The sequence below is a fragment of the Miscanthus floridulus genome, chromosome 1 (assembly GCF_019320115.1).
Source record: "Miscanthus floridulus cultivar M001 chromosome 1, ASM1932011v1, whole genome shotgun sequence".
NCBI classification, from domain to species: domain Eukaryota; kingdom Viridiplantae; phylum Streptophyta; class Magnoliopsida; order Poales; family Poaceae; genus Miscanthus; species Miscanthus floridulus.
The window spans coordinates 108209791-108281879 of NC_089580.1; the positions used below are offsets into that span (position 1 = coordinate 108209791).

At 42.4% G+C, this 72089-nt stretch overlaps 2 protein-coding genes across 3 annotated transcripts; one reads left to right on the top strand and one right to left on the bottom strand.

Moving 5' to 3' along the window:
- The first annotated feature begins 25434 nt into the window (after positions 1-25434).
- On the top strand, positions 25435-35837 carry LOC136461150 (acyl transferase 1-like). Its single transcript, XM_066460573.1, has 2 exons — positions 25435-25872; positions 34869-35837. The coding sequence occupies exons 1-2, from the start codon at positions 25435-25437 to the stop codon at positions 35835-35837; spliced, it is 1407 nt and encodes a 468-aa protein (XP_066316670.1).
- Positions 35838-36383: 546 nt separating this feature from the next.
- Positions 36384-39911, bottom strand: LOC136490793 (uncharacterized). 2 transcript variants are annotated; one of them, XM_066486990.1, is made up of 4 exons: positions 39653-39911; positions 37275-37420; positions 37050-37162; positions 36384-36918 (listed from the first exon to the last, which is right to left on the bottom strand). In XM_066486990.1, exons 1-4 carry the CDS (start codon positions 39676-39678, stop codon positions 36472-36474), a joined length of 732 nt encoding a protein of 243 aa, XP_066343087.1. In that variant the 5' UTR covers positions 39679-39911; the 3' UTR covers positions 36384-36471. The 2 variants fall into 2 exon arrangements, with proteins under 2 accessions (XP_066343087.1, XP_066343082.1); XM_066486985.1 differs by having other exon boundaries at positions 37275-38698.
- Between the last annotated feature and the right edge of the window lie 32178 nt (positions 39912-72089).

A 72089-nucleotide genomic window follows, 5' to 3' on the forward strand; every position in this document is an offset into this window, starting at 1 on the left:
GGCCCTATTCTATTAGAGTGCGCACTCTAGATGGTAGTAAGGATATGTGGGGAGCTAGACATGAGCCCAAGGGCAGGGTAGTCCTAATCGTTCTGGCAGCTTGTTGTCCCTGATTGTGCGGCATTGATCGAACCCATGAAATATGGACATGAGTTGTACCAAAGGAGACCTAAGCCTACCTTGGCGCAGGTATGTCTGGGTTTGTGTTAGGAATAAATTTCCAGCTGGTTGAAATCGATTTGAATCACCGTCTCTCTCGGATAGTGAGAAACTTGACTAGCTCTAGCATCATAGTAATTGAATTATGAAATATGATGTTTATGATGAACATGGAATTATTACACTAGATATGGTTACTATTGCATGTTACTAAATGATATACCACATGTTTGGCACAGGTTAGTTGCTAATCTAGAGATGAATAGCTATAATCAGTGTTCGCCTAAACGGATTAAATGACCATTTAAATGGCCAGTAAACGGTGGTAAACTATTTTGTTTAGGGGGTAAACAGAAATTAAACGGTTGACCATTTAAACGATCAAAAAACAGGAAAAAATGGCCTAAACGGAACGGAGATAAACAACATTAAACGGGCTAAACAGTTGTTTAAATGGCGTTTAGGTGAACATGAGGTAAATTTGTATACTTGAGTTTATTATATTTATAAATGTGTACACTTGATATGTTACATGCATAAATATCTATATTTGGTTCTTTTCACAAGCATAAATATATATACATACCAAAATAATTGATTTTTACTCGGATAAATATATATAAATGCTAGAATACTTGATATTTTACATGCACATATATAATTATATGTAGTTTTTTTAAAAGTACAAAACCATTTAGATCGTTTAACTTCATTTAAACACCGTGTAAACAGCTTAAACGCTAAACGAAGGGTGACCGTGTAAAGACCATTTACCATTTAGGAAAACATTGGCTATAATTAACTTGATGGCTGAATTATAAAATATATGGCTAAATTAGTGGTTTTTATGCAAAATGCTGTCAAGCTAGCTTCACTTGTAAAGCCTTGCATAATACTTGGTGTCACTTTATTTCTAGTTTATGACGAGTAAGTCTAGCTGAGTACATTCAAGTACTCAGGGTTTATCCCACCATATTGCAGGTGAAATTCTCAGCCTAAGGAAGGGTGTACTGTTCTAATTTAGATCTATTGTTTGCTTCATGTATGATTGCAAGGATGCTTGTGTGGCGCTTTATGATTACGTCTAGTCGGTGAGATATACGTGGTGATCAAAAAGAAAAAGAAGAAGAATATTGAAGATTAAAGCTTACCAAAGGATCAGTGTTTTAAGGCAAGTATAGCATGGGATCTTTTTTGTTGTCCTATACACCTTTAATCATTTAATTCATGCAGCATGTGTCTACCTTGACTGTCACTAAGGATTTCCTAGTACTTTGTTACCCTGTACCTTGATACCTTTGGGTTATTGCATTGGGTAGTATGATGCTAGTGCTCAACTAAAGCCATGAGCTTGTAACTTGACTAATGTAATATGCAAGAAACACTAAAAGATGTTTTTTAGCAACATAGAACAAGGGGGCTAGAGCATTGGGCTCTTTTTATGGTGCTCTAGATTCCTCTCCCTAAGGACTTATCTATAAGTGATCATCTAGGACTTACAGTACAACTGTGAGGGCTATATGGCTCTGGCTTTAGCTCAGTATGAGGACCTTTTCTAGCTTGTTAGAGGTTACCTTTATTGGCATAAGAATCGCTTGTCAAATCAGGTATAGGGCAGCCTCTACTCTTATGTGTATAGCCATGATGGAATTGTGCCATTCGATAGGGGTTCCTATATCTGTTTGCCTAGTGAATCTAATGGCCCTAACTTATTAGACGAACCTTTGAATGGCTTCATAGTGAACCCTGCCGACCTTCCTTGGTAGTGGGTCAAGAGGTTGGCCACCTCGGGCAAAAGGATAAATTACGACTCACAGTGAAAGTGTACAACCCCTACAGAGTGTAAAACTGATATATCAGCCATGCTCACAGTCACGAGCAGCCTTGGAACCCTTACAGAATAGTTGACGAACACTGATGATACTAATGATAAAGTTGCTCACTAATGATTACTGTTTATGCTATTCATTATTCATATTTACCTGATCATGTGTTTATATGGGCTTGTGATAAACTTGTTGCTACTCCTATGCTAAAATCATGACTCATTAAAAGCTAATCACAGTTAAACTAGTGTCAGTCTTTTGAGTCTCATGAACCCCATGTTATATTTGTTGACTATGACATGTACTTATGCTTGTTTTATTTTTTAATACTTTGGAAAAATCCTGGATGGGTACCAGATTGCTAGAGTTTGAAGAAATTAGGCTTGTGATCAACTAGTCAGTTGTCCCTGTAGAATTGGAGTCTTCACCCGAAGATCGGAGTCGTCTTTCCGTTGTTTGTTATCTAAGGTTATATTCTTTATACTAAGTATGTTATATATTGAGCATTGTCTTTTGGTATTACCCTTTTGTAGCTATATGTAAGATTTGACTTCCTGGGCTCACATATGGTGTGTATCTGGTTTTGTTCTTAAAACTAGGTGCTACAAAGTGGTATCAGAGCAATGCTGACTGTAGGATGCAAGCCAAGTAGAAACTGGTCGTTTTAAGGTTTAGAAGTTGCTATAAAAATCTTTGGTCTATGAACCTTGATATTTTCTTCTCTACTATATCTCTACCCATGCTAATCATCTCTACCTTGGTGCTTATTTTAAAGTTTTTGTTCTCATCTTCACTCCTTGATTTGATATGCTTTTAGAACTTTTCCTCACCATCTTCTTGCATAATCTAAAGATGAGTCTTAGGATTGTTACCTCTAGTATAATAAGGACGATAGTATTGCAAGTTGAGTCAATGATTGAGTTGTGCACCTTTATGGCTTTGTGGAATTGTCATTATGCTTATGATTGTTTTGCATCTTTGTAATGATTGCAATGATCTTGTTGGGTGTTTTCATAATTTCATTTAGTTTATAGGCCTAAGGTATAAGGATTAATGAAATAAATAGTCAGGTTTTGGTTATCTCTTGTTCGAGCAGCCTGCACTTTTTGGCTTATATCTCTGATTTTGGATGAGCAAGAATCATGAGAAAATTATGAACAATAGTAGACTTCAATATCTTTCTCTAAGCGCAAGAATCAGCTTGATAGCTATTTTGGTTATGGAGATGAAAATCACAAGACAATGCATTTGTGTTGATTGAAACCAGGACCCGTTTCTATTGTGCACTATTTTCGACCAAGTTAACTGCAGAATTTGGAAAAGTGTTCCATAAGGAAGTTGTGGAGAATTCTATAAGCTTTCTAATGGTATAAGCTACAATATCATTGGAATAATAGAATGAGAGTTACAACCATTTTACTGCACTGTTATTTTTCTGCTCATGAGGAACTTTAGATTTCTTGTTTTTACACGAGAGTATCATCGGGATGATAGAACGTCTTGATATTAGTTAGCTTATCTACGAGGAGATGCAATCTATACTTTGGTGTCCCCTAGTCTATCTTTTCTTAAGGGGGTAGCCAAGTTGAAGAATTTGCAAGGTGAAGTATCCTATGTTTTAGTTTGCGTAGCGGAAGCGTGGTGGTACCCAAAGATGTGAGAGAAACTTAGAGTCTCAATGAGGTTTGATTAAAGGTTAAAGGGAAGTTTAACCAAGATCATCAAGATTTTGGTAGAGCTACCAGAGAAGTTTTCAAGTTAGTTTAGATTAAGAGACCTTAGCTAAGTGTTTGAAGGAGTCCAAGAAGAGGTTAAAGTAAAACCTATGTATTAGCTTTGCCAAATCAGAACAAGAGCTTTATATCCACTAGGATGCATCTTATCAAGGTGTGGGTCCTTAAACCAGAAGAAAAGTAGTGGCTTGTTCATCAAGTCAACTAAGGAAGTGTGAGTTGAACTACCTAGGATGTTATTTAGAGTTATCCATTGTGAAGCATGGAAGTACTGTCTTTTTGAAGTAAAAGTGACATCTAGGAGGATCACAAGAATCTATAGGACATCTTCACTAAGTTGGTCTTGAGCTTGTGATATCTTCGTTTGAATGAGATTGATTATGATTTGGAAAAGTGCTATTACTTCAAGGAGCAAAGTCATGACCGATGCCCTTAGCAATGGAGAATCATGCTAAGAAGGTTCGGGTGACACCGAGGATTAAAATTGTATTCCAAGTTTGTGCAACCTGACCGGAACCATTAATGTTTTGAAGATTGATAGTAGAATTTCTTTCTGACCAAGAGATTCGTCAGTCTTCGTCGAAAGGTGGAGTTTTAAGAAAGAGAATTGGTATTATCGGAAGGTGGCCTAGTGATTGGAGTTACCTGAGAGTTGTTGAAGGTGCCTATTAAAATATTGGAAATTAGTTAGGCAAGTTACTTAGAGTAAGATCAACGGGTATGCAAAGTAAAGTGGGATCCTTATTAAGATGATGGAACCACGAGAGGAAGTAAAGAAGAATCCAAAGATGAAGTATCCCAATCTCCCAGTTGACGTCTTCTGAATCTCGGGGACGAGATTCACTTAAGGGGGGTAGAATTGTAACACCCCAAAATTTGCCTCTTTTGAAAACAGGATTAAAATGAATTATTTGTGAATTTTTGTGCACATGAAATATAGGAAAATAAAATTTTTCATTATATTAAAATTTATCATAAGCTAGCAACATGGATGTGCATACATGCCGGTACATTTGTTTCTTTTAACTGTGTGGATTTGATTCAAATTGAACACATTCAAAATGCTTTTGAAAAATAAATTTGAAAATGGCTTTGAAGTAAAAGAAAACAAAGAAAAGAGAATTAGAAAATAAAAGAATTTAAGAAGTTGTAAAAAATTATTTTTGAAAACTTATCAAAATTGCTCACTTTTATTTGAGTTGAAAAGTATACTTGAAACTACATCGGAATTCGATTTGGTTCATGTTTTAAAATTTGGTTTGAATTAAGAAAGGAAAATAGAAAGATATTTGGAAAAAGAAAACTCCATACTCCTTTTCTCTCTTGGCCCAGTCGGCCTATTTTTTTCGTGGCCCATCTTCTCTTCTTCCCCCTCCTTTCCCATTTTTTTCCTTGGCCCAGCTCCCTTCTTCTTTTACCTTTGGCCCAGCTATGCACATAGGCCTAGCTCTGCTCCTGCACAGGCCTGCTTCCTCCTCTTGCTCCTCCAAGTGGCCCAGCAGCGTGCCCCATAGGCCCACTCCCGTGACTGGCCTAGCACAAATGCCGCCTCCCTTCTTCCCCTTCTGTGCTCACCGACAGCCGGGCCCATGGGTCAGGTCTTCTTCCTACCTTGTGACCCGCTCGGACTCTACTGATGCCGCTGTCCATGTTCGTGCTACCCCCGTCCTCTACCGATGTTGTGCGCCCCAAGTTGCGCTAGCCTCTTAAATATTGGATGCCCTGAGCCGCCACCTCCATCTAGACGCTTTGGAGCCGCCTCTGTGCCCTAGCCACTGAGAAAGGTCCTAATGGCTAGAGGGGGGTGAATAGCCTATTAAGAATTTCTACAACAACACTTAGCAAACCAGTTAGACAATTATGAGGCGAAGCAAGTGTTGTGCTAGCCTACTAAAAAAGCAAGCCACCTACCATAATTCTAGTTTTCTATAGTCTCTAACCACACTATGGCTATGTCACTATACTAAGTTAGTGTGCTCTCAAAGGCTAACTAAAGAGCCACACTAACCAAACTAACAAGCTCTCACAACTAGCTACACTAAAGAGCTTGATAACTAGTTTGCGGTAATGTAAAAAGAGTGAGCAAGATGGTTATACCACCGAGTCAAGGAGTGAACCAATCAATCACAAGAATGAATACCAATAAAGACCAATCACCTCGGAATCAAATGATGACACAATGATTTTTTACCGAGGTTCACTTGCTTGCTAGCAAGCTAGTCCTCATTGTGGTGATTCACACACTTGGAGGTTCACGCGCTAATTGGCATCACACACCAAACCCTCAATAGGGTGCCACACAACCAACACAAGATGAGGATCACACAAGCCACGAGCAATTCACTAGAGTACCTTTTGGCTCTCCACTGGGGAAAGGTCAAGAACCCCTCACAATCACCATGATCGGAGGCAGAGACAATCACCAACCTCCGCTCAACGATCCTTACTGCTCCAAGCCATCTAGGTGGTGGCAACCACCAAGTGTAACAAGTGAATCCCACAGCAAAACATGAATACCAAGTGCCTCTAGATGCAAACACTCAAGCAATGCACTTGGATTCACTCTCAATCTCATAAAGATGTTGAATCTATGATGGAGATGAGTGGGAGGGTTTTGGCTAAGCTCACAAGGTTGCTATGTCAATGCAAAATGGCCAAGAGAGTGAGCTAGAGCTAGCCATGGAGCTTAAATAGAAGCCCCACGAAATAGAGCCATTGGCTCAATTATTGGGCTGACTACGCATCGATCGGACGCGCTGCTCAAGTGCATCACATGCACCGTTCATGAATACCGGACACGTCCGGTAGGTCAACCAGATGCATTCGGTCGCTCCTAGACCGCCACATGTCCAGTTCAAACCAAAGTAGCCATTGCTGCCCACACTTGCTAATGACTAGAGGCTCAGACTAGACGTAGAAATAGAAATCACCGGACGCTGAGCCACAGTGTCCGGCTGAGTCCAGAGAGTACCCGAGGCCGACCGAACACGTTCGGTGACTTCAGAATGGACGTAGAAGACACAATGTCCAGTCAAGTCTAGTAAGCACCCTGGTCCAACTAGACGCATCTGGTCACTCTAGACCGGATGCTCCCAGCATCTGGTCGACTGTTTACTAAACATCGACTTTGCAGATTCACACCGAACGTGTCCGGTCACTATGTGACCAGCCCGACTAACTCCTTTTCAACTCTATCTTCTTCACCCTTGCTCAAATGTGCCAACCACCAAGTGTATCACCTTGTGCACATGTGTTGGCATATTTTCACAAACATTTTCAAGGGTGTTAGCACTCCACTAGATCCTAAATGCATATGCAATGAGTTAGAGCATCTAGTGGCACTTTGATAATCGCATTTTGATACGAGTTTCACCCCTATTAATAGTATGGCTATCGATCCTAAATGTGATCACACTCTCTAAGTGCCTCGATCACTAAAGCAAAATGGCTCCTGCTACTTATAACTTTGCCTTGAGCCTTTTGTTTTTCTCTTTCTTCTTTTTGAGTCCAAGCATTTGATCATCACCATGGCATCACCATCATCATGTCATGATCTTCATTTGCTTCACCACTTGGAATGTGCTACCTATCTTATAATCACTTTGATAAACTAGGTTAGCACTTAGGGTTTCATCAATTCACCAAAACCAAACTAGAGCTTTGAATCTCCCCCTTTTTGTTAATTGATGATAGCCCTTACACAAAGATATGAATTGAAATCTAATTGAATTCATGTTGCTTGCCCAAGCATTTTTACCATGTGTAAAAGGATATGGACAAGTTTCATGAACCCCGTATGGTAGCAATTGCTCCCCCTACATATGTGCTAAGAGTTTGGATTGTAGCTTGCACATATGCTTAGATTGGAAATATAGGAGGCAATGTCTACCAAATGATGCTAAAGTATAAAAGATGGACCTTTGAAGCGTGATACCAATCGGAGTGCACCAATATACCATCCTTAGCACCATGGTTACCACAATACCACTTGGAAATGAAATCACTAGATAACCTACGCATGCTAGTTTTTCATTTCATCATTCAAACCTACAACTAGCAAACACCACACAAGAATGGATATTGAAATTTTAAACTTGTGCCATGCAAACAAACATATGGAATGCACATTCAAATGCACCATACAAGTTCATGAGCTTGCTCCCCCTACTTGTGTGCTCAAAATTTTAATTGATCCCTTTCCTTTATCATATCTCTCCCCCTATGTCAAATTCTCCCCCTTTGTTGTCTTTTCACTATCTTAGTACACTAATATCTTTGTTTTTCTCCCACATAGTACTAATATCACTAATATCTTTGTTTTTCTCCCCCTTTGTCATCATGACCATAAAGGTTCAAAATGTAGATAGGTTGAGATCTATCAATGTCAATCAATGGGGTGAGGATCATTTTCCCAAATTTGGTCTAATCTAGATCATTTGCCAAAGATATTTAACCTAGTTTGATCCAAGAACAAGCTTCTTCACACCTCCAAACAAGAGTTATCTTGTACCATGTTGAGTTAAACACTTAGAGCTCATTTTCTAGATTAAACACTAGGTTTACAAGCCCACAAACATGTCATATGCTACCACTAGATCAAAATAAGCATAGAAGCAATAGTGGTACCATACAATCATCAAAATCATTTGATTTTCATGAATGAGCCTATTTAATGTGAGAGATGACTTGATGCACTAAACATGTCCTTAGCAAGGATGTATGCCATGCCAATCAACTTTTACCTTAGATTGCTCGAAGGAGAGTCATGTCATATGAGTGGGGGTGCATTAACACATATTTGAGAAATCCAATATGTTCAACTCATTTCTTAGCTTGCAAAACCTTTTCTCATCCAATGGCTTAGTGAATATATTGGAAAGTTGATCTTCGGTGCCTACACTCTCAATGCAAATGTCCCCTTTTGTTGGTGATCTCTTATGAAATGGTGGCGCACATCAATGTGCTTTGTTCTTACATGTTGAACTAGATTTTTGGTCCACTTGATTGCACTCTCATTGTCACATAGCAATGGCACTTTCTTGAACTTGATTCCAAAGTCACTCAAAGTGGCCTTCATCCAAAGTATTTGTGCACAACAACTACTGGCAGATATATATTTGGCTTCGACGGTTGATAATGCAACACTATTTTGCTTCTTTGATGACCATGAAACAAGTGATCTTCCCAACAATTGACATGTGCTCAAGGTGCTCTTCCTTTCAACCTTGCATCCCGCATAATCCGTGTCAGAGTAACCAACTAGCTCAAACTTTGCTCCTTTGGGATACCACAAACCAACATTTTGTGTATACTTCAAGTACCTCAATATTCTCTTTGTAGCCTTCAAATGACTTTCTCTTGGTGAGGCTTGAAATCTTGCACACATGCATATACTAAACATGACATCCGGCCTTGATGCAGTCACATAGAGTAGGCTTCCAATCATAGACCGATACAATTTTTGATCCACCATATTTCCACTTGCATCACTATCCAAGTTACCATTTGTTCCCATTGGTGTGCTAATGGCTTTACTATCACTCATGCCAAACTTCTTGATCATGTCCTTGATATACTTGCCTTGACTCATAAAAGTACCATTCTTCAATTGCTTGATTTGAAGACCAAGGAAGTAACTTAACTCTCCAATCATGGACATATCAAACTCGTTAGCCATCATCTTTCCAAACTCTTCACAAAAGTCTTGATTGGTTGATCCAAATATGATGTCATCAACATAGATTTGCAACATAAATAAATCTTTTCCAATCTTCCTGATGAAAAGAGTGGTGTCAACCTTGCCCATCATAAACCCTTTAGAGAGTAGGAAGTGTCTCAATCTCTCATACCATGCTCTAGGTGCTTGCTTCAAGCCATACAATGCCTTCTTCAACTTGTACACATGGTCAGGCTTCTTATCATCTTCAAAACTAGGAGGTTGCTCAACATATACTTCTTCATTGATGTAACCATTGAGAAATGCACTCTTAACATCCATTTGATAGAGTTTGATATTGTGGGCACAAGCATAGGCTAGCAAGATTCTAATTGCTTCCAATCTAGCAACTAGGGCATATGTTTCTCCAAAGTCAAGACCTTCAATTTGTGTATATCCTTGTGCTACCAATCTTTCTTTGTTCCTTACTACTATCCCATCTTGATCTTGCTTGTTTCTAAAAATCCATTTGGTTCCAATCACGTTGTGTCCCTTTGGTCTTTCTACCAATTCTCATACTTGATTTCTTGTGAAGTTATTCAATTCTTCATGCATAGCATTCACCCAATCAACATCCTTCAATGCTTCATCTATCTTCTTTGGTTCAATGGATGACACAAATGAGAAATGCTCACAAAATGAAGCCAATCTTGATCTTGTTTGTACACCTCTAGAAATATCACCAATTATAGTGTTCAATGGATGATCCCTTGCAATATTGGTTGGTTGGACCATTGGAACTTGATTGCTTGCACTTGCTTGATCATTGGGTTGAGATGATGTACTAGCCACTTGATTTTGTTCATTGTCATGAGTGCCATTTGCACTAGCTTCATTTGTATCATCTTACACATTTGAGTTAGAGAGCACTTGCACTTGATCATCTTCATCATCATCCACTTGCCTAGGCCTCAATTCACCAACATCCATGTTCTTCATGGCATTTGAAAGTTGAATGCCTCTAACATCTTCTAAGTTCTCATTCTCTTCTTGTGAACCCTTGGTTTCATCAAATTCAACATCATGAACTTCCTCAAAAGTACCACTATCCAAATTCCAAACTCTATATGCTTTGCTAGTGGTTGAGTATCCAAGTAGGAATCCTTCATCACATTTCTTGTCAAACTTACCCAATCTAGTGCCTTTCTTCAAGATATAGCATTTGCAACCAAAGACTCAAAAATATGCAATGTTGGGCTTTCTACCATTCAAAAGCTCATATGGTGTCTTCTCTTTCAATGGGTGACAATAGAGGCGGTTGCTACAATAGTAAGCCATGTTGATAGCTTCGGCCTAAAAAGATTGACTCACATTGTACTCACTAAGCATAGACCTTGCCATATCAATGAGTGTTCTATTCTTCCTCTCAACAAGGCTATTTGATTGTGGTGTGTACTTGGCCGAGAATTGATGTCTAATTCCAAATTCATCACACAACTCATCAATTCTAGTGTTCTTGAACTCACTACCATTGTCACTTCTAACTCTCTTGATGGTTGTTTCAAACTCATTGTGAATGCCTTTGACAAATGATTTGAACATTGCAAACATATCACTTTTGTCCACTAGAAAGAATACACATGTGTATATAGTGTAATCATCCACTATCACAAAGCCATATTTGTTACCACCAATGCTAGTGTATTGAGTTGGCCCAAACAAATCCATGTGCAATAACTCAAATGCTTTACTATTGCTCATTATGCTTTTCTTGGGATGGGTGTTTCCAACTTGTTTTCTGGCTTGACAAGAGCTACAAAGCTTATCTTTTTCAAACACAGCATCTTTCAAGCCTCTAACCAAGTCATGATTAACCAATCTATTCAATTGTTTCATTTCAACATGACCAAGCCTTCTATGCCATAACCAACCCATGCTAGACTTAGTGAACAAGCATGTAGATAATCTAGCTTCACTAGCATTGAAATCAACCAAGTATAGATTCTTATATCTAAAGCCTTTGAAGATCAAGTTAGAGCCATCTACCCTAAATATGCATTTTAATCCAAGATCACATAATTGAGCCATGGATAGCAAATTGAAGTTTAAGCTCTCTACTCGCAACACATTGGAAATGCTAATGTCATTGGATATTCAATCTTACCAAGCCCTTTGACCTTGCCTTTGCCATTGTCACCAAATGTGATACTATCATAACCATCACTGCCATTGGTGTTGATTGAGTTGAACATTCTTGCATCACCAATCATGTGTTGAGTGCACCCACTATCAAGAACCTAATGCCTTCCTCTGGCTTTGTAATTGACCTACAAAAGAAGATCAATTTTTTTAGCTACCCAAACTTACTTGGGTCCTTGAAGGTTAGTTACTAAGCTCTTTGGTATCTAAATGGCTTTCTTCTTTGAGCCCATCCATGGTTTACCAATGAACTTAGCCTTCACACCATTTGTACCCTTAGTAAGCACATAAAAAGAATTAATCTTAATTGAGGATACATTAGCATTTTTGCTCTTGTTCTTGCACTCATGCTCTTTACGACCAACTTGTTTGCAACTAGTGCAAAACCGACCATTGTTCTTCACAAAACTAGTCTTGTGAGGAGCAAAGGCCGCGTTGCCTTTCTTGGGGTATACCACAATCCCTCTTTGTAGAGAGAAGTTCTTTGGCTACCCAAGCACATAAGAAAGCGGTCCTCACCACCATAGGCCTTAGCCAAGGTGTGAGTGAGTGTATTGACCTCCTTCTTGAGGTTCTCGTTCTCAACCATTAGTGAGGCATCACAAGTGAGACCATCACTACTAGATGAGGTGGAAGTAGAAGTACTACAAGAAGGGTTAGCTAGAGCAACAATTATAGGCATAGATAATGATTCATCAATTATATCACAAGTTAAGCACATATTGCAAGTCTCAGCATGCTTTTTTTTTATTTTGCTCATCAAGCAAAGAGGAATGAGCCTTTTCAAGCTTTTTGTGAGCCATGCCAAGCTTCTCATGGGCTTCCTCTAGCCTCTCATGAGATGCATTAAGCTCATCAAAGGCTTGCTTAAGGGCTTTTAGTTCCTTACGCAAGCTTTTGCATTCTCTTCTCTTAATGCCAAAGTGTTCTTTAGCATCTTCTAGCATGTCAAATAGTTCATCCTTAGTAGGTTCATCATCATCACTATCACTATCATTTTCATTTTCATTTTCATGTTCCTCGTCACTTTCATCATCATAAATTTATACCTTAGTGGCCTTAGCCATGAAGCATGATGGAGTGTCGAAGAGAGAAGGCTTCTCATTGATAGCAATGCTTGCAAGTGCCTTCTTCTTGGTGGTCTTGTCATCATCACTATCATCTTCATCACTTGAGGAAGCATCACTATACCAAGTGACCACATATGAACCACCCTTCTTCTTCTTGAAGGTCATCTTATCCTTCTTCTCTTTCTTTTCCATCTTGTTCTTCTTCTTGTTGTTCTTGTCATCATCTTTGTCACTATTGTATGGACATTGAGCAACAAGATGATCTTTGCTTCCACAATTGAAGCACCTTCTTGACTCTTCCTTGTTCTTGGATGAAGACTTCTTTCTTCTAGCACGGTAGCCCTTCTTCATCATGAACTTGCAAATCTCTTGATAAAGAGAGCCATCTTCTCATCATCATCATCATCATCATCCCATGAGCCATCATCTTCACTTGATGTATCTTGTTTTGCCTTGCCCTTGGATGATGTGGCCTTGAATGCCACACTCTTCTTTTTCTCATCCTTCTTCTCATCTTTCTTCTCCTTCTTTTCTTCCTTATCATCATCATCTCTATATGTATCATCGGTCATTATATCTCCCAACACTTAGTTTGGTGTCATGTTGTCCAAACCACTCCTCACTAGAATAGTGACCAATGTGCCAAATCTTGAAGGCAAACATCTCAAGAACTTGTGGGAGAAGTCCTTGTCCTTCACCTCTTCTCCAAGTGCTTTGAGATATTGACAAGCACTTGAAGCCTATGGAACATCTCTGGTACACTCTCATCCTCCTTCATCTTAAAGCTTGCAAACTTCTCTTTGAGAATGTATGCCTTTGCACCCTTCATGGCTTGAGTGCCCTCAAATGATTCCTCCAATTTCTTCCATGCCTCATGAGCTCTCTCAATGTTCTTGATTTGCTCAAATGTTCTCTCATCCAAAGCATCATGGATGGCACTAAGAGCAATGTCATTATTTTGGAGTAGCATCTCTTCGACGGCGGTGGGAGCCTCTTCATCCTCAATCTCAATTTTGGTCTCTACCACCTTCCAAGCCTTCCTATTGATTGACTTGATATAAGTTGTCATCTTAGCCTTCCAATAGGGATAGTTAGAGCCATCAAATTGGGGTGGCTTCTTAGTGTTGTTGATTTGAGCCATTTTTACACCGAAGGCTGTTAAGCCTCAAATCATGGTGACCTCCGCTCCGATACCACTTGAAAGGTCCTATTGGCTAGAGGGGGGAGAATAGCCTATTAATAATTTCTACAACAACACTTAGCAAACCGGTTAGACAATTATGAGGCAAAGCAAGTGTTGTGCTAGCCTACTAAAAAAGTAAGCCACCTACCACAAATCTAGTTTTCTATAGTTTCTAACCACACAATGGCTATGTCACTATACTAAGTTAGTGTGCTCTCAAAGGCTAACTAAAGAGCCACACTAACCAAACTAACAAGCTCTCACAACTAGCTACACTAAAGAGCTTGATAACTAGTTTGTGGTAATGTAAAGAGAGTGAGCAAGATGGTTATACCACCAAGTCGAGGAGTGAACCAATCAATCACAAGAATGAATACCAATGAAGACCAATCACCTTGGAATCAAATGATGACACAATGATTTTTTACCGAGGTTCACTTGCTTGCCGGCAAGCTTGTCCTCGTTGTGGCGATTCACTCACTTAGAGGTTCATGTGCTAATTGGCATCATACGCCAAACCCTCAATAGGGTGTCACACAACCAACACAAGATGAGGATCACACAATCCACGAGCAATGCACTAGAGTACCTTTTGGCTCTCCATCGGGGAAAGGTCAAGAACCCCTCACAATCACCACGATTAGAGCTGGAGACAATCACCAACCTCCACTCGATGATCCTCGCTGCTCTAAGCCATCTAGGTGGCAGCACCACCAAGAGTAAGAAGCAAATCCCACAGCGAAACATGAATACCAAGTGCCTCTAGATGCAAATACTCAAGCAATGCACTTGGATTCACTCCCAATCTCACAAAGATGATGAATCTATGATGGAGATGAGTGGGAGGGCTTTGGCTAAGCTCACAAGGTTGCTATACCAATGCAAAATGGCCAAGAGAGTGAGCTAGAGCCAGCCACAGAGCTTAAATAGAAGCCCCCACGAAATAGAGCCATTGGCTCAATTATTGGGCTGACTGCACATCGACTGGACGTGCTCCAGTGCACCAGATGCTGCACTGGATGCACCGTTCATGAATACCGGACGCGTCCGGTCGCTCGTGTCCATTTCAAACCAAAGTAGCCATTGCTGCCCACACTTGCTGAAGACCGGACACAAAAATAGAAATGACCGAACACTGAGCCACAGTGTTCGGTTGAGTCCAGAAAGTACTCGAGGGTGACCGGATGTGTCCGGTGACTCTAGACCGGACATAGAAGACATAGCATTCGACTGAGTCCAGTAAGCACCTAGGTCTGACCGGACATGTTCGGTCACTCTGGACCGGATGCTCCCAGCATTCGATCGACTGTTTAGTGAACATCGACTTTGTAGATTCACACCAGACGCGTCCGGTGTGGCGATCAGATGCGTCCAGTCACTCTATGACCAGCGTGACTAACTCCTTTTCAACTCTATCTTCTTCACCCTTGCTCAAATGTGCCAACCACCAAGTGAATCACCTTGTGCACATGTGTTAGCATATTTTCACAAACATTTTCAAGGGTGTTAGCACTCCACTAGATCCTAAATGCATATGCAATGAGTTAGAGCATCTAGTGGCACTTTGATAACCGCATTTCGATACGAGTTTTACCCCTCTTAATAGTACGGCTATCGATCCTAAATGTGATCACACTCTGTAAGTGTCTTGATCACTAAAACAAAATGGCTCCTACTACTTATACCTTTGCCTTGAGCCTTTTGTTTTTCTCTTTCTTCTTTTAGAGTCCAAGCATTTGATCATCACCATGGCATCACCATCATCATGTCATGATCTTCATTTGCTTCACCACTTGAAATGTGCTACCTATCTCATAATCACTTTGATAAACTAGGTTAGCACTTAGGGTTTCATCAATTCACCAAAACCAAACTAGAGCTTTCATGCTGCTCGAGAGCACCACAAATCCTAGGTAGCCGCTACCGCCGTTCGATTCACCGTCGAGTTGCATCGTCGACTTGCCTAGCCGCCTGCCTTGCTTCATGTGAAGGTAAGAAGCCACCTAAGCTGCGTGCTCGTTCTCTCTCACTCTCTATCACTCTCGCGTCATCGCTGGATTTGCCGAGCCACTCCGCCACGTAGCCCGTCACCACCGTGCCATGTCGGGCCACCCTGATGCCCTCATCGGGTTCGCCATCTCCTCCGCTTGCTCCCTGTGTTTTGCTCATGGTGAACCAAGGCCTCTAGGGCCATTTCCATGTTCGCCATGCGAGGTGCTCATCGTCGCCAATGGCGCCCCACCATGCCGCCCTTCCTGTTCCGGTGGCCAGCTCTCTCTCCCCCGCCTATCCAATCATGGCTACCAGTATCTAATCGGACGGCCCAAGATGAAGGATACCCCTTCGCTGCTAGATTTGCAAAAGAGCCCTTATAAATATTTGTGACTCAACCCGCAGTCCAAAACATCTTTCTCGATTCCATTTTCTTCTTTTGGAAGCGTACTTTGTTTCATTTTAGATCCAAAATACGTTTTCACTTATTTACAGATTTGCCACTGATTTTGTTTTGGCCATAACTTCTCCGTTTTAACTCCGATTTGACCCGTTCAACTTGCGTTAGGTTCATAATTTCATAATCTACATGTTCATACTATTGTTAAGTATGTTTTCAACTTTTAAAATTTGAGGTTAGATTTAATCTATTATTTTATTAAAGGAAATCTTGTTTAAATCAATTTTCTACGTTTTAACTCAGTTTTAGCTCATTCAAGTTGCGTTAGATTCATAGAGACGAGATCTACGCGTTAGTAACAGTGGTTACTATGTCACTATTTCTAGAATTTCATGGTTTAAACTCTAAATTGAATAATAATTATGTAATTGGGTTTTATAAATAAAATATGATTTATTTTACTATAGTATTATAATTCAAACTTAAATTTGACTTAATTTATATTATCTATAAAATATCTTATATATGTTTTTATATAATTAAAACACATGAAGTTAATAGTTTTATGAATAGATCTCTCGGTAGTTGTATCTTCTCCGATTAGTGTGCTTTTCGCGTCGGTATTCGTAGCGAGACGTAGATTCGTTTTATAAACTTTTCATCTTGATTTTATGTTTGGTGTATTGTTCTAATTTAGATCTATTGTTTGCTTCATGTATGATTGCATGGATACTTGTGTGGTGCTTTATGATTACGTCTAGTCAGTGAGATATACGTGGTGATCAAAAAGAAGAAGAAGAACATTGAAGATTAAAGCTTACCAAAGGATCGGTGTTTTAAGGTGTTTTAAGGCAAGTATAGCATGGGATATTTCTTGTTGTCTTATACACCTTTAATCATTTAATTCATGCTGCATGTGTCTACCTTGACTGCCACTAAGGATTTCCTAGTACTTTGTTACCCTGTATCTTGATACCTTTGGGTTATTGCATTGGGTAGTATGATGCTAGTGCTCAACTAAAGCCATGATCTTGTAACTTGACTAATGTAATATGCAATAAACACTAAAAGATGCTTTTTCACAACATGGAACAAGGGGGCTAGAGCATTGGGCCATTTTTATGGTGCTCTAGATTGCTCACCCTAAGGACTTATATGTAAGTGATCATCCGGGACTTACAGTACAACTGTGAGGGCTATATGACTCTGGCTTTAGCTTAGTATGAGGACCTTTTCTAGCTTGTTAGAGTTACCTTTATTGGTATAAGAATGGCTTGCCAAATCGGGTATAGGACAACCTCTACTCTTATGTGTATAGCTGTGATGGAATTGTGCCATTCGACAGGGGGGTTCCTATATCTGTTTGCCTAGTGAATCTAATGGCCTAACTTGTTAGACAAACCTTTGAAAGGCTTCATAGTGAACCCTACCGACCTTCCGTGGTAGTGGGTCAAGAGGTTGGCCACCTTGGGCGAAAGGGTAAATCATGTCTCATAGTGAAAGTGTACAACCTCTATAGAGTGTAAAACTGGTATATCAACCATACTCACGGTCATGAGCAGCCTTAGAACCCTTATGAAATAGATGATGAACACTGATGATACTGATGATAAAGATGCTCACTAATGATTACTATTTATGCTATTCATTATTTGTGTTTACCTGATCATGTGTTTATATGGGCTTGTGATAAACTTGTTGCTACTCCTATGCTAAAATCATGACCCATTAAAAGCTAATCATAGTTAAACCAGTGTTAGTCTTTTGAGCCTCATGAATCCCATGTTATATTTGTTGAGTACGACATGTACTTACGCTTGTTTTATTTTCAATACTTTGGAAAAATCCCGGATGGGTACCAGATTGCTAGAGTTTGGAGAAATTAGGCTTGTGATCAACCAGTCAATTGTCCCTGTGGAATTGGAGTCTTCACCTGAAGATCAGAGTTGTCTTTCCGCTATTTGCTATCTACGGTTATATTCTTTATACTCAGTATGTTATATATTGAGCATTGTCTTTTGGTATTACCCTTATTTGTAGCTATATTCGAGATTTGACTTTTTGGGCTCACATATGGTGTGTATCTGGTTTTGTTCTTAAAACCGGGTGCTACACCAAGTAGTACCAAACATCCCTAGCAAGTAATGCTGCAAAACTAAATATAGAATGGGTGGATCAGAGCATGAGCATGGGCCGCATCCGCATGTGGCGTGGCAAGAAAAAAGTTTAGGAAAATCCAAATCGATCTTGAATTGGTAGTCCAACATAGCTTCAGATATGCTTCTACGGTGACTAAATGGAGTTCCACTCTACCAGATTAACTTCTCACCTTGAATCAATCTCCACATGCTGCTGCGGCCTGCACAGCGACTCAGTGAGCCTAGTAGCGGCTCAATCTCCTAGCCTCCTACCACTGCGGCGTGGAGCATCCGAGGTGAGCGGCTACTACTCTGTCGGCGCGGTGCATCCGAGGGCGAGTAACGGTTGCTCTAGCTCCGGCGGCCCGACGCATGAAATAGAAGGCCTAGGGAACCCGCAACGTCCCATCCGCCACGTGAGGGGGGGGGAGGGGGAGGGTGACGGGTAGGGACAGCGCTACCATCAGGAGGAGCTTCGCCATTGGAAGCCACACCGCTTGGTGATGCCGCTGAAACCTTAAGGTAGATACAATGCTACACGCCAGTCATCTCGTAGCCCATCTCATGTAGTGCCATGTAGGATTTTTGCTAATGTGGAGGAAAGAGAGAGGGAAGAGAGAAAGAGGTCGTTGTTTCGTGAAACAACCACCTCATGAGCTAAAATTTAGGACTATGAGACAACTATTCTACAGTTGTATGAGTTGTTGCCATACAACTCATAATTTTACTTTTATTCTATGCATAAATTAAGGAATTATGAGTTACTACGAGATAACTTGAAAAAACAACCATTGTATAGTTGTATATTAAGTCGTCTTAAAATTACGTGACACTACATGAGACTACCTATGAGTTAAGACCAATGTAATTTGCCCTAACGCACGGTCAAAAACCTCCCAACTCGATTTCCTCCTTAACGCCCAACGAAGGTTCGAGTGACATATGAGAAAAAACTTCTTAGTGCATTGTTGTCTTTTCGTCTACTGCTTTTTCTTCTTTTTTATGCCATTTAATCCAACCGGTCATAACGGTGTTATAGAGTAGGGGTAAACGGCTGCTTCATTTAAAAATGACGAGGGCAAAATTATTAAGTTAAAAAAAGATAAAATCATCAATGAGATTTGAAGTAGGGGTAGAAACACCAAATTCCCAAGAAATTAAGTCCTTCTCTGGATTCAAACTCATGATCTATGACTGAGCAATAACACCTTTTACCACTATACCGCACACTTACTTGTAAGTATAAATTGGATTCTATCTTCTTTATAAATATTTGTAATCATGTATTGAATATTTAGGCTATAAATGAACTCAAATAAAAAAAGTTTCAACTACAAAGTTCTATAACTTATCAAAAACTACAACATTGGTATAGGATGTGTCTTCGTCCAAGACTGTTCAAAAAATTCAAAAATTGAATCTCAACATAAGTGAATTTAAAACAAATATTTGATATAATAGACAACTTCAAATCAAAAACTTATCAACAACAAACATGTAGATCAGGTCTGCAATTACAATTTTGGTATTGACTATGTGAACTTTCAAGGTCACTTAGAAATTTTGAATTATGAATTTCGAAATCTATGAATTAAAATGCATATTCCAAACTCTAAAGATATCAAATAAAAAATTTTCAAATACAAAGTTGTCGATTGTATTGAGAACTACAACTTTGGTATAGACCATGTCAACATTCAATATTGTTTGAAATTTTTTAATTTCAAATTTTAGTATCCGTAAACTTAAAACAATATTTGGGAACTTCAAACAGTTTTAAATAGAAACCTTTTCATCTACAAAGTTTTAGACCACGTGAGGGCTACAATTTTGATATAAAGTTTGTCTTCATTCGAGTTCATATGAAAATGTTATGAAATTTTTTTGATGCAACTATTTATATAGACAGGCATCTTAAGAAACCCGCCTCTGATAATTGATTTTTAGAGCCGAACAATTAGAATGACCGCCTATGTTTGTAGCGACTTCCAGAGATGGACATCTTAAGATGCCTACCTATGAAAACCGATTTATAGAGTCGGGCATTCTAAGATGGTCACCTCTGTTAATCGATGATTTTCATATGCGATTGCCTTGGGAGCTTGCCTCTCTACATGACTTTCAGAGGCAGGCACTTTGCTAGAGACCGTCTAACCACTTAAGGAGGCAGTTGCTAAATGTGCTCATCTCTATAACCATAAATGCATCTAGGCCCATAATTCGGTTTAGCAATTAAGGACGATACAATCATTGTGACTAACATGTGTTTTGTAGCGGTATTACTTTAGTGAGATCATAATGATGATTGATATTGGACAATTATGGTTTTCATGCCCCTAATTGATGGTGTTCATTTTGGTTTTCAAAGGATGAATGCAAAGATTGAGGATCGACTAGTTCTAAGTGTCGATGATGTTGAGGGACACTCAGAGTAGTGATAAAATCTTTGTTTTTCCTTTGGCCGTACTATAAAGTGGGGTATGAACGGGTAGCTTGACCTAGTCGAGTCTAGTGAGTGGATGTGGTGCACACTTGTTGATGAGTATAGGCCCGATCTTCCGAGAGGTAGCCGGTAAGTTCGATTTGTGGAGATCTCGACGTTGGCGATCCGGCTTCAAATCAGACACGATTCGAACCCTGCAACCGTTACACCACTGCTCCGTTGGTTATCAACCAAGCACAACTTGATTGACCTCGCCAAGAAGGCTTTTCCTGCAAGCGAATCGAAGAGCACAAGCAAGAAGGTAAAACACGCAATCTGAAATTGCAAATATGAATGACGAGAATATCAATAGAGGGTTCAAGAACTCGGTTCCAAAGGACTAATCGACACAGTGGAGGAGATCAAGAACGGGGGCCCTGGATCACTGTAAAAGGATTTGTCACCACAGTTACAATGATCGATTCAGTTTCTCGATAGAAAACTAAACTCTAAACAAAACCCAATTGTGTAGCAGCGGCGGCGGCTGTGTTTATAGTCTAAGACTCAACCTAGGGTTGGGGACGGCCAGGGGTTGGGCGCCCACAACTTGGGCTTAAGGCCCGACACGATACATGGCCAAGTTGGCCCAAATAGGTGACGCAGCACCTTGCCGTGGTCACACAGAATGATCCACGGACCTTCTGGAGCTGGGACCAGATCCAAAACGACGGCATCGTCGTCCCCTTTCCAACGCATCCAAGAACGGCCCGTTTCGATGTCGTATGAGGAAGTTATGACCGAAACAGTGACGACATGTCTGCTGAATCCGAGGACGACGTGGCAGCTGAGTTGGAAACGAATTGCAACTTGGGGAAGACCATGGTGTCGGTGTGTCCAGCGTGGCGATGTCCTCATCATCCTCCCCTTCTCGAATTGGAGTCGTCCTCGACTCCATCTTGGCGATGTCCTCATTACTTGTAAAAACAAGTAGCTCAAATGAAGCCCAAGAATGATTGGAATCAAAACCAAACTCAAAGGGTTTGAATTGAACAAGTTGCATCGGACTTAACAGAGTGTCCTGTTTTTAGCCTTAAAAACGGGCTTGCACATTTCAGTCCAGTGCACACCAGACGTGTTGCACCAGATGGGTCTACTAGAGGTGGATGCTGGCGCATGGCGGTGCAGTTGCACATAACTTGCGATTGAACCGTCCAATTTATACAAGATCAAGTACGGCTGCCCTCGCTTAACACGTTGGCACGTACACACTTTCACTTATATAAACCCGATAGTCCGTCAAGTGTCATGAATGACCTTGATAAATCCACATCACAACAAAGATCGTATTAGATTAAGCAAATACGCATCATACATAGGAGTTTACAGCGGAAATAATATTACACAGTGGACTGGTCTAGTGATGCACCGAACTTAGCCACCTCACCATTCTACCAAAGAGGTCTGCAAATGGTGGCTAAGGGACTCAACACTCACCAGACTCCATCTATACCTTTCCACTCTCCAACAACTTCTTTATATCTTGTGCACACTCTAAAGAGACATTACCGCACTCCATCTTTGGCTATAGATAAATTGGAATATAGGATGGCAATATTGATACGAATAGACATATTGGTGGAAAACGAATAGACATATTGGTGGAAAAACTTCCAATAGCTTTTTAATTATATATTTAAATATTTTCATATTCTATTGTTGGTTTCTTGCTAGATAAAGATAGAAAGTGGGGCTAGCTCTCTAAAGTATGCACAAAATATAGAGAAGTTGTTGGACAGTGCAAGGATATAGTGATCAATTTTTTCAAGTGGCTCTTAAATAAGAATTTAGGGAGTGAATTTAAGAAAGACTATTAGAGCATCTCCAAGATTTCCAAAACCCGCTCCCAATCTTGATTTTTTGGCATGTTTGAAAAAAAACTACTCTCCAACAATTCCATATCTTAACTCTCAATCTTTTCGCAATTGGGAAAATAGACCCAGCGGCGCGAAAATATATGCGCGCGTATCGATCGTCCAATCTGGAGGTGGAAGGACATGGAGAAGAATAAGGAGTAGGACATGGTTCCCAATGCAAATATACAAGGAAGAAAGAAAGTACAAAAGTGGTTAGTGTGATTTCAAAATAGTTCAGGTTTCCTTACGTAAAATTATCTTGTATATTTTAGGAGTGGGATTTTAGAAATTATTGGAGAAGCTCAACAAATATACTCCCAACTTTTTTTAAAACTGTCAATGCAAATAAAGATAGAAAGGACATGACCGCTAATGCAAATATAGAAGAGGGAAAGATAGTATAAAACTGGCTATAGTAATATGGCAAAGTCCGAGATTCCTAAAGCAAAATTGTCTTCTAGCATTTAGCATTTAGGAGCGAGACATTAGAAATGGCCAGAGAAAACCAACAAATATGGCGAGGAAAACTCACTACCCTAGTTCTTCATATCACTATCGGTTCAAAATCCTTCTTCACTGTCGGATTTTGAACCGACAGTAGCATACTGGCAGTGATGGGGGTTGACATCACTGTCAGTTCCTAAAAATTGACACTGATGTGATTTTTAGGAAATCATAAAAATGAGCTGAAAAAATAGGGAATTTTTTTATACCGAGAGAGACCCCACTGGACAGCCACTCGGTCACACTTCGCAAGTCACAAGTCACGCAATTTTTCAAGCGAAAAACACGAGCTTCACGGCCACCAGCGCTTGAACCCCTGACCTTCTGCTTCACGTCTTCAGCCCTAACCACTCCACCTATAAGATGCTTGTGTCCAAATGAGATATTCGTCCTAATCATTTTATGTTCATCTGATTTTAAAATGAGTATTTGGGACCCTAAATGATTTCAAATGAAAAAGTTATCAACTACAAAGTTTTATAACTTTTCAAGATCTACAACTTTGGTTTTGGTCATTTCTCCATTCGAGGTCATTTGTAGAATTTGAATTTCAAATGGGAGAATTCAACCGTAATTTTCGTTGGGTAAATGATTTCAAATTAAAAGTTGTCAATTGCAAAGTTGCACAACATTTTGAGATCTACAACATTTGTTTTGGGCGTTTCGCCATCCGAGGTTGTTTGAAAATTCAAATTTTAAATTTGAGAAATCAAACGTAATTTTCGTTAGATAAATGGTATCAAATGAAAAAGTTGTCAACTACAAAGTTGCATAACTTTTTGAGATCTACAATTTCTGTTTTGGTTGCTTCCCCATCAAAGATTCTCAAATACCACTACACACTCACTTATTACTATAGAACATATGCCTTTAGTTGGTATTAACTTCTATGAAATCTTGCGAATCAAATAGAGTGACATCATATCGACTTCAAATAAGAAACTTGTAAACTACAATGTTGCATAACTTTTCAGTATCTACAACTTTTGTTTTGGTCACTTTTCCATCCGAGATCCTTAACTACCACTGCACACTCACTTATGACTATGGAGCATATGGACTCCTTTGGTATTAACTCCACAAACTCTTGTGGTGTATATTTGGACATCCAAACGATCTCAAATCAAAAAAGTTTGAACTACAAAGTTATAGATCTCGTCGCGGGTACTACAACTTTGGTATAAAGTTCGTCTTCATTTGACATCGTATGAGAAAGTTATGAAAGTTTTCTTGTACTTAGCTACAAACCGACAGTGATGACCCAATATCAGTGTCGCTTGGTCCTATCACTGTCATCACTGCCGGTTTCTTAAAAACCGACAGTGATGAAGCCGTCAGGGAATGTCAGATCTGTAGTAGTGACTCATTGATTTATCTTTTTATTTTGTTGGACTATTGCTGATGCTCTAATTAAGGTTGGTCATTTTTTTAGGGGCCTTGTTAGTTTTGTTGGCATGACCAAGTTTTGCGCATTTAGTCCAAATGTAGACATCCAAAGTGTAACTCATTTGTGTTTATGTGCTGGCGCCTGGCACCTCGCCATGGCATGCTAGTGTTTGTATTCCAAAACTTCTTTTAATGAAATACGTGCAGCGCAAGTTCTCGAAAAATAAACCAAGTTTGCGCAACATCGTCCTAGATATTCGAGAAACGGCCAAGAGAGAATCCTTTTGACCAGATCAAACTAAGTAACCAGTCACCGTAATATGTCCTCTTGTTTGAGGGAAGCCTACAAAAAATGGAATAGACTGTTTGTTGCATTGCCCTGTATCTCATATCAAACAAGGCTGGCCAAGGCCAGCCAGCCAGCCAGCTTGCTTGCTTATATATTACTGCCTGGTTACCAGTCTGTTACAGTACTATGGGAGGGAGTAATAATAGCTAGATTATATATTGTCTGCATCTGCTGGTGCAGCAGTGTTATCCCCAGGCATCCATGCATACTACAGTAGTATTTACATAACTTGAGCTGGCAATGCAACAGTAATTATGGACTACTACTGCATAGCTCATATCAACAAGGCCAGCCAGCCAGCCAGCTTGCTTGCCTTAATTATTAGGAACGTCTATGGATGCATCACGTACGTCACCTTGGTTTGGCTGTTTCATCATCAGGCCAGGTGCTAGTGCTATGCATGCACCTATATAATAAGTATAAGTATCGCCGGCCAGCTGAAAATCAACACTCACACACTGTGTCCAAAATCCAAACCAACTGCTAGATATCGACAACAGCAAAATGGTGTCCTTCAAGGCACGCCGGAGCGAGCCACAGCTGGTGTCGCCGGAGCGGCCGACGCCATGCGAGACCAAGCCACTGTCCGACATCGACGACCAGCACCTGCTCCGCTACTACGAGACGGTCGTCGGCTTCTTCCGCAACTGCCCTGGCCGGACCGACGACAGGCCGGCCGACCTCAAGGGGACCTTCAAGGCGGCGCTCGCGGAGGCGCTGGTGTACTACTACCCAGTCGCCGGCCGCCTCAGGGAGGAAGCCGGAGGGAAGCTCGTCGTGGACTGCACCGCGGAAGGCGTGGTGTTCGTCGACGCCGACGCTGACGTGCGGCTCCAGGACTTCGGGGAGCCGCTGCTGCCGCCGTATCCGTGCCTGGACCAGCTGCTCTGCGACCCTGGTGATGTAAAAGCCGTCACTGGCAGACCTTTGCTCTTCATGCAGGTACCTGTGTTATATGTCGTATACGTAATTTCATTCCTTTCTTTCTTTTCTTTCCCTATAACCGTTCTCCAAGTGGGTTCTATGCCTAGTCATTATCTTTTCATTTTAGTTATGTTTTGGGGAAGTGTTTTAAAATCTCCTAGGAACGTGAGAAGTGGATATGCATTTCTGTCGTATTTTAACCAGATCTTCAGATCGATACAATTGTAATTTTAGCAATGTGCTACATCTTTCCTGTAAGACTTTTTTCTGGTGCCTCAAAAAATATATATCCTTGGAAAATTTTAAATTTGTGATTGAGATTATTCAAGGTTGAGGCATCACAAGATTGCATTTAAATATACCAAAACTAAAAGTAAAATGTACAAGTCATGAAAGTTTTGAACATTCTCCTCTCTTCTTCTATATCTATATTTATTCCTATACCTAATAATAAAGAGGCAAAATTTCTACACTAAATTTCCGTCTGGCCTCCGCAGTCCTATCTAACCATCCCCAATTCGAAATCAAATAGATTTCCTCGTGTCTCCCAAATCTATACTCCCTCTGTTCCTTAATATAAGCCATATAGTTTTTAGCACCAATATTAACGCACGGCTTGGGAAAGGATGTGAGACCGAGGAAAAAAAAGGAAAATCAGGCTATCTTCTCTCTCCAAATTAGATTGCTTTCTAAATCTAAGGGATTGGTTGGGGCATGTGCTATGTACTGTGGGAAAGTTTTCAAACAAATCGGCGTGGGAGCTGATACGTACCTATATTTTGGAATTTTCTTTAAAAATCTATATGGCTTATATTAAGGAATGGAGGGAGTACAAGGATTTTCCAAACCAACAAGCCCAAATCAGCAAGCTGTGCCAGGGAGCAAGGTGCCAAGGACAAAATCGAGACTGAATCAAAATCCCCCAGCGATCCAAACCCAAATCAGACTAACTCTAGAAAGACAACAACTTATAAAATCAAATCAATAATTTCGCTGCATGGCCAGCAGCACACAGCCAGCCCGACCGAGGAGCGTCGAGGCGTGCTGGCCACCAGGCAGGCCGTTGGACAGCGTGGTTGCTCGCTTCTCAAACGACCTCATCCAATCGACAAGAACTTTGGGTGTGTTTGGATCCTTATGTGAAGTTCCAAAACCTTTTCTCATCTTGCTAGGCAATCCAATGTATGTGAGTTTTTGATAGATTGCTAGCAAGTTTCCCCGTTTCCTATGCCAGCAAGGTTTTTCCCTTTGTTATTCCCAGATAGCAAAATTCTCTCCTTGCCATGGCAAGATAAGGCTAGCTTGGCCTTGCGAGGCTGCCCTAATAACCAAACTGGACCTAAAACTGTTGACATCTATTATGATCACATAGTCATAGATCTAGCCAGGTACATCTTGTAAATGGATAACATGTCCTAGTACGTGAACTAGATAGAGATTAGAGGGAGGAGTAGTGCTAGGTTACCGACCATCGTAAACCTTCGATCCAGAGGCGTCGGCCATGGCGCGAGGGCAGCGACAGTCGGTGAGGACGGTGATGGTGATGGGTGGTGGCGACCGGCGGTGAAGACTGGTGGCGGCGCAATGCAGTGGTGGCGGTGCTTCCCATCACTGGCTGTGCCCCTCACTAGATCGGGTTAGGGTTTATCGGTGGGGAGCTCAGCTTAGGCGAACCTCATACTCAGAGCCGCCGGCCCCCACCTCTATATATAGCACAGTGTGATAGAGGCCCTCCAGCCATAGTGGGCTGGGCGTCCTCGATTAGGGCGCGGATCAAAGGCCCAACTGGGTCGTTGGGCCCAGTTTGGGATTAGAGATCAATCTAACAATCTCCCCTTTGATCTCCTACCATCTTTCAATTTCATATTATTTACTTTTGTTCATTACATTACAGATTAGCGCATAGAGCATGTTTCATCATCACGGTCAATTGCCGATAGATTTAACAACTACAACACACCACTCTGTTCTGAAATAGATACTTAACTTTGGGCCTTCTTTTGTCCAGGAATTATAGGCTTTCCCTTAAACCCATCCCGGCTACATGTTCTCTGAACACGTTGGGTGGTAAGCATTTTGTAAGCGGATCCGCGAGCATCTTTTCAGTACTTATATGCTCAAGACTTATGACATGATCTCGAACTTTATCTTTCACAATATAATACTTTATGTCAGTGTGTTTGGCAGCACCACTTGACTTATTGTTGTGAGCATACTGTACTGCCTGATTATTATCGTAGTATAACTTAAGTGGTCTATAGATGTCATCAACCACCTTCAAACCGGGTATGAACTTTAGCCAGTTCACCTGCCCCGTTGCCTCATAACACGCTATAAACTCGGCATATATTGTGGACGATGTAGTGACGGTTTGCTTTGAGCTTTTCCATGAAATAGCTCCCCTTCGAGAGTGAATACATATCCTGACGTGGATTTTCTATCATCTCCCGCATAATCTGAATCTGAATCCCACTATATGGAGTGAATCTGATCTTCTATACATCATCATGAGGCTTTTCGTTCCTTGCAAATAACGCAAGACTTTCTTTACTAATTTCTAGTGTTCGGTTCTAGGATTGCTCTGGAATCTGCCAAGTAACCCGATAACAAATACCAAGTCAGGGCGCGTACATACTTGAGCATATTGCAAGCTTCCGATAGCTGAAGCATATGGAACCGTTTTCATTTGATCGATCTCATACTGATTCCTGGGGCATTGAAAATCTCCATATCTGTCGCCCTTGACTATAGGAGCAAGTGAGGGACTACATTTATGCATATTAAATTTCTTTAAGATCTTTTTTATGTATGCCTTTTGTGATAGTCCTAATATCCCTTTACTTCTATCTCGGTGAATCTCGATCCCTAGAATGAACGAAGCTTCACCAAGATCTTTCATATCAAATTTTGAGGACAAAAACTTCTGTCTCCAGTAGTAGACTGACATCACTACTAGCAAGTAAGATATCATCCACATACAGGATAAGGAAGATAAACTTCCCATTCTTAAACTTTGCATAGACACAATTGTCCTCTACATTCTCTTTAAACCCAAAATTCCTTATTGTCTAATCAAACTTCAAGTACCACTGTCTTGAAGCTTGTTTTAATCCATAAATGGATTTCTTTAGGCGGCATCCTATTCGTTCTTTTCCTTCCATGACAAAACCTTTCGGTTGTGCCATGTAAATATTTTCCTCCAAGTCCCCGTTGAGAAATGTCGTCTTTACATCCATCTGATGTAATTCTAAATCGTAATGTGCCACTAATGCCATTATGATTCTGAAGGAATCCTTACATGAGACTGAAGAAAAGGTCTCATTGTAATCAATGCCTTCTCTTTGCGTAAAGCCTTTTGCCACAAGTCGCGCTTTATATCTCTCTATATTCTCTTGAGAGTCAAGTTTTGTTTTGTAGACCCATTTATAGCCTACTATTTTGGCTCCTTTAGAAATTATTTCTAAGTCCCAAACTTTATTGGCATTCATAGATTTCATTTCATCTTCCATGGCCTCAAGCCACTTTGATGAATGATCACTTCTCATGGCTTCTTCAAATGAGGTGGGATCATCCTCCATTTGAAATTCCTCAGTGTTGTATACTTCATAGTCAGTAGGGATAGCTAATTTTTTAACTCTTTGAGATTTTCTAGGGGCCTCCACATTTAGCATATCTTCTGTTTGAGGCTGTTGTTGCTCCCCTCATGTGTGGCAATAGGTTCTACAGGATCCTGAAGAACAGGTTCCTCATCGTCATTCATTGTTGCCACAAGCGGAATAACAACAGGTGCTGGCACCACAGTATCTTACACTGTCGGTGCAACGACAGCAGGTAGTGAGAAAAATGGCTCATGAATCATCAGAGTGGGCGCATACACCCGCTTCTCTTCAAGGTCAATTTCTCGAGCTACCATGCTCCCCCTCACCATTTCATCCTCTAGGAAGACAGCGTGTCTTGTTTCCACAAACTTTGTATGTCTGTCTGGACAGTAGAAACGAAAACCTTTTAACTTTTCTAGGTAGCCAATGAAATGGCAACTTATTGTTTTGGGATCTAGCTTCCCAATGTTTGGGTTAAATACTTTAGCCTCAGTAGGACTCCCACACACACGTAAGTGGTTTAGTCAGGGTACTCTTCTTGTCCATAACTCATATGGTGTTTTGGGCACCGGCTTACTTGGTACTCTATTGAGAATATGAATGGCAGTTTTTAACGTCTCCATCCACAGTCTCAACAGTAAGGTGGAGTAACTTATCATACTGCGCACCATATCCATCAGGGTACGATTACGTCTTTCAGCAACTCCATTGTGCTGAGGTTCGTTCGGTGTAGAATACTGTGCTACTATACTATTCTCCTGTAAGAACCTTGCAAAAGGTCCAGGAACTTGGCCATATGGGGTATGCCGACCGTAGTACTCCCCCCCACGGTTGGACATGACTATCTTAATCTTTAAATTGTGTTGGTTTTTAACTTCTACCTTAAATATCTTAAATTTATCCAATGCTTCTGTTCTTTCTTTGATTGGATAAATGTAGCCATAATGGGAGTAATCATCTATGAATGTTATGAACGAATCATAACCATCTACACTCTTTACAGGAAACAGACCATAGATGTCTATGTGAATAATCTGTAAAATTCATGCGCTTCGTTTGGCATCTTTCTTAATTTTGTTACATACTTTCCTTTTATGCATTCTCTGCATTGTTCTAAATCTGAGAACTCTAATGGAGGAAGAATATCATTCTTAACTAGTCTTTCTATTCTCCCCGTAGAAATATGGCCTAAACGATAGTTCCATAATTTTGATGAAGTATCGTGAGCTCTCTTTCGTTTTCTATTTACATTCACAGACGAGGATACATTCTCATTGTCGCACGCAATGTTTCCATCATCGCATACAACATTCACATCATCACGTAGTGATAACAAATAAAGCTCATTTTGTAAGATAGCAAGACCAACACATGCATTATTAAATGTTATCTTACATTTGCCATTTCCAAAATTGCAATCATATCCATCATTGTCCAAGCATGAAACACTAATTAAGTTTCTCTGTAAAGAGGGAACATAAAGTACATCTCTAAGTAAAAGTGTGAAGCCATCAGCAAGCTCTAGAGAAAGATCACCAACGGCTTCAACATCTGCTAGGACTCCATTTGCAGCTTTAACATGTCTTTCTCTTCTTTGCATAGTCCTCATCGAACGGAATCCCTATAAGGAATTAGCAACATGAACAGTTGCACCTGAGTCAATCCACCAAGTAGATTTTGAATACTGTACATACAGGGATTCATTTATGAACATAATAATGTTCTCACCTTTCTTTGTCATAATCATCTTTAAGTAATCGGGATAATCTTTCTTATAATATCCCGTCTTCTTGCAATAGAGACATTGGTCTTTCTCTACTATGAACTTGTTTTGCTGAGGCTGATGCAGCATGGGACCCTTTCCCTTTGACTTTGAGGAGGAGTTAGCATTATTATTCTTTTTCTTGTTGTCTTTCACATAATTGATAGTGCCACCATTGGCAGCTTTCATTCTCTTCTCTTGCACACACATAGCCATGGGCCTCTCTAAGTCCCACTTCTCGGGTTGTATGTTGTAATTGACAACAAAAGTATCAAATTCATTTAGCAAGGAAGCAAAAATTAGATGGATAAGGAACTCTTCCTTGAGAGCCAGGTCCATTGGTTTTAGCTTGGATGCCAAATTGCTCATCCTTAGTATATGCTCTCTTATGTCACCATTTTCAGAGTACCTCTCTGTCACCAGCTGCTTTATCAGCTGGGTAGCATATGTCTTTGAAGAGCCAGTGAACTAACTCTTTATTCTATCGAGATACTCGATGACCGTGTCACACTCTGGGATTGAGCCCACAATTATAGGCTCAATCATGTTCTTTATCACAGCCAAACATTTCTTGTTGGTAGTGACCCACTTTCTATGCTCAAGGTCATAGGATATCTTTTGGCATGCAAAATTCCTCTCTAGTTGCCCAAGCAGCATCAGCCTCTTTTGTCTCTCTCATCGGTGCCACAGGCTCAGTGGGACACGGTGAGGTGACTACCCAGTCCACCTCAGCCAAGATGAAGGCCAGGTCAATCTTTTTCTTCCACTCCGTATAGTTGTCACCTTTGAAAGTGGGGATCTCTTTGATACAACCCATCAAGTTATATCCGCCTGAAAATACAATTCATATAGAGTGAGAACATAAATAATAACAACAGTTGCATGCCTTGATTCCAACGTTGGTCAAAATTAAAACATACAACTGTTTATACATTAAATCTACATCACCATTGGGTAGAAATAAAAATAATGCATAAAATCATTAAAATTACGATATTGTTATTAACAACGTAGGTCAGAAAGTAACAACATCATAATAATGTCAAAATCTCTTTTTCTCTAATTAAATATCACGTTGGTTCAAAATAATTGGAGAATAAACTATTGCTTTAGCAGTGGAAAACGTAAAAAATTATCTATTTTTCAGAAGCATTTCTCTGTAATTTCTCTATTCTCTAAAAATTTATCGTGATGGTTCAAAATTTAACAGAGAATTAAAACAAAATTCATCAAATTCATTCAAAGCTTCTGAAAATAAATAAAAAATTTAAACTTCATTCGTTGTTCATTCTGGCCCAGCCTGCAGCAGCAGTGAACGGCCCAGTAGCGCACGCGGCCAGCACAGCACTAGCGCAGCCCAGGCCCAGTTCATGCGTGCGTTCGGTCACGGCGCCTCCCCCACGCCCAGGCCGCAACCTGGGCCTGGGCCGGGAAAGTTCTCGCCCGCCTAGGCTGATTCTGGCCCAAGCAATCTGAGGCGTCCGCTTTCATCCGACGGCCGAGCGTCGATGTCGCAGGATCAAACCCCCCCCCCCCCGGTCGCGGCTGCCCCTAAAACCCTAGACATTTCTTTGTCCCCTTTCTCTCTCTCTCAGCGTAGTAGCTCTCAGCGCAACGAGCAGCAACGGCGACCGAGCGACATGGCGCCGTTGCCGGCCCCTTCGCCGGTGCGCGTGCTCCCCACGCGGGTGAGCGTGCCGCCATCGAGCGAACTAGCAGCGGCACCCTTGGCCGGAGCTCGCGCAAGCCCGAGGAGCAGCGGCAGCTCGGCTTCTCCCTGCTCGCCGACGAGGCGGCGGCGGAGCTCCTTCCCGCACGCCGGTAGCAGACAACCCACACGACGACGGTGGTGACGCGCGGTAGAAGAGTCCGGTAGGTCCTCCTCTCCTTCGTCCGATCTGATTCTTGGGTGAGGGTTTTCTAGGGTTAGGGTTAGAGACTGTTCTTCTTCCCCGAGATGATTTCACGGGTTAGTGTTCGGCTTTGAGATCCTTTCCAAAAACTGACACCCTTTCTCTTCTGTGTGCTTCACCCGATTAGGGTTAGGGTTACTCTTGCTACCAGTGGTCGTCGGTCTAGCTCCGGCGAGCCTCCCATGCCCTTTCCCCTTTCCCCTTCTCTGTCTTTAGACCTCGTTGTGTTCTTCTCGGTTCTTTGCCGATTGGGGATTAGGGTTAGGGTTAGGATTAACCCAATTCGTTTTTCGTTCACCCGATCTAGATCTAAAAGCCCTAGAAGACCTGGCTCTGGTACCATTGTTGAAATCTATTATGATCACATAATCATAGATCTAGCCGGGTATATCTTGTAAATGGATAACATGTCCTAGTACATGAACTAGACAGAGATTAGAGGGAGGAGTAGTGCTAGGTTACCGACCATCGTAGACCTTCGATCAAGAGGCGTCGGCCATGGTCATTGTGTCGGTGTCTGCGCGAGGGCAGCGACGGTCGGTGAGGACGGTGGCGGTGATGGGCGGTGGCGACCGGCGGTGAAGACCGATGGCGGCGTAGTGCAGTGGTGGCGGTGCTTCCCGTCACTGGCTGCGCCCCTCACTAGATCGGGTTAGGGTTTATCAGTGGGGAGCTCGGCTCAGGCGAACCTCGTACTCAGAGCCGCTGGCCCCCACCTCTATATATAGCGCAGTGTGACAGGGGCCCTCCAGTCATAGTGGGCTGGGCGCCCCGATTAGAGCGCGGATCAAAGGCCCAACTGGACCGTTGGGCCCAATTTAGAATTAGAGATCAATCTAAAAAAAAAACACCATGACACAAAGCACAAAGCTGGAGCTCGCCCCTTTCTTCACCTACGCTAGCTGCCCGCTGCCATGCGTTTCTCCATCTCATTCGCACGCCTCTGCCGTTGCTCTTTCATTGCTCTGTCGCACCGAACTGACTCGTCCCGATTTTCATGTAAGTGTGTGGCACCAAATCCTTCCCTTTCACCACCGCAGCAGCATGTTCATCACCACCATTATTGCTAATATTTGCATGGCTTTAACACCATCTAGAGGTGGGAAATGTTTGAAACACTCTGCTCAATCTCTCTTCTATGGTACATATACATAGACATGAGTCTACCAACACATACATTATTGGACTGGGCTTCAGGCCAATGAAGTTTGAACCTACGGAAACATTACACAGTCTAACATGAAGTAATCATACAAATAGTTCACTTTAATAGGTCAAGAGTCAAGACCAAACTCCAAAGAGCCTGCAAAAGTAGCTTTATCAAATATTAAGTTAGAAAGAAGTGGACATTGGTTATTAGAAGATGTTGCCGGCAGAAAAAAAAAACTCTCTATATAGTAATATTTTTGTTGCAGTGCGCCCTCTGGCTATAAATTAAATTTGGGAAAAAATAATTAAACCATTCTAGTCAGGAAAAAAGAAACCTGGTACCTAGAGACAACGGAGTTCCTTGTATATATAGGTTGGAATCATAAAAGGTTTCTGATTTTGTGATATTTTCCCATTTTGTTTAGATGATTTCTATTGTACGGCTAGAAAGATTTATATTTCAGGAAAGTTTCTGAAGTTATTTGTAGTTGCAAGATATCAAAAATGAATGTACTAAATGCATAAGTAGGTTGAGATAGGTATATTTTTCTTATCATAAGTAATGTCGTCTTTTTATTTTCTCATATATAGGTGACAGAACTCAAATGTGGCGGATTTGTTGTTGGATTCCACATGTGCCATAACATCGCCGATGGATTCGGTATGATCCAACTCATGACAAGTGTAACTGAACTAATGGTTAAAGCATCCCCGAGCCTTCTTCCAGTCTGGAAAAGAGAGCTTCTAACTACAGCACAAAACACAACCCCCATCCCATACCCAAACCCTGCATACAAACCACTGCTAAATAGCTTAGACTCTACATCAGATGACGTGATGCTGTCAATTCCGCCCAATCGCATGGTAGCCCAATACTTTGTCTTTGGGCAAAGAGAGGTGGCCGCTCTACGAAGCCACATACCAGGACACCTCGCCGATTCAACCACATCCTTCGAGCTTCTAACTGCAGTCATGTGGCGATGCCGCACCATAGCTTTGGGGTATGAACCTAGCCAGCGAGTGCGGCTTATGGTCACCATGAATGCCCGTGGCAGGTGGAATCGCCACACCCTCATCCCATGGGGTTACTATGGCAATGCACATGTTTCTCCTATAGTGGAACTGACCGTCGACGAGCTCTGTCGGAAGACGCTCGCCGACACGGTTGAGCTCGTGCGTGAGACCAAGCTCAGCGTGACCAAGGAGTGCCTGGCATCGATGGTGGATACGACCGCGTACATCCGTCAGAGGCCGTCTCTGACCATGGACAGGACGTACGAGGTCTCTGACACCAGATGGATTGCTGCCGTGAAAGGACTGCAGCTTGGGTGGGCTGAGTATGTGGGCGGCGGCATACCACTCGCCGGCGACCTTACTTCCAAGCTGGGAAGCCATCACATGAGGTGCCAGAACGAGGACGGCGAGGACTCCACGGTGGTGTCGCTGCTGCTGCCGAGGCCGGCGATGGAGAGGTTCAAGAAAGAGATGGCTGTTTGGCTTAACAAGAATGACAAGAATCTCCAAATATACCCTGTTCCCTCTAGCAGCTATATGCTATAGATATCAAGGTTTACAAGGATTTAACTGTTTTGCTCAATGTCTTTTGTCGTTTTGAGATGGCTGAGTGTTTAGTTAAACACAGTTGGATTTCATTCTCCTTTCGCTACTGCAAGGACAAACAGTTGGATTTATTTGTTCTTTAACCCGAGAGGACAAACAGTTGCATTGTTCTGATTCTTTAAATTTTGCAAGAACAATGTATTGCCGTTTCCCTAATTTGGAAGCCATGTTCAAAGCTTCTTTTCTCTAATTTGGAAGCTGGTGGTATCATTTCGCTACTGTAATGATATGTAAATATACTCTCACGTTTCAGAAGTTCAGAGCAACTATCGTTTTGTTAAACTAGGAGGGAAGGACCCTTCAATCTAGGGGGCGCCACAGTAATACCTGGGCAACCATACATTAGCTCACTGGATGTTAAACTTGATATCTGATAAACAGGGGCTCGAGCTTTTCTTTTCTTTTCTATTTCCATCGAAAGCATAATGATCATGAATGAAATAACCAAATCTGATTGCATGCATTCAGATTTCAGACAGATATCTGTTACTTAACAGCCAAACCACAAAAGCATACCAAATCATGCATCATCCTTTTAAGGTAATACATACAAGGCCATGAATATCACCAAAGATTAGTAGCTGATGTTTCCATCACTTCCCTCGGACTCATCATCTTTCAGATTTCCTTTCACCAGCCGTGGTCTCTTCTCTCGTTTTGAGCATGAAGCACCAGACGACGTCTTCCTTTTGATGGAGTGCGTTGGTGCTTCTTCATCACCTTCTTCTTCAGATGTCACATTGTCTGCCTCAATAAATAATCTATTTGCCAGCTTTGCGAGACCTGCGCCATCGCCACTTCTTGCTCGTGCCATCAGCAAATCCCTATTGTGCGGTAGTTGGGCATGGAAGTGAAACATGCCCACCAGCCATTCAAACGGTTCGTTGTCACGGGGGAGGTAGGCAAGTATAGAATCTCTGTCACTCATTTGAGCTTTCCCTTGTATCCTCCTGTTGACGGTCACAAACACTGAATCCTCAAATTGCTTATTTTTAATCCAAGATGGCTTTTCTCTATGGATCTGAAAAGGGACAGAGAATAGTGTAACAGAATTTCTTAGTTACCTCTTAAAAATATCTGAGTTACATAAATGAAATGATGATAAGTTGAAGAACTGATGGATGAATGTTTGAAACTAGCTCACTATGTTACCGTTTCAATCCAACTTGGCTCATAGGCCAATGAGCCACAGGTCAACCTCAATATTCTCAGTGCCATTGTGCTCAACTCCTTTGCTGCACCATCATGTAACTGCCACCAGGAAACTACATACAGGACAAGAGTTAGCTTGTATATTAGACTAAAGAAGACTACATTCTGAACCTTGACAAACAAATAAAAAAAAAGCCAAGATGTTTCGTCCTGAAAGAAATTTACCTGGGTCAACATTCATCCGAGTACTAATGGCATGAACTGTTCCAAAACTCTCTGAAGCTGTGCTGTAAAGCTTCAATTGATGCACAATTTTCTCTTGTGTAGACTCATCTTGGTACATCTTACGCGTGCACTCAACAATTGCATCTCTGAAGATTTCTGTCATTTCAATTTCATTTCTGCTTTGATAGTAGAACGAAGGATTCAAATAATAACCAGCTAAGTGCAATGGTTTCGTCATGTACTCATCCATTCTAAAATCTATATAGTTCCATATTGGCAAATAGTGCTCTTCCTTGTTTTCGAAGCGGAAGGCAATTTCTTTTTTAGCGTTCACAAGTTCACCATATATGTATCCCATTGAGGGTCTGCCACTCCCCATCATCCTCAGAACCTCTACTAGTGGTTCAAAACTATTTATAGCATATAACACATTATGTCAAAACTCATTGCTCACTACTAAATTATAGAATTTCTTGCCCACTGCTTCCTTCGACCACTTGCTGTCCTCCCATTCTTTAGAAACAAACATAGTCTTCAACTCAATCCTTTTATTATAAAGGCTCCTTAAGTTAAAGCAGCAAGTGGTGAAATAGGTTATCCCAACATGAACCAAACCCTGCTGGTTGGTGAACTGGCGGGTCATGTCCTGCAAATTTGTTTGTGCATAAATAAAAGCTGTCAGTGATCTTGCTTTAGCGACTGTTTTCTTGATTAAACTAATATGCCCTATGTCTTCAAGCATCATATTAATGGAACTTGCAGCACAAAGAGTCCAAAATATGTTCGGTCTCTTTCTAGGCATTTTTTCTGCAGTCATCTCTATAGCAACGTTTCCAATGACCTGCACCACATTTTTCTCTCCAACTTCTTCAATACAAGAATCAACTAGTCGGCAAACAAATGCTTGGTCGTAGCCGTCTGAAGTTAGTTGGATGGAACGAAGGAATGACACACCATGAGAACAATCAACTGCCAAGTTTAACATCCGTCTGTCATCATCATCAACATGTGTATAAGCCAGAATAGAGCATCCTTCGGACATCCAGAATTTTTTCAGTGCTTCAATTGAACCATTGATTGCTAAAAGTTGCCTCTGAAGTAAGGGGCCATCAAGCTCACCAAGAGAGGGTACCTGTAAACCAGGGCCGCATTGTGCAATTGCTTCTACCATTAAGTCAAAACTCTCTATACAAGCAGTATTAAAAGGAATCCCAGCTTCACCGAACCATGCAACCATGCGCTCAATAGCCTTTCGCTTCTTTTCCATCTATTCTGAATTGTGGATAGCTTGTGCATTTTCTCCTTTCTCCATTGCTTGCTCTGTATTTGGCACTGAAAGCGTATCGATTGGCCCTTTACTATCTTGATCAACGGATCTCAAATGATTATCTTGTGATGTATTTCCCTGGTTATTGTCACCCAGTCTGCATCATACACTCTCGTCAATCATGGGTTATTTCACTAAAGTACATCAAGGATGGATAGCACAACGAGAGTTTCAGTCAACATATTCAGCTCCACAAAAGATGCCTGTAAGTTCCTACACAACTGGCTCTGCCATGTTTGGGTTGTAATAAAAAAGGATGAAAAGAGTTGGCTTCTCTACATAGCTTTTGTTGTTGTCATTAGGCAAGCGCACTGCATCTTTCTTTACTTCTGACTTTCTCTGTTTGGTGTGTTGTTTGGTAAAAATAAATTGAGCAAAATAGCAAAAAGTATGCACCAAGAATCAAGTTTAACACAGACCACTCTAGAGTGTAGACTTAGAATTGTCAGAATAAATGCAACTACTTTTTGGGTACTTTTGTTTAGTTCTTCATAACTGGCAGCAAACCATTGTTGAAACTTGATATCCATCTGTTGATGTTAATACCTTCTTAAAGTAGGCCATATGTTGAAACTTGGGTCAGCAAAATCAAAAAGATATTACAAAGGTATTAACATCAACAGATGGATATTAGCAGGGTAGAGGGTACTAAGAACAGCACTAGTCGAATAATAGTTTTGCAGCATCTGATCTGGTATTTTAAGACTATGGTAGTGAAAGCAGCAATCATTTTGCCTGCATTCGCAATCTTCTTTCATCTTGCTGAGCTCAAGTATACTCCTACGCCCCACTCCAACCACATACTCGGATACTTCAAGCTGCAATCGTATCACTAGAACCCTCGGATGCATCCTGGAATCCTAAAATTCATGGACAGCTAGGCCGTCCGCTACAGTCCACAGGACAAACTAACAAGCAACGCAGACAAATTAACTCACGGAAATCTGTACCGCAATTGAAATTAGCTCGCACGGGAGAATGGGGGAAAAAAGCGAAATCGCATTTAAGCAATCCACGCAAAGAGCAAGCAAGAGCGAGCAAAGAGGAGGACCTGGCAGAAGAAGCAGCGGCGTCCATTTCCAGCTTCACCGCAGCGGAGAAACCCAACCGGCTGACCAAGGGGTTGAGAGGATAAGGGTTGGGGAATGGTCTTGGGGACGTGAAATGCGGGGGCCGGTGGCGCGTGGCAGCAGCGGGGGAAGTGGGGAGGGTGGCCGGAGTCGGCGGGAAGGGCTCTTGGTTTCCCGCCGCTTGGGCAATGAGTTAGGTTTGGTTTCCCGCCGCCGCGGCTGCTCTGGTGGTGGCGGTGGTGATGGGCAGAGGGTGTGTGTGCGCGTAGACTGATTCGGCCCTTGGATGGACTGGGCCTGGTCCTCGAAGAGCGAGTGCTTATCGAGCTCTGTTAGTTAATGCTAGCTAAAAAAAAGTTAATGCTATGGTACGATGATTTGTTTCTTTCTGGTGATAGATGTGATACAGTAATTCTCTGACGCCGGCGTCCGTCCGCCGAAGGCTTCGGTGGGCCGCACACCGGCCCAATAACGTATGCTCCTTCGTGTTAAAAAAAACTACTCATACTTATTCTTATCCACTCATTCCTCTTAATCACTCTCATCCGCTCGCCTGCCGTCTCCAAGCAACGACATCAGGCGAGCCATCTTAGCGCACTGCTTTTCTGGCGCTCCGTGCTCAGGTCCTCGTCCTACCTCCTACGCGACCTCTCCGCCGTCGCGCGCTCCTCTACATGGCATCGGTGGCGATCCCGTCGCTCCCTGCCGGCAACGCGCTACGCCTGGCGGCGTGGCCGCTCTACTGGGGTGGTGTAGGGCTGCGCGCTCAACAGTGTGTGGGTGGTCGCGCACGAGTGCAGCCAACATGCCTTCTCGGAGCACCAGCGCTGGACGACGCCGTCGGCTTCGCTCTCCACACGGCGCTCCTGTGAACACCACACATCAACGAGCCACCATTCTTCCAAAAAGCAAGAAGATGTTACGCTGAAAACACATGTTGCAAGTGTACGTTTTAATTGTTTCAGATATTTCAAAGGAATGTTGCACGGATGTTGCAAAAGTAGATCGGGATGTTGCATATGTTACAATGGTTGACACATATGTTGCAAGCTCATGTTCTCAATGTTTCATCTTTTTTCTCCGACATATGTTTGAAGTGTGTTTATCTAGATATTGCATATGTTTTCACACATATAATGCAAGTCTTTTTATTTGGATGTTGCGTATGTTTACAATGATTTTAATTGTTTTTAGGTGTTTTTGCAAGTGTTTCAGATGAATGTTTTAAATATTTCATTTGTTTTCAGATGTGCGTGCAATTGTTCCATCTGGATATTTCAAAACTAAATCGGGTGTTGCAATTTCCTCCTCGCCATTCTGTTGTCTCGCCTCAAGCGCGGGAAGCAAGTGCAGGTGGAGGCAGTCCCACTAGTGTGGGCGGCCCCACGTGCTTGCGGGCCGGCGCCGGACGAGGGTAGCACCCGGACGTCCAGACGCTAGCCACTCCCTAGATGATATACTATGGAGGGCTTATGTCCTATAATTAGGTATGGTTCTTTATGGATTAATAATGAAAATTTTAGATTCTTATTTCCTAAAATTCAGGAAACCTATAACCATGTAAGATCCTTTTAAAAAAATTAATTTGGCGTAATTGAATAGTAATAATCAAGAGGTTTACACAAATCAAGCTGTATTGCCTTCTCGGTTATGTCTCCTTTTAGTGGATTTTTTTATTGCCTTAATACTCTCTCTGTCCCTAAAACAAATAAATTCCTAGAGTTATCTAAGTTAAATTTTTTAAACTTTGACTGAACTTCTAAAAAAATCTGTCAAGACTTATTACATCAAATTAATATCAATAGATATACCATTCGTAATGTGCTCATTTTATGTCATAGATATTACGCTTTCTTATAAATCGAGTCAAACTTAAGATAGTTTGACTTATATGAATTGTAGAAATTGATTTATTTGATGATGGAGGGAGTCTCTTAAAGGTATCTAAGAGTAATAATTTCTTCATTATTTCCTCATATTGTTTCTCAGTACTTCTCGGCATTACCTCTTGTAGTAATTATTATCGGAAATACTTTCTGTAGGGTGGCCGTATGTGACTTCGCATCTGGACGCGGCTCCCCCAAACCAAAAAAATCCCCATTCCCTTGTGTTTATCCGCCCGGCCCCAAACCAGCGTGACTACTCATCCATCCGCCCCCTTCTCCAGCGCGTGCTCATCGGGTTGCGGCGTCGTTTCCTTTCCTCGTCGCAGGCCGCGCCACATGCCCTTGCTCCCTGTGCCGCTCACCTGCATGGCAGCCACCTACGTCACTTGGCGTGGCTGCTCATCCGTCCGCCGCCTTCCCCAGCACACGCTCTTCGGATTGTTGTGTTGTGCGCTTCCCCATCACCCGCCACGCCACACGCCCTCGCTCCCTATACTGCTCACATACATGGCAGCCACCGACGTCACTCGCTCCCTCACTATTAGTCCATCGCCCATCGCCCATCGTCGTTGGGCACATCGCTGACCCCAGCATGGGCGTTGGGGCACACGTGTCGTGGCGCCTCAGGTCTTCGTCGGCCGAGCCAAGGGCACCCATGAGCGTGGCTGGTGCTAGTGGTGCTCGTGTACCGCGGTTCGCTGCTGGCTCCCACCCAGACAGCCGGAATCAACTGGCTCGGCCTTTCCTTTCCTATGTTGCATATGTATGTTTCAAATGTTTCAGACATTTCATATGTATGTTGTTATTATTTTATCTTGATGTTGTAAAAGTAGATCGGGAGATGTTGCAAGTGTTTCAGAGGCACGTTGTAAGCGTTTGTTCAAACTGTTTCATCTGTTTCCAGACATATGTTGCAAGCGTTTTGATCTAGATGTTGCATATGTTTTCACACATATGTTGCAAGGATATGCTCCAAAATATTTCATCTATTTTAGCCTTCTATTGCAGCAAGTGTTTCATGTTGCAAGTTGCAAGTGTTCTATCTGAATGTTGCATATGTTTTCACACATATGTTGAAAGTGTATGTTGCAAACGTTTCACCTATTTTAGATGTATGTTGCAAGTGTTTTATATGGATGTTGAATATGTTGAAGTGGTTATACATATATGTTGCAAACATATGTTTTAATTGTTTCACCTTGTTTCAGTATGTTGCAACAGGTGCTACTCCCCACGTGCTCTAACTCGTGGGCAAGCAAGCGCTGCACTAGGCACCCCTACAACACTAGGCGTGGTCCTCCATGGTGGAGCATGCAGCCGGCTCAACACATGTGCATGTGCGCTATGCTCCCTTCCTCTCTCTAGCATTGGGGCGCACACGCTGTGCTCTCTCTCTCGCATTGGGGCACATGCGCTATGATCCCTCTGTCTCTCGCATGCAGCTGGGGTCTCTTTCGCATTAGGGCACGCACACTGTGCTCTCTCGCTCGCATTGGGGTAAGCATGTTGTGTTCCCTCTATCTCTCTCATGCAGCTAGACAGGCAGGAGGATGCATGGGGCGCAACAGCAAGAGAAGTTGTGCGGCGCAGCAGCAGCAAGCGCGTGTTTCCAAAAAAAAGCAAGAGGAGGCGCGGAGCGCATCAGGCGCAGTAGCATGCGTGGGCATCTGGACACGTGGGTCCGTCCAGACATCCAGGTGCTAGCATAGCCCAATTATTATGGCTCCTAGTTAGGGATGAAAACGGATCGGATACGGATGGATATCATCGATATTACATTTGTTTTCATATTTCTGTCTGGATTCGGATTCGAATACGGATAGTGTCAACTATGTCCACTAGTAGAGAACAGACCTTTAATCCTCAGCCAAAATGGGCTCTAGTCCCGGCATTTTTTGCGCTCGGGACTAGAGATACCTTTAGTCCCGGTTGGTGGCTCCAACCGGGACTAAAGGTCCCTCCCAACGGCTACTGCGCTAGACAGAGGTGGCAGGGACCTTTAGTCCCGGTTGGGGCCACCAACCAGGACTAAAGTTAGACTTTTACTCCCGGTTGGTGGCTCCAACCGGGACTAAAGGTCTCTACCACCTCTGTCTGGCGCAGGAGCCATTGAGAGGGACCTTTAGTCCCGATTGGAGCCACCAATCGGGACTAAAGGTCCCCCCTTTATATATCAGCCATTTCCTTCTTCCTCCCCGAGCCGAGCTCAGCACATTTTGAAGCTCACTGCACTAGTGTTCTTGCTTCCTCCCTCCATTGTTCCTCCATCCATTCTTCGATTCCTCCATCGATTTCTTCGATTCGTCCGTTGATTCTTCAGTTGTAAAGGTTACCAATCTCATACTCTCATTTTTCACCATTGTCTTATCTCATTTTGTTCACTATATATATATGGTTCTTTATTGTGGTTTTTTTTCATTTGTAAGCAATTTGAGCTAAAAATCACTTCAAGCTTGCATATTTATATGAAGGAAGGTTAAAGTAGCTATTAAAAACTAGTATTCACCATTCATTTGTAGCATGCATAGCACACTTCATTGTTTAGAGATATAGAGAATTTTAGAGTTTTTTAATTTTATTTGTTTATAAAATGAGAAATTTATAGTATATTAAAAAATGAGTATAGGGACTAGTGCCTCCGACTGGTATGACAGATGCAATGCAAGGCCATGCAATAGAAAGCAAATCCGTTCTCTTTTGACGATACGCCCGAACAGCCGGGCCTGACAGATTTGGTGGTTGAATGGGTCCGTCGGCCGTCGTCGTGCGACTGTACGACAAAGAACGGCATCGATCGACCATAGTATTTTATTGTCCGGAGTCCGGTCCGGGGTGCAATGCAACGCAATGACAATTGACAATGCGTTGCTAGGTCAAAATATGGTCATTTCTATGGACTCCGCGACTGAACATTTTATTTTAATTTTTTATGAAATGAAAAACTTAGAAAATTGTTAGAAAATTATAGAAAATCCGTACTAGTTGAACTTGCGGACCGTGTTCAGCTCGGTGAGCATGTTCTCTGCCGAGCGGTAACGGACATCAAGGAGGAGCTTTGAGTCTACGAGGGAGAGCGGCAATGGTCGTGGAAGACCGTGTTCCCTTCCTCGTAGAATCGGAGCTCTTCCTTGACCAAGTACGGTGCCGTCCGGTGGAGAAATGCTCGCCGAGATGATCACGTAAGCAAGGTCAACTAGTACGGATGGTTATTTATTAAAACATGTTTTTGAGCTATAAATCCTGATGGCCGTCTTCTTCCTCCCCGAGCCCGCCCGAGAGCTTAAGTTCAAATTTAAGCAGTGTTGTTGCTCTTTCTCCATCCATTCTTCGATTCCTCCATCGATTTCTTCTATTCCTCCGTCGATTCTTCGGTTCTAAAGGTTACCAACTTTATACTCTCATGTTTCATCATTGTCTTATCCCATTTTGTTCACTATATATATATGGTTCTTTATTGTGGTTTTTTTCATTTGTAAGCAATTTGAGCTCAAAATCACTTCAAGCTTGCATATTTACATGAAGGAAGGTTAAAGTAGCTAGTTGAACTAGCAGACCGTGTTCATTTCGGCGAGCATGTTCTCTGCCAAGCGATAACGAACGTCAAGGAGGAGCTTTGATTCTACGAGGGAGAGCGGCAACGGTTGTGGAAGACCGTGTTCCCTTCCTCGTAGAATTGGAGCTCTTCCGTGGCCAAGTACGGTGCCGTCCGGTGGAGAAATGCTCATCGAGATGATCACGTAAGCAAGGTCAACTAGTACGGATGGTTATTTATTCACACGTCCCGATATCGTCGCAGTAGTCTGTCAATCACCGTACCCAAACATAGTATATATATAAATATAAATGATAATCGATTGTTATGTGTGTACACTCCCATTCTTCTGTTAATTTGCGGAAATATCATGTGAATTACTTACCTGCCACAGTAAAAGACGAGAACACAATGACCATTAAAAATATCATTGTTTAGATATATAGATAATTTTATAGTTTCTTAATTTTATTTGTTTATAAAATGAGAAATTTATAGTGTATTAAAAAATGAGTATAGATAGTAGATGGCAACTGCTTCCGGGTCCTCGGCCTCTCATGGGTTTCCAAAGCGACTTAGGCCGGGCCTCCCTCTCATTCCATGCGGCAAGTGTCATGATGAGACGAAGATTGTGATGGAGTACCGAGTGAAGAAGGAGAGTCCCAACAAGGATCGTATCTTCTACAAGTGTCTAGAACGCAATGTGAGTTATTTTATCGTATTTAATGATTATGGTTAGTTTATACCTATTTTCATGATGGTTATGATTAAAGTTCTAATTTTTTATTTTAATTTCAGTGGGATGGCAGTGGATGATGTTCATGCTTCTACTGGGAGGAAGAGTATGTTGAACTCGTGCAAAAATATCTTGCACAACAGGCAGATACGACGGCTAATGAGGCAGTGATCTAGCCGAAGAAGCCCAAAGATGTTGCACAATTGGGGGATCTGTCTGTTTTAGTTGAGATTGGTCGCGAAATCCTTGTGCTCCTAAAATACATTTTAGCTTTAGTTCTTTTAGTGGTAGTTGGGATTGTCTACATTGTAGCGATGCTTTCATAAATTTGTACCTTTTGTGGTGGCACGCATGTTGTATAAATAATTAATTATGATCTAGGTTTTAATATGGTATTTATGTCATGTAATGCAGATGAGCCAGCATTGGATGTACAATGCTGATCGCCGCTCCTAAGAGTTCATTGACGGCGTGCATTCTTTGTTACGTGCGGCCGAGGCAAACAAATGCGACGGTTTCATGTGCTGCCCATGTGCCATATGTAAGAATACGATGGAATATCCTTGCTCAAGGACTCTTCATTCACACTTGTTCAAGTCGGGTTTCATGCCAAACTATATTTGTTGGACGAAGCACGGAGAAACCGGCGTTGTAATGGAAGAAGGTGAAGAAGAACAATGGGACGACAATGATATTATTCCCGATGGTGCGTGCTTCAATGATACTGCAATGGGAGAAGCTGAAGAAGAGGTAGCCATAGAAGATGAGCTAGCTGATGATCTTTGTCAGGTCATTCATGACGCACAAAGAGAATGTGAAAGTGAAAAGGAGAAGATCAAGTTTGAGCGGATGCTAGAAGATCACAAGAAATTGTTGTACCCAACTTGTGATGCAGGGTAGAAAAAGTTGGGAACCACACTAGAATTGCTGCAATGGAAGACAAAGAATGGTGTATCTGACAAGGAATTTGGAGAGTTACTAAAAATCCAAAAGAAGATGCTTCCAAAGGACAATGAATTGCCCGCCACTACCTATAAAGCAAAACAAGTTGTCTATCCTATGGGGCTAGAAATCGAGAAGATACAAGCATGTCCTAATGACTGTATCCTATACCATGGCAAAGAGTACGAGAAATTGGATACATGCCCGGTATGCCATGCATCGCGGTATAAGATCAGGTGAGATGACCCTGGTGATGTTGAGGGTGAACGTCCGTGGAAGAAAATCCCTGCCAAGGTTATGTGGTATGCTCCTATAATACCACACTTGAAACGTCTGTTCAGAAATAAAGAACATGCAAAATTATTGCGATGGCACAAAGAAGACCATAAGGTAGATAATATGTTGAGACACCCTGCTGATGGGTCCCAGTGGAGTGCAATCGACAGAGAATTCCTAGAGTTTGCAAATGACACAAGAAACTTAAGGTTTGCTTTAAGTACAGATGGTATCAATCCTTTTGGAGAGCAGAACAGTAGTCATAGCACTTGGCCTATTACTCTAAGTATCTACAACATTCCTCCTTGGTTATGCATGAAGCGGAAGTTCATTATGATGCCTATGCTCATCCAAGGCCCGAAGCAACCTGGCAATGACATCGATGTGTACCTGAGACCACTTATTGATGAAGTTCTCATTTTGTGGAATAAAGAAGGTGTACGTGTGTGGGATGAGTACAAACAGGAACACTTTGATCTGCGAGCATTGTTGTTCATAACAATCAATGATTGGCCTGCTCTAAGTAATCTTTTAGGACAGTCAAACAAGGGATATAATGCATGCACACACTGCTTCGGTGATATTAGAGGTGTATTCTTGAAAAAATGTCGAAAGGTCATGTACCTTGGCCATCGTCGATTTCTTCCTGCAAATCACCCCGTAAGAAAGAAAGGCAAGCATTTTAAAGGGAAGGCAGACCACCTGACCAAGCCTCACAACTGAACCGGTGAGGATGTACTCGATATGGTCAATAATGTGAAAGTCATCTTTAGAAAAGGACATGGCAGCCAACCTGTTCCAAACGATGCTAACGGTCACGCACCCATGTGGAAGAAGAAGTCCATATTTTGGGACCTACCCTATTGGCAAGTTCTAGAGGTCCGCAGCTCGATCGACGTGATGCACCTGACGAAGAATCTTTGTGTGAACCTGCTAGGCTTCATGGGTGTGTATGGAAAGCCTAAGGACACATTTGAAGCATGACATGACCTGCGTTGTTTGAAAGAAAGAGACAGCCTGCATCCAGAGAAGACAGATGATGGACGCCATTACGTACATCTTGCCAGCTACACTCTAATATAAAGGGTATTATAAATGTGCCAGAGAAGAAATTCTATAACTTAAAGTCCCATGACTGTCACGTTCTCATGACGCAATTACTTCCAGTTGCATTAAGAGGAATTCTACCTCCAAATGTACGTCTAGCCACCGTGAAGCTATGTGCATTCCTCAATGTAATTTCTTAGAAGGCAATTGATCCAACTGATCTAGCTAAACTATAGAATGATATGGTTCAATGTCTCGTCAGCTTTGAGTTGGTGTTCCCTCCTTCCTTCTTTGATATCATGACACACCTCCTAGTTCACCTAGTCAAGGAGATTTTCATTCTTGGTCCTGTGTTCCTACACAATATGTTCCCCTTAGAGAGATTCATGGGAGTCCTGAAGAAATATGTTCACAACCGTGCTCGCACAGAAGGAAGCATCGCCAAGGGCTATGGAACAGAAAAGGTCATTAAGTTTTGTGTTGACTTTATTCCTGACTTTGACTCGATTGGTGTTCCTAAATCGAGACATGAGGGGAGACTAAGCGGAAAGGGGACACTAGGGAGGAAAACATATATTGGTATGGATGATGATTATTTCAATAAAGCACACTACATAGTTCTACAGAACTCCTCTTTGGTAGATCTGTATATTGAGACACACAAGGATCTCTTACGATCCGAGTTTCTAGGGAAGACTAAAGCTTGGATTACACGTAAGCACATGGAAACTTTTGGCGGTTGGTTGCAAAAAAAATGTCAAGGTGATGAGAGCATCCATGAGCAACTATATTTATTGTCTATGCAACCATCATGGCATATCGTCACATACAAAGGGTACGAGATAAATGGGAACATATTCTACACAGTAGCCCAAGATAAAAGGAGTACCAACCAAAACAGTGGTGTCCGCATAGATGCCACAGACCCAAATGGGAATAAGCAGACATATTATGGACGCATAGATGAAATATGGGAACTAGAATATGCATCTACTTTGAAGATCCCATTGTTCAAGTGCCAATGGGTCAAGGTGACCGGAGGCGGGTGAAAGCTCTAGTTTGGTTTTAGTGAATTGATGAAACCCTAAGTGCTAACCTAGTTTATCAAGTGATCATGAGATAGGTAGCACACTTCAAGTAGAGAAGCTTATGAAGATCATAGCATGACAATGGTGATGGAATGGCGATGATCAAGGGCTTAAACTTGAAAAGAAGAAAGAGAAAAACAAAAAGCTCAAGGCAAAGGTATAAACCAAAGGAGCTATTTTGTTTTTGTGATCAAGACACTTAGAGAGTGTGATCACATTTAGGTTTGATAGCCGTACTATTAAGAGGGGTGAAACTCGTATCGGAATACGGTTATCAAAGTGCCACTAGATGCTCTAACTCATTGCATGTGCATTTAGGATCTAGTGGAATGCTAACACCCTTGATAATATTTGTGAAAATATGCTAACACATGTGCATAAGGTGATACACTTGGTGGTTGGCACATTAGAGCAAGGGTGAAGAAGTTAGAAGTGAAAATAGAGGAGATGCCAGCGTCGGTCAAGTGATCGGATGCTGGATCCAAAAGCACCGGACACTGACTGCCTACGTTCGGTCGCATTGACTGGCGGTACAGAGGCTAGGGTTTACCACCAGACGCTAGGCTATGTCCGGTCGAGGTAGACCAGATGCGTCCGGTTGAGGAAAATCGGTTTTTGACCCTTACTATACTCGACCGGACGCTGAGGCTCTAGCGTCTGGTCAGTTTTGCCGGAGCGTCTAGTCAGCTTCATAGCCATTGAAAACTGACGAATAGCATTTGAAGCTGGTGACACATGGTGTCCATCAGTGGACTAGACGCTAAGTCCAGGGTCCGGTCAGTTGGACCAAAGCGTCTGGTCAGAGCACAGTGTGCCCAGTGAAGGGATACAACGGCTCTATTTCATGGGGGCTTCTATTTAAGCCCCATGGCCAGCTGTGGCTCATATCTTTGGCCATTTTCATTGACATAGCAACCTTGTGAGCCTAGCCAAAGTCCTCCCACTCATCTCCATCATTGAGTCATCATCATAGTGAGATTGGGAGTGATCCAAGTGCATTGCTTGAGTGTTCGCATCTAGAGGCACTTGGTGTTCATGTTTCGCTGTGGATTTTGCTTGTTACTCTTGGTGGTTGCCGCCACCTAGATGACTTGGAGCAGTGAGGATCATTGAGCAGAGGGTGGTGATTGTCTCCGGCTCCGATCGTGGTGATTGTGAGGGGTTCTTGACCTTTCCCCGGTGGAGCGCCAAAAGATACTCTAGTGAATTGCTCGTGGCTTGTGTGATCCTCATCTTGTGTTGGTTGTGCGACACCCTATTGAGGGTTTGGTATGTGAAGCCAATTAGCACGTGAACCTCCAAGTGAGTGAATCGCCACAACGAGGAGTAGCTTGCCGGCAAGCATGTGAACCTCGATAAAAATCATTGTGTTCATTCTTTGATTCCGAGGTGATTGGTCTTCATTGTTATCCATCCTTGTGATTGATTGGTTCACTCCTCTATACGGCAGTATAACTATCTTGATCACTCTCTTTACATTATCGCAAACTAGTTGACAAGCTCTTTAGTGTAACTAATTGTGAGAGCTTGCTTGGTTGGTTGGTGTGGCTCTTTAATTAGCCTTTGAGAGCACACTAACATAGGGTAGTGTCATACCTCTTGTGTGAATCGACACTATCTAAACTAGAATTGTGGTAGGTGGCTAGCATTTTGAGTAGGCTAGCGCAACACTTGCTTCGCCTTATAATTGTCTAACTATTTTGTTAAGTGTTGTTGTAGAAATTTTTATTAGGCTATTCACCCCCCTCTAGCCATTAGGACCGTTCAAGTGGTATTAGAGCCGAGGTCACCGTTATTTGAGGCTTAACAACCTTCGGTGTTAAAATGGCTCAAATCAACAACACCAAAAAGCCACCCCAATTTGATGGCACAAATTATCCTTATTGGAAGTCAAAGATGACCACACATATCAAGTCAATCAATAGAAAGGTATGGAAGGTGGTAGAAACCAAAATTGAGATTGGTGATCCGGAGAATCCCACCGTGGCCAAAGAAGTACTTCTCCAAAACAATGACATTGCTCTAAGCGCTATTCATGATGCAATTGATGAGAGAACATTTGAGCAAATCAAGAATATTGAGATGGCTCATGAGGCTTGGAAGAAGTTGGAAGAATCATTTGAGGGCACTCAAGCCGTGAATGGTGCAAAGGCATACATTCTCAAAGAGAAGTTTACAAGCTTCAAGATGAAGGATGATGAGAGTGTGCCGGAGATGTTCCATAGGCTTCAAGTGCTTATCAATGATCTCAAAGCACTTGGAGAAGAGGTGAAGGACAAGGACTTCTCCCACAAGTTCTTGAGATGCTTGCCTTCAAGATTTGGTACATTGTTCACCATTCTAGTGAGAAGCAGTTTGGACACCATGACACCAAACCAAGTATTGGGAGACATCATGACCGATGATACATATAGAGATGAAGATGAGAAGGAAGAAAAGAAGGAGAAGAAAGATGAGAAGAAGAAGAGCGTGGCATTCAAAGCCACATCATCAAAGGGCAAAGCAAAGCAAGATACGTCAAGTGAAGAAGATGAATCATGGGATGATAATGATGATGAGAAGATAGCTCTATTTGTCAAGAGATTTGGCAAGTTCATGGTGAAGAAGGGCTATCGTGCTAGAAGAAAGAAGTCTTCATCCAAGAACAAAGAAGAGTTAAGAAGGTGCTTCAAGTGTGGAAGCAAAGATCATCTTGTTGCTCAATGCCCATACAATAGTGACAATGATGATGACAACAAGAAGAACAAGAAGAAGGACAAGAAGGAAAAGAAAGAGAAGAAGGACAAGATGGCCTTCAAGAAGAAGAAGGGTGGTTCATATGTAGTCACTTGGGATAGTGATGCTTCCTCAAGTGATGATGATGATGATAGTGATGATCACAAGACCACCAAGAAGAAGGTTCTTGCAAGCATTGCCATCAATGAGAAGCCTTCTCTCTTCGAATCTTCATCATGCTTCATGGCTAAGGCCACTAAGGTACAATCTTGTGATGATGAAAGTGATGAAGAACATATTAATGATAATGAACATGAAAAGAAAAATGATAGTGATAGTGATGATGATGAACCTACTAAGGATGAATTATTTGACATGATAGAAGATGCTAGAGAACACTTTGATATCAAGAGAAGGGAATGCAAAAGCTTGTGTAAGGAACTAAAAGCCCTTAAGCAAGCCTTTGATGAGCTCAATGCATCTCATGAGAGGCTAGAGGAAGCCAATGAGAAGCTTGGCAAAGCTCACAAAAAGCTTGAAAAGGCTCATTCCTCTTTGCTTGATGAGCAAAATAAAAAGAAGCATGTTGAAACTTGCAATGTAGGTTTAACTTGTTATATAATTGATACATCACTATCTATGCCTATCATTGTTGCTACTACTAACCCTTCTTGTAGCACTTCCACTTCTACCTCATCTAGTAGTGATGGTATCACTTGTGATGCCTCACTAGTGGTTGAGAATGAGAACCTCAAGAAGGAGGTCACTAAGCTCACTCACACCTTAGCTAAGGCTTATGGTGGTGATGACCGCTTGCTTATGTGCTTGGGTAGCCAAAGAGCTTCTCTCTACAAAGAAGGATTGGGCTATACCCCCAGGAAAGGCAAAGCGGCCTTTGCTCCTCATAAGACTAGTTTTGTGAAGAACAATGGTCGGTTTTGCACTAGTTGCAAGCAAGTGGGTCACAAAGAGCAAGAATGCAAAAACAAGAGCAAAAATGCTAATGTATCCTCCATTAAGCTTGATTCATGCTATATGCTTACTAAGGGTATAAATGGTGTAAAGGCTCAATTCATTAGCAAACCATGGATGGGCTCAAAGAAGAAAGCCATTTGGGTATCAAAGAGCTTAGTAACTAACCTTCAAGGACCCAAGCAAGTTTGGGTACCTAAAAAGAATTGATCTTCTTTTGTAGGTCAATTACAAAGCTGGAGAAAAGCATTGGGTTCTTGATAGTGGTTGCACTCAACACATGATCGGTGATGCAAGAATGTTCAACTCAATCAACACCAATGGCAATGATGGTTATGATAGTATCACATTTGGTGATAATGGCAAAGGCAAGGTCAAAGGGCTTGGTAAGATTGCAATATCAAATGACATGAGCATATCCAATGTGTTGCTAGTAGAGAGCTTGAACTTCAATTTGCTATCCGTGGCTCAATTGTGTGATCTTGGATTCAAATGCATATTTGGGGTAGATGATGTAGAAATCATAAGTGTAGATGGCTCTAATTTGATCTTCAAAGGTTTTAGATATGAGAATCTATACTTGGTTGATTTCAATGCTAGTGAAGCTAGATTATCTACATGCTTGTTCACTAAGTCTAGCATGGGTTGGTTATGGCATAGAAGGCTTGGTCATGTTGGAATGAAACAATTGAATAGATTGGTTTAGCATGACTTAGTTAAAGGCTTGAAAGATGTTGTGTTTGAAAAGGATAAGCTTTATAGCTCTTGTCAAGCTGACAAACAAGTTGGAAACACCCATCCTAAGAAAAGCATGATGAGCACTAGTAAAGCATTTGAGTTATTGCACATGGATTTGTTTGGGCCAACACAATACACTAGCATTGGTGGAAATAAATATGGCTTTGTGATAGTGGATGACTACACTAGATACACATGGGTATTCTTTCTAGTGGACAAAAGTGATGTGTTTGCAACATTCAAATCATTTGTCAAGGGCATTCACAATGACTTTGAAACAACCATCAAGAGAGTTAGAAGTGACAATGGTAGTGAGTTCAAGAATACTAGAATTGATGAGTTATGTGATGAATTTGGAATTAGACATCAATTCTCGGCCAAACACACTCCACAATCAAATGGCCTTGTTGAGAGGAAGAATAGAACACTTATTGATATGGCAAGGTCTATGCTTAGTGAGTACAATGTGAGTCAATCTTTTTGGGCCGAAGCTATCAATATGGCTTGCTATTGTAGTAACCGCCTCTATTGTCACCAATTGAAAGAGAAGACACCATATGAGCTCTTGAATGGTAGAAAGCCCAACATTGCATATTTTTGAGTCTTTGGTTGCAAATGCTATATCTTGAAGAAAGGCACTAGATTGGGCAAGTTTAATAAGAAATGTGATGAAGGATTCTTACTTGGATATTCCACTACAAGCAAAGCATATAGAGTATGGAATTTGGATAGTGGTACTCTTGAGGAAGTTAATGACGTTGAATTTGATGAAACCAAGGGTTCACAAGTAGAGAATGAGAACTTGGAAGATGTTAGAGGCATTCAATTTTCAAATGCCATGAGGAACATGGATATTGGTGAATTGAGGCCTAGGCAAGTGATTGATGATGAAGATGATCAAGTGCAAGTGCTCTCCAACTCAAATGTGCAAGATGATATAAATCAAGCTAGTGCAAGTGACTCTCATGACATTGATCAAGATCAAGTGGCTAGTACATCATCTCAACCCAATGATCTAGCAAGTGCAAGCAATCAAGTTCCATTGCTCCAACCAACAAGTATTGCAAGAGATCATCCTTTGGATACAATCATTGGTGATATTTCAAGAGGTGTGCAAACAAGATCAAGATTGGCATCATTTTGTGAACACTTCTCATTTGTGTCATCCATTGAACCAAAGAAGATAGATGAAGCTTTGAAGGATGTTGATTGGGTGAATGCTATGCATGAAGAATTGAACAACTTCACAAGAAATCAAGTATGGGAATTAGTAGAGAGACCAAAGGGACACAATGTGATTGGAATCAAATGGGTTTTTAGAAACAAGCAAGATCAAGATGGGATAGTAGTAAGGAATAGAGCAAGATTAGTAGCACAAGGCTATACACAAATTGAAGGTCTTGACTTTGGAGAAACATATGCCCCAGTTGCTAGATTGGAAGCAATTAGAATCTTACTAGCCTATGCTTGTGCCCACAACATCAAGCGCTATCAAATGGATGTTAAGAGTGCATTTCTCAATGGCGATATCAATGAAGAAGTATATGTTGAGCAACGTCCCGGTTTTGAAGATGATAAGACGCCCAACCATGTATACAAGTTGAAGAAAGCTTTGTATGGTTTGAAGCAAGCACCTAGAGCATGGTATGAGAGATTGAGGGACTTCCTCCTCTCTAAAGGGTTCACAATGGGCAAGGTTGACACCACTCTTTTCATCAAGAAGATTGGAAAAGACTTGTTTGTGTTGCAAATCTATGTTGATGACATCATATTTGGATCAACAAATCAAGATTTTTGTGATGAGTTCGGAAAGATGATGGCTAATGAGTTTGAGATGTCCATGATTGAAGAGGTAAGTTACTTCCTTGGTCTTCAAATCAAGCAATTGAAGAATGGTACATTTGTAAGTCAAGGCAAGTATATCAAGGACATGATCAAGAAGTTTGGCATGAGTGATAGCAAAGTCATTAGCACACCAATGGGAACCAATGGCAACTTGGATAGTGATGCAAGTGGAAATATGGTGGATCAAAAGTTGTATCGGTCTATGATTGGAAGCCTACTCTATGTGACCGCATCAAGGCCGGATGTCATGTTTAGTGTATGCATGTGTGCAAGATTTCAAGCCTCACCAAGAGAAAGTCATTTAAAGGCTACAAAGAGGATATTGAGGTACTTGAAGCATACACCAAATGTTGGTTTATGGTATCCCAAGGGAGCAAAGTTTGAGCTAGTTGGTTACTCTAACTCGGACTATGCGGGATGCAAGGTTGAAAGGAAGAGCACCTCAGGCACATGTCAATTGTTGGGAAGATCACTTGTTTCATGGTCATCAAAGAAGCAAAATAGTATTGCATTATCAACCACTGAAGCCGAATACATATCCGCCGGTAGTTGTTGTGCACAAATTCTTTGGATGAAGGCCACCTTGAATGACTTTGGAATTAAGTTCAAGAAAGTGCCATTGCTATGTGACAATGAGAGTGCAATCAAGTTAACCAACAATCCGGTGCAACATGCAAGAACAAAGCACATTGATGTCCGCCACTATTTCATAAGAGATCACCAACAAAAAGGGGACATTTGCATTGAGAGTGTAGGTACCAAAGATCAACTTGCCGACATATTCACCAAGCCGTTGGATGAGAAAAGGTTTTGCAAGCTAAGGAATGAGTTGAACATATTGGATTTCTCAAATATGTGTTGATGCACCCCCACCAATATGACATGCCTCTCCTTTGAGCATCCCAAGGTAAAAGTTGATTGGCATGACATACATCCTTGATAAGGACATGTTTAGTGCATCTAGTCATATTTTCAATCCTATTAGGAACTTTCAAATGGTTCTATTTTAGGCTCATTCATGAAAATCAAATGATTTTGATGTCTATATGGTATCACTATTGCTTCTATGTTTGACTTGATCTAGTGATGGCATATAACATGTTTATGGGCGTGTAAACCTAATGTTTAATCTAAAATATGAGCTCCAAGTGTTTAACTCAACATGGTACAAGATAACCCTTATTTGGAGGTGTGAAGAAGCTTGTCCTTGGATCAAACCGAGTTAAATATCTTTGGTAAATGATCTAGATTGGACCAAAATTCAGGAAAATGATCCTCACCCCATTGATTGCCATTGACAATCTATCTACATTTAGAACCTTTGTGGTCATTGATGACAAAGGGGGAGAGAAACAAAGATAAGGGGGAGAGAGAAACAAAGATAGGGGAGAGATGAAAAAGGAAAGGGATCAACTAAAATTTTGAGCACACAAGTAGGGGGAGCAAGGTCATGAACTTGTATGGTGCATTTGAATGAGCATTTCATATGTTTGCTTGCATGGCACAAGTATTAAACTTACACATCCATGCTTGTGTGATGAATGTTAGTTGTAAGATTGAATGATGAAATGAAATCACTAGATAACTTTCATTTCCAAGTAAGTCTTTACAAGTGGTATCTTTTCAAAATATGTTTCCAAGTGATATTGAGCTAACCATGGTGCTAAGGATGGTATATTGGTGCACTCCGATTGGTATCATGCTTCAAAGGTCCATCTTTTATACCATAGCATCATATGGTAGACATTGACTCCTACATTTCCTATCTAAGCATATGTGCAAGCTATAATCCAAACTATTATCACATATGTAGGGGGAGCAATTGCTACCATTTAGGGTTCATGAAACTTGTCCATATCCTTTTACAAATGGTAAATATGCTTGGGCAAGCAACATGGATTCAATTGAATTTCAATTCATATCTTTGTATAAGGGTTGTCATCAATTACCAAAAAGGGGGAGATTGAAAGCTCTAGTTTGGTTTTGGTGAATTGATGAAACCCTAAGTGCTAACCTAGTTTATCAAGTGATCATGAGATAGGTAGCACACTTCAAGTAGAGAAGCTTATGAAGATCATAGCATGACAATGGTGATGGCATGGCGATGATCAAGGGCTTAAACTTGAAAAGAAGAAAGAGAAAAACAAAAAGCTCAAGGCGAAGCTATAAACCAAAGGGGCTATTTTGTTTTTGTGATCAAGACACTTAGAGAGTGTGATCACATTTAGGTTTGGTAGCCGTACTATTAAGAGGGGTGAAATTCATATCGGAATACGGTTATCAAAGTGACACTAGATGCTCTAACTCATTGCATGTGCATTTAGGATCTAGTGGAATGCTAACACCCTTGATAATATTTGTGAAAATATGCTAACACATGTGCACAAGGTGATACACTTGGTGGTTGGCACATTGGAGCAAGGGTGAAGAAGTTAGAAGTGAAAACAGAGGAGATGTCAGCGTCAGTCAAGTGACCGAACGCTGGATCCAAAAGCACCGGACAGCTTCATAGCCATTGAAAACTAACAAACAACATTTAAAACTGGTGACACATGGCATCCATCAGTGGACTGGACACTGAGTCCAGGGTCCGGTCAGTTGGACCGGAGAGTCCGGTCGGAGCGTTGTGTGCCCAGTGAAGGGGTACAATGGCTCTATTTTGTGGGGGCTTCTATTTAAGCCCCATGGCCAGCTGTGGCTCATATCTTTGGCCATTTTCATTGACATAGCAACCTTGTGAGCCTAGCCAAAGTCCTCCCACTCATCTCCATCATTGATTCATCATCATAGTGAGATTGGGAGTGATCCAAGTGCATTGCTTGAGTGTTCGCATCTAGAGGCACTTGGTGTTCATGTTTCGCTGTGGATTTCGCTTGTTACTCTTGGTGGTTGCCGCCACCTAGATGGCTTGGAGCAGCAAGGATCATTGAGCAGAGGGTGGTGATTGTCTCCGGCTCCGATCATGGTGATTGTGAGGGGTTCTTGACCTTTCCCTGGCGGAGCACCAAAAGGTACTCTAGTGAATTGCTCGTGGCTTGTGTGATCCTCATCTTGTGTTGGTTGTGCGGCACCCTATTAAGGGTTTGGCGTGTGAAGCCAATTAGCGCGTGAACCTCCAAGTGAGTGAATTGCCACAACGAGGATTAGCTTGCCGGCAAGCAAGTGAACCTCGGTAAAAATCATTGTGGTCATCCTTTGATTCCGAGGTGATTGGTCTTCATTGTTATCCATCCTTGTGATTGATTGGTTCACTCCTCTACACAGTGGTATAACTATCTTGATCACTCTCTTTACATTATCGCAAACTAGTTGACAAGCTCTTTAGTGTAACTAATTGTGGGAGCTTGCTTGCTTGGTTGGTGTGGCTCTTTAATTAGCCTTTGAGAGCACACTAACATAGGGTAGTGTCATACCTCTTGTGTGAATCGACACTATCTAAACTAGAATTGTGGTAGGTGGCTTGCATTTTGAGTAGGCTAGCACAACACTTGCTTTGCCTCATAATTGTCTAACTATTTTGTTAAGTGTTGTTGTAGAAATTTTTATTAGGCTATTCAGCCCCCTCTAGCCATTAGGACCTTTCAGCGGGGTAATAGTAGACAACGAGTATGGAATGACAACAGTAGACCTTAGTAATATTGGGTACAAAGACAAACCATTTGTCCTTGCCAAGGATGTGAATCAGGTGTTCTATGTCAATGATATGTCTACCAAACCAAAAAGAAGGAAAACGATAATGACTCAACCAAAGAGCCAAAGTGCCACATAGTTCTTTTAGGTAAAAGAGTCATCATGGGAATTGAGGACAAGTCGGACATGTCAGAAGATTATGAAAAGGATGACCGAATTCCGCCCTTCAAAGTGAACAAAGACCCTAGCATCTTGGTAAATGATGAGGACACTCCATGGTTACGACGCGATCATAACCAAGGGACATACGGAAAGAAGAAGTTTACTGCTGTGCCCACTTGATGATATAGTGATTTAATGTAGTGTGTGTTTGAGATATTATATAATAATTGTGAATTCAGATGTTTATTATGTCATGTTTCAAATTAAATCAATGTTTGATTTGGTGGGATTTCTCTCTCGAAAAGTTAAATTAGGATATTGAGTGATGAAAAATTAAAATATTAACATTAAAATGATGTGAAAACAAATTTCCTGTCCAAAACCAATAGTTTTAATAATTTTAATTAAACACTACATTTTTGCATTAATGAAATAATAAATATTAGTTACATTATGTTTTATAATTATAACAAAAAATAAAAAGTTAGGTTATAGATTTTTCCTATGTGCAATAAAGAAAAAGAAAATCCATATTTTTAACAAAATAATTTTATGCCTTTTATTTAATTTACTATGTATTTAACAAGACTATTGCATTTCTATTAAAAAAATTTGCTTAAAATAGGCGGGAAATGAAACTGCAGCCCACCTTTACTTCCGGGTTGGAAGCCCACCCGGGAGTAAAGGTGGGCTGCAGTTTCGTGGTCCGCCAAAAAAACCTTTACTCTCGGTGCTTATTACTCCCGATTGGTAACACGCACCAGGAGTAAAGGACCTTTACTCTCAGTGGGGGGATGGCACCAGGAGTAAAGGGGCGTGGCATATATATACCAGTGCCATCTTTTTCCTTGTGTTCTTCGCCGATTCCTCTCCCCCTGCGCCCATGCCACTCAGCCCGCCACACCGAGGATGCCGCCGCCACCCCGCCCGACGCCGGTCGTTGCCACCGCCTGGCGCATGTCCATGGTCCCCACACCACCTCGCACGTCGACGACCTCGTGGCGCCAGCTGCTGCCCGGTCACCCCGGCCAGACGCGTGGGCCACACCGGTACCGTACCCTCACGCATTGACATGGCGCGACGATGAGGCCACCAACGCGCGCAGCTTCCTCTCCTCCATTCCCGAGGTACGCTACTTGCTCCATTCCATCTCCAGGCTACACCATGACCGCAACAGATCGATGATGAGGAGCACGTTGTGCTTGCTCCATTCCATCTCCATGCATGAAACACATGTTTTAGGCAAGTTCACTGATGGTAACCATACTATTGTTTAGGTTTTCTTTTCCTACGTGCATGCTCCTCTATTGATACAGTAGCTACTGAAATAAATATACATATAGAAAAAGGGATTTTATTTCAAAGGATACCAACTCAAACGAACGAAAGAATAATTAGGCCAAACTATAAGCATGTATGTTGAGTCGAATCAGAATTTTAAATCCAAATAGTCATGTTCTATTATATGGAACCTTATCAATCAATGACCAACGTTCTTAGCTTGCAATACTAATACTGGTGGCAGCGCCAGCGTAGTTGAACGAGGAGCCTTTGCGAGTATAGTATGTACCTCCTTTAGTTCATTAATTATTATGTACCAAATTAATAATTGTGGTAATAAACAAAACTTTCATCAATCAACGGGTGGTCCTCAAATTTGCATACGTACGTACGTCAACAAATGTGTGTATCGATCACAAACCCAAACATACTGATCACTTCGCTAGATATACTTAACTAATTTTCATGGCACGTCGCACATGGCGTTCAAACGGGCATTATTCTCTGTCGTGCTAACTATTATAAGAAAGAAAGCGCCAAAGGAACAAAAAAAATTCCAGTGTATATGCGCCATCTATAAGCGCCATGTGTTTCTATGTATAAGCGCCATGCGTTTCTATATATACGGCGGAGCACCGCCACCCTCGTTCGCCCTAGGGTTTATATGGCGGAGCATCGCCACCCTCGTTCGCCCTAGGGTTTAGGGTTTATACGGCGAAGCACCGCCGCCCTCGTTTGCCCTAGGGTTTAGGGTTTCGCCGCCCTCGTTCAATCATTTTTGGTGGGTGAAGGTTGGTTTGTATGATAAGAAGAATCAGGAAGCGAGTAGGTTTTGGCAAAATGCAGATCTTATGAATCGTCAGTCCGAGTGCTTGCTTTTTGGTTTGGGGTCTACTTTGGGGGTTTTGGACGATGTTGATGATGAGGATGTTATAGACTTTATTTTTGGGCAAGGGCGCCTGAGTCTGGATGCTGAGGGGGAGCTGAATGTGTCGAAGCCTGAACCATTGGAGCTTGATAAGTGTGACCATCGGCATATGTACCACACGAGGGTTTTGGAAGGTGACTTGCCTTTAGTTCCCGTGGCACCCATTCTTTGGGAGCCAATTGTAAGGGTCGAGGGGCTAGGTGAGGGTGAGGGTTTGTAGGTGGTTGTGGATGATATAGCTGAGTCTATGAAGGGTGTAGCAGATGAAGTGGTTGAGAGTGTGCTTGAAAATACAGTTATGGAGATGGCAAGGGATATGGCATGCGAGGTGTGTTTTGAAGAGGATGCTCCCGATGTCTGGGAGTTCCAACGCCTAGGGTCGACTTGATGTCTATTTTTTTATCGATGTAACGTGTGTTGTTGTATTTGTTGTAAATTCGGCGTGTTGTTGTGAACCTCTTTGAGGGTTCCAATCATTGTAAACATTATTTGGAGCTATTTACTCGACGAGTCAGGATGTAGTGTGATTTTGTTGTCACTTTGGTTTGCAGCAACGCCCCCCTTTTCTTTTAGGCAAGGCTCATCGTTTATTGTTCTCAAAAACTTGACGCGCAATGATGCCCCCTTTCTTTCAGGCGAGGCTCGCTATTTTCCATTTAATAAAACCTAATGCGTAGCGACGCCCCCCTTTTGTTTCAGGCAGGACCGCCGCCAAAACCTACTCGCTTCCTGATTCTTCTTATCATACAAACCAACCTTCACCCGCCAAAACCTACTCGTTTAGGGTTTAGGGTTTATAAGGCGGAGCACCGCCGCCCTAGAATTGCGTCCGTGACCGAGGGGCAAGATTTAATAATGCATATTGTTTGTAGATTTTATGCATGTAAGCAAAGATTTGACGTACTATATATTGGTTTTGTTTTTTAAAGCTAGATGGCTGACCCGAGAAACATGGATGTGGAGGAGTTGATGATGAATTTGATCAACACTGGCACTCAAGTTGCTAGCGATGATGGTGCTAAAAATAACGTGTAAGAGGATGTAGATGATGGGAGTCAGTACTTAGCTCTTGAACAAAATGAGCAACAACATATTGGCCAAGTATATATTTTTTATTATTAGCTATATATATTATCATATGTCTTATATGTGCTCATGACATTAAAAATAATGTTTATGTTTTGTAGCCCTCTGGATCGACATCAACAACTACAATGAAGAGTACAAATGTTCGAGGTCCCAAAAAGCCATTAGAGGGCTGCTTCATCATCTCGGAGTTCAATGTTGATACAGGTGAACCGGGGGGGGGGCAAATAAAACAAAATTCAAGCACCACTATGGTTACCTTGTATGGGACCAGCTCCCGATCAGTACCCGTGAATGGAAGAAGAAGACCAATGCTCCTCATATCAGTTTTGTCTCCGATCGTGACAAGACGTTAATTTGGAATGATGTCTTGGAATATTTCACGCTCCAAACAGATGGTTATGATGATATAATAGATGGTGATGAATTGAAGGAGCGAGTTAGGGATTGGGCAATGAAGAAGATGGCCACCTAGTTTCAGACTTGGAAGAAACACCTATACACAACGTATGTCAAGAAGAACATAGCACCAAATTTTACTGTCCTAGGCCCAATCTCAAAGCAGAGTGTGGCAGAACTACCTAATCGAATGCCTCACCGGAGTTCTTGTCTTCCATTAGACACTAAGCACTCAAGGGAGAACACTAAATTACTCGGTTCCGTCGGACACACCCCAGGGGAGAACCCGAAAATCCACATTTTTGCCATCAGGATCACAAATGAGAGAATAAAGCTTACATCACTCGTAACCATTTCTTACATCACTTTTAATACAACATCAGAGTATAATATTTATTAATTTAACAGCAGAATGAAATCATGTTATCAGAGTTATAAACAAGTTAATATACAGTGGAATATAAACATGTGATCAGAATTACAGCGGAAATAAATATCTAATCATGGCATGATGAAGTGCGGATAATAAACTACAACAGGTTATGAACTTTCATTTATAAAAACATTTGGTGAGAGTTATAAATAAAAACTACATCGCAGCGTAAAGGAAATCCTCTCTGAGCCCACCAGGAGGAATCCACACACAAAGGTCAGCTCACGCGTCCACCTGTCACCTGCAACAGGGGGGAATAAAACCCTGAGTACTCAATTGTACTCAGCAAGACTTACCCAATAGGAGAAAAGAAAAGACTCCAAGGATATGCAAGGCTATCTGGTTTGTGGGTTGCATTTGCAGAAAGCATTACTAAGCGTGCGTCCTTATCTTTGATTTTTAATAATAGCCGCATTGGTTCATTAACTAACCATTCTATGTAAGCACCTATACTACTTTCAAGCAGGTGGTAAGCAATCCGATTTCTTTTGTCCATCTTCCATCTTTCATCTTTCAGTTCTTACTACGATGCTAAACCGCAGACAAGTCGTATCGGATCGCCCGGCGATTCATGAATCAATGCCCCCAGCTGGGTACCCCGAAAACACACGCCCCGCTTGTACCCTAGGCACAAGCAGGACCAACCCATCACTCTCTTGTCCCGGGTGTCCAGGTCCCTGTCCAAACTGGGACTCCAAGCCCCCGCCCCTGAGTCCCGGACTCAGTGCGGTGCAAGGACCTCCTCCACCAAAATAAAACCCTGACAGTCGGTCCGGAAAGAGCCAGATCCGCGACAAGAGAGCAACAAGCTTTCCAAGCGCCCATACACAAGTATGTGCTCGGGATAATAAGTCTGTGACCTGCCTAGAGTCCTATGCAACGATCGGTCCTTAACCGACCAGACAGGGAAAAACAGTGTAACCAAGCTATGCCCCGTGTCCACAGTGACACAACTCCTTACACTCCAATACCCAAACCATATCCCTGCCCGGTCACCATTTTCCTTTCCACCATTTTCATATTTTTCCAAGTGGTAGTAATCCAATAATATATTTCCTATCCCTCACGAGTGACAGGCAATCACTCAGCTTCTACCGGGGTCCTGTAGCATAGCATTCTACATGATCCTGTCATACTAGTAAGACTCATGGGAATAAAGATATATATATGCAAATGGGTTTCATTTAACTCCTTAAAACTTAATGCACAAATATTATTTAAACTGCAGAAAGTAGGGGTTATGCACCGGGGCTTGCCTGAGAAAAATATAATTAGAAGTTAGCTTTCCATCATGGCAACATGATCTTCAAAAGCACCATTCCTCCAGCAACTCCCAAGGACTCCGTGATCCATCGTCGTACCTATATGATATGCATGCGATGCAATGCAAAGATGTAATTAATCAACTGCAATCGTGATTCGTAAAATACGATTTATGCCTCTCAAGTTAATGAGCTAGTTCTAACGACGACCATACTTAGGCTACATATACACGTTGTCAGATAAGACACCATTTCCCAATAATTATTTTAGTTATATAAACAAACGGTGTTTCTATATTTTATTCTATCGATTTAATCACTATTTGAAATAAGACATCATTATCTAATTAGCAACTAGTTATTCCGAAGCTACAAAAAATACGGCAGGTAACTAATACTGCTAGGAGTCTACTATAAAATTTTCAGATTCAACAATATTACCAACTTATCATGGAAATTCCTACAAGTTTATATTTTACAACATTAATTATCTCTAATTAATTATATAGCTTCCTAAGAATATTATCCAACTATGTGAACAAAATATACTAACATGTAGAGCATGATTTTAGGAGACTAACAAAACTAGTTTCATAATTTCTGGACACCTACATAATTTTATATTGATTTTACAAGTTAACCTAGAAACCGATTTTAGAAAAACATTTCACAATTGGAAAAGGGCCGGTGGCCACTACTGGCCCAGCAGTTATCAAACCGGCCCAACCGATCTGGGCAGCCCAGGCGGGGCGTGGTATGCGTGGCCCAGGTGCAGACGACCCAGCACACAGGCGATGCAGGTGGCCCAGCAGCGTACTGGCGGCCTAGGCGGGGAAGCAGCAGCCCAGCCCGGCGCGCAGCAGCCAGCGGCAGGCAGGCCAACGGCCCAAGCGCGGCGCGATGAGCAGGCCGGCCCACCCAGCCAGGGCTAGACAATGGCAGCGGCGTTTTTGTGAAGTGGCCCCTACGCTCTTCTATAATCAATCCAAGGTCTAGATTACTGTTCGAGGAGTCATACATTTATGCAGAAAACACCATGCGTATTTCTATTCCTTGGATTTCCACCCTTCCTCACCTTGCTTTCTTCTTCCACGAACAGAGCACAATGAAGACCGTGGCTGACAACAGCGACAAGGGCGTGGAGGAGCCAGGGAAAGCATGACCACGGCTATCCACACGCCGGCAACTTGCGTGCGGTGGCGCAGGAGACTCGGGCGCGGCAACGGACGACGGAGCGGTCATGGTGTCCACGTGGGGAGCATGCCAAGGTGGCGCGGTCGCTGCCACGCAGCACCAGCACGGCGTGGAGACACCGGCCCATGATGGCGATGGACGGCGTGAGGCACGGCGTGGGACAAGGCAGCCAGTAGCAGGCTCAGGAGGAGCCACGGGGGTGCGAGGCGAGGTGGAGCCGCCTGTGGGCTCGGGCGGTCGTGGTTCGGCTTGCTCAGCTACGACCATGGCACATGGGAGAGCAGAGGGGACACGCGGGTGCAGTAGCCGAGGAGCTCTGCGAGTTCGGCGTGGACTCCAGCGAGACGTAGCGGCTCCGGTGGTGGGAGCCTGAGGCGGCAACGGCAGTGGGCGAGCAGCATGAATCAAGGGCGCCTCGGCAGCAGCGGACCAAAAGGCGCGTGCGCACAGCGCTTCCACGCAAGGTGACCGAGATGGTGCCTCCGAGGCTCAGTGGAGGAGCACCAGGGAGAAGCGGTGCCATGAGCAGAGCAATAGGGGAGGCTGGAATCGGCGGATGGAGCTGTGGTGAGGTCGTTGTGGCCTTGCGCGCGCGAGGAGGAGAAAAGGGATGGGTGTGGGCACACAGGGGAACCGAAGGAGCGGCAGAACCGGAACGGCGGGGCAGTGGAGTTTCTGGGCTGGGACGCTCCCTCCTCGGCATAGTAGAGAAGAAAAAGAAATGGAGAGGAAAACCCGGACGGATGCAGGCAAGACAGGACTGGCCCGACACGACTGCGTGGGGCGCGGCCTGACCTGCTCGGCAGTGGAGAGCGGTGTGGGCATGTCAGAGCAGCGGCCTGTCGTCCTCAAGAAGTAGAAAGAGCAGAGAGAGAGTAGGAGACAGTAGCATGTGCGACCTGGCACAACGTGGCCGGAACGATGTCTGTGTGCCCACAGAATGTCAAGGACACGGCACGGCAGGGACAAAAACCACGTACAAGGATGGCAGCAGCGAGGACGAGAGTGGGTCATGGACAAGACTGCACAGCACTGGCACTGCATGGGCCACCTGGCGTCCTTGCCATAGCTATATATTTCTACCGTTGATATTTGATAGATTACTTGTGAGAATATAATCAAAACTTCAGTTGTTGGGATCCTGTGCTGTCCGATAAATAAAGGTTCAACAACCAAACAAGGGGGGACAAACTGTTTGACTGTTGTAGTATGGGGTTTCTCATCTCCTCGCGTGGTTGGCCTTTTGCTTTACGTAACTGGTATATACCTATATCTCTATATATGTACATACACACACACACACACACACACACACACATATATATATATATATATATATATATATATATATATATATATATATGTATATATATATATATATCTAACGATTTACTAATTTACACAAATTGTAACATCTAGGCGCAGGAAAAATTCTTAGCAAAGCTCGAATTTAAATTTGAATCAAACACTATATATATATATGGTTCTATTTATTAATGGATTTTATTTGATTTATACAAGTTGCTTTTCCTGCTTAATCTAACAAAACAAATCGCTCATCATTTACTTGCTAGAATCGTTATCGGATAGTCCTGAATATTTCTACGTACGGCGTAATTTAACTTGAGCGTGTGTTTGAGTCCACGAAACTAAGTCGCACAGGATTCGCTTATCGCGTCGAATATGTTTTAAATTAAAAATTCCGAGAAACTCGTTACAAAAATTTTACTTAGGCCTAAATCGCGGTGCTAAATAAGCTCGTAACACCAGGGGTGTTACAACCAACCCCCCTTAAAAAGAATCTTGTCTCGAGATTCGAAACTGGAAGTAGAAAAGGGGAAACGCGATTACATTCCGTAGATCAGGGACTACACGAAAGATTACATGACTTCGAATACTAAACCACACGGGGATCTAGGGATACATGGTTAAGAGCAACTTGGTACAACCGAGTCCTACTCCTAAAGTCGAGATAGACGAGGACAATGGAGAAACAACAAGATAATGATTATCCAAAACATGGCGTAGCACCAACAAATCCAGAAACAGTCGACTGAGAAGTAAAACATCGTGAATCCTAAGATTGACTACCCAAAAAGGGAACTTGAACTTCGTCGACAAATCAAATCCTTCCTTCTTCTCAGATCACACCATCACCTCAGACAGACAAACTTAGCTTTACAACGTCGACTGGATCTCCTAGCTATGCTCCGAATACAGGGGAATGGGGATGAAGAAGAAGAGCAAGGACCAAGGGTATCTTATATAGGCGAACGGAGGTGGAAAGCAACACACCAGAGGTGGATGCGGCGGGGATGTGATACACAGACGGTTCACGCTATGGAGATAAGGTCAGAAACATGGCGTGCTTCCTACGCAAGCAGCGAAGCGGGAAATAAAGGAGAGTAGAGGGGGTCCGCTCGATGAGGCAGGTGTGTGGGCGGTCATGTCACCAAAAGAAGAAAGAAAGGGAAGGGAAAATGGGGGGTCTGGTATGGGGAACAACGGTGCGGGGTAGAGAGCCGACAGGACACCAGGAAAAAGGAAAAGTGCACAGTGCACAAGGACGGCGAGCACGGCATGACGCCACGGCCATGCAAAAACAGGGATCTATAGGTCCCAACATAGGTGACGTTCATAGGGCACGCAGCGAAATAACCCAGCATGCATAGCGTGGTCAACTAAGCACAGGGCTTGGGACAAGACGTCCACTCTGACTTTTACGACTATCCACGGCTAACCTTCCGTTACTACTCTTCTTTTTCTTTCCTTCCTTGACCACATCCGTCTTTTCTATAAACACAGATCATGTCATACCTTCTTTCTCCAAACCACCTCCTCTTGCTTACTTTGAGAGAACACTAATTCATCGACCCATTGTGGATTTCCTATTTAAATACCTGAACATTTTCAAGAAAATTATTTGTAGCAAAAGTGGTATGGCGGTGTAACTTAGTAAAGGTACTTGGTTAATAACCTCGATACCAGCGCGTGCCGAGCAGCATCACATGTGGCAGCTGTTCCATTGGAGAGCCCTCGATTTCGTCGTGGCACCATAAGCTATTAACCAGGCAACTATTACCAACTTACACGCCATGAAGGCGGTGGGGTCATAGACCACAGAGTAAGGGGGTATCACAAGGGAAAAATTCAAACAACAAAGGTTCCCTTCGCAACAAGGGACAAGGAATTCAAATCCAACGGCAGATTTGTTTTAAAGAGATTCAAGTGTTCTATTGGGACATCCACAATTAGTTGATACAATGTCCAATAACATCCAATCATGGCTGATCTGCTTGGCATCTGAATAGCAACTTCTCTTGTAACCCACTTAACATCACCCTAGAAAACTTAAGCACATCTAACGAACTTAAGGTAGATAAACACAATAAGCACAACAACATAACAAAATGCATGTTCCAACGATCTGATACGGGTACATCATACAGGCATTCAGGCTCCCATTCATGACACAGCATTCACCTATGGTCGAACGGGCTCAACAACTACGGATGACAACAACAACAAGAGTATAATACCGGAGGGGGGGACAACAACAACAAGCACTACTACTATGGCACAACGTCCCAAGGCAACTAGTCTACATCCTCGCGGGGCAACGGCTGAGCGAGAGGAATCAAGGGTTCTTCTTGTGACACCTCTGAGGGTGGAGGTGCTGGTGGTGTAGCAACACCGGTTCTTCTTCTCTTGGGCAGGTGGATAGGAATCCCTTCCAACATCGGGGCATCCTGCCTTCCAGCAGCCAACGTCCTCCGCTCAGCCCTGGTGACAAGATAGGCCACCCGCAGCTGATGAACATGCCGATCTTCGACCTCCTTCAGAGCTTCCAACATGGCAGTCTCCCGGCTCTCAGCAGCTGCAGCACTGGCATGCGCTTCGGCGAGCTGCACCTGGAGCATCCGGTTGAAGATCTCGGCTTCCTCGGCGCACCGAAGGCAGGCCCTCAGTTCCAAGGCTTGACAGTCGTACTGCTCATCCAGAGCGAGCAGGTATGTGGTCAAGTGCACCATGGTGGGACTGTCCTCTTGCACATCCCGTCCTTGCAAAGCCTCCATGCGGGCCCTCCATGCCCGCCGATTCTTGTCCAAAGGAGGAAAGAACCGCATGGGAGTACGAGCAATGGGCTCCTCAAAGATCTGGCAGAGGTACCGCAAGGCTTTGCGGGCCACAACCTGGTAGGTGTCGACAAAGTGAAACCCAGTTGCGGTCACACTCCAGGCTTCAGTGAGGTCGGGGAACTCCTCACTCTTCCCGATGTAGACGGTAACCTCACACCGCTCCGTGCCATGCTCTTCATACTCACGACCCTCATACTCGGGGCGATCATTGACTCCGAGCTTTTGTAGGGTGGCATGCAGGATTCTAGGAAAACCCTCAACGTTCAGGCAGTAGGTACTAACCCAGGTTCCTGCCATCTTGGGCGGTGGTTGCAAGGAAGGCTGAGTGAAAAGCTGGCTCAAAGGAAAAGCTAAGCGAGCTAAAGTGCGCCGAGTGGTGGTACCAATGGCTAGGCCAGGCTCTACTTATAAAGGCGGAGCGTTCAGTGGTCCTGGCACAGTTCACCAGGGTTCCCGCGCGAGATCACTATGGCGGATCGACCAAATTCCACGAGTTCGAGGCGAGCGACGTGTGATGCCATTACTGACTAGTACAACTGCAGGGCAAGGGTCTGGCAAGAGCATAGAAAGGGGTACGGGGAGACGTGGGTCACGACCGACGCGAACCACGGGCGAACGCAAAACATGAAGCCATAGTGCAGACCTACTCTAGGACAGGAATGAGTCAGACGTGCACAATACAACACGTGTGACACCTATGGATAGCGTATCGGCAAGCAATACAGCACTATAATGCACAAACAGGATATGCATGAATGCACGTCCTATACGTCCTTTCACTATTGCCACATATAGGGCAACCGTTCTCAGATTTTTGGCACATCGTTCTCTCCCTGTAACTAGTCGATACTATCGAACTATGCTCGAGTTAGTGTACCTGCAGAAACTTGATTAATCCTATCTAAGTCAGCAAAGTGCCATCTATCCTGGATACATAACCATAGTAATAGGGCTACTTATATAACTTCGCATACAAACGCCCTAACTTTTTGCAACAGTGGGTTGTCAAATTTTAGTTTAGAAAAGGTTTTCGAAGCCTTGTTTCCTCATTTGTGCTCTGATACCACTTGTGGCAGAACCGCTTAATCTAATGCCTCGCTAGAGTGCTTGTCTTCCATTAGACACTAAGCGCTCAAGGGAGAACACTAAATTACTCGGTTCTGTCGGACACACCCTAGGGGAGAACCCGAAAATCCACATTTTTGCCATCAGGATCACAAATGAGAGAATAAAGCTTACATCACTCGTAACCATTTCTTACATCACTTTTAATACAACATCAGAGTATAATATTTATTAATTTAACAGCAGAATGAAATCATGTTATCAGAGTTATAAACAAGTTAATATACAGTGGAATATAAACATGTGATCAGAATTACAGCGGAAATAAATATCTAATCATGGCATGATGAAGTGTGGATAATAAACTACAACAGGTTATGAACTTTCATTTATAAAAACATTTGGTGAGAGTTATAAATAAAAACTACATCGCAGCGTAAAGGAAATCCTCTCTGAGCCCACCAGGAGGAATCCACACACAAAGGTCAGCTCATGCGTCCACCTGTCACCTGCAACAGGGGGGAATAAAACCCTGAGTACTCAATTGTACTCAGCAAGACTTACCCGATATGAGAAAAGAAAAGACTCCAAGGATATGCAAGGCTATCTGGTTTGTGGGTTGCATTTGCAGAAAGCATTACTAAGCGTGCGTCCTTATCTTTGATTTTTAATAATAGCCGCATTGGTTCATTAACTAACCATTCTATGTAAGCACCTATACTACTTTCAAGCAAGTGGTAAGCAATCTGATTTCTTTTGTCCATCTTCCATCTTTCATCTTTCAGTTCTTACTACGATGCTAAACCATAGACAAGTCGTACCGGATCGCCCGGCGATTCGCGAATCAATGCCCCCAGCTGGGTACCCCAAAAACACATGCTCCGCTTGTACCCCAGGCACAAGCAGGACCAACCCATCACTCTCCTGTCCCGGGTGTCCAGGTCCCCGTCCAAACTGGGACTCCAAGCCCCCACCCCTGAGTCTCGGACTCAGTGCAGTGCAAGGACCTCCTCCACCAAAATAAAACCCTGACAGTCGGTCCGGAAAAAGCCGGATCCATGA

Excerpts from the sequence above, each read along its gene's own strand:
- LOC136461150 (XM_066460573.1), top strand. The coding sequence starts at position 25,435 with ATGGTGTCCTTCAAGGCACGCCGGAGCGAGCCACAGCTGGTGTCGCCG. Across the intron at positions 25,873-34,868 it reads GACCTTTGCTCTTCATGCAG|GTGACAGAACTCAAATGTGG; the intron begins GTACCTGTGTTA and ends TCTCATATATAG.
- LOC136490793 (XM_066486985.1), bottom strand. The coding sequence starts at position 37,656 with ATGATGGGGAGTGGCAGACCCTCAATGGGATACATATATGGTGAACTT. Across the intron at positions 37,163-37,274 it reads TCGGATGAATGTTGACCCAG|TTTCCTGGTGGCAGTTACAT; the intron begins GTAAATTTCTTT and ends TCCTGTATGTAG. Across the intron at positions 36,919-37,049 it reads AGCCAAGTTGGATTGAAACG|ATCCATAGAGAAAAGCCATC; the intron begins GTAACATAGTGA and ends GTCCCTTTTCAG.